General features: G+C 47.6%; 1 protein-coding gene across 2 annotated transcripts; it reads left to right on the top strand.

The window, feature by feature from the left end:
- Positions 1-11877: 11877 nt before the first annotated feature.
- On the top strand, positions 11878-54099 carry LOC136582553 (transmembrane protein 272-like). Of its 2 annotated transcripts, XM_066583716.1 has the most exons (6): positions 11890-11972; positions 12106-12136; positions 30809-30868; positions 34050-34226; positions 42021-42195; positions 53857-54099. In XM_066583716.1, the coding sequence occupies exons 2-6, from the start codon at positions 12115-12117 to the stop codon at positions 53864-53866; spliced, it is 444 nt and encodes a 147-aa protein (XP_066439813.1). In that variant the 5' UTR covers positions 11890-11972; positions 12106-12114; the 3' UTR covers positions 53867-54099. The 2 variants fall into 2 exon arrangements, with proteins under 2 accessions (XP_066439814.1, XP_066439813.1); XM_066583717.1 differs by lacking the exon at positions 42021-42195 and having other exon boundaries at positions 11878-11972.
- Positions 54100-72089: the final 17990 nt, after the last annotated feature.

Genomic DNA, 72089 nt, shown 5'->3' with positions numbered 1-72089 from the left:
TAAGCTGTTTTTAGGGTCGCTATCCCCATATCTTGCAGAAACTTTCAACGCAGCTATGCAAAAGGGGCCTTTCCCCGAGGAAATGCTTCAGGCTTCAATAGTGGTATTGCCTATGCCTGGTAAGGAACCAAATGACCCTGCAAATTTTAGACCAATTTCTCTGCTCAACGCAGATGTTAACTTTTATGATAAAATACTTGCGGACAGGTTATCAAACATTCTTCCTGTATTGTCCACTCTGACCAAGTTGTTTTTTTTAAGGGGAGGCAGGCTACAGACGGCAAGAGAAAAATTCTCAATCTTTTGCATTCACGGAAAATCTCTAGATCCCCAGCAATTATGTTGGCTCTAGATGCAGAAAAAGCTTTCAACAAAGTCCACTGTGGTTACGCTTTTAAAACCTTAAAGGGGTTGTCTCGCGGCAAACATCAAAATTTTACATTACCCCATTCCCCCTGTCACCCCCCCTGGCATAAAATAGCAATTTAAAGAGGTTTTTAAGCCGCTTGCTACTCACCGATCCGACGAAATATGAACTTTAAAAAATCTTCTGCCTAAGATGGCCGCCGGTCCTTTCCCAGGGATGCACTGCTGTTTTCTCCCATGGTGCACCGCGGGTCTTCTCCCATGGTGCACCATGGGCTCTGTGCGTTCCATTGCCGATTCCAGCCTCCTGATTGGCTGGAATCGGCACACGTGATGGGGCGGAGCTATGTGATGATGCGTAGAAGGGGCGGAGCCAGAACGCTGCTCGTGCCGGACCGAAGAAAAGCCAGAAGACCCTTCTGCACAAGCGTGTCTAAAAACGCCAGAAGACAGCAGAATTAGACGGATCCATGGAGACGGGGACGCCAGCAACGGAGCAGGTAAGTGAATAACTTCTGTATGGCTCATATTTAATGCACGATGTATATTACAAAGTGCATTAATATGGCCATACAGAAGTGTATAACCCCACTTGCTGCCGCGAGACAACCCCTTTAAGTAAATTTGGTTTCAGGGAAGGGTTGGTTCGTGCCGTCCGGGCCTTGTACTTTTCTCCCACAGCTAGAGTCTTTGAGGATAACAAACGGTACGAGACAGAGGTGTCCGCTCTCCTCAATTTTGTATGTTCTCATGTCGGAGCTGTTCAGGTCCTCGGAAATTCCTCTGAATGCCCATCACTATAAAATAGGTCTGCTTGCAGATAATATTGTTCTGACTCACATCCACTTCAATCTCTGAGGGTGACCTGTCAAGTTCTTGAGCAATTTAGCAATGTTTCTTTATATAAGCTCAATGTAGACAAATCGTTAATCCTTGGTATAAATGTTGCATACGACTTAAAACGGGCAGTTGAGTTGGAATTTCCTTCCAATTGGAGTGATAATAATATACCATATTTGGGAATATTTTTATCATCTGAAGTCAATAATTTAGAAAAAGATAACTTTATGTCACTGATTGATTCCACCCAAAAAGAGCTAGATCGTCTGTCAAATTTGAACCTTACATCGTTCGGCAGGATAATAACTTATAAAATGAAGGTTTTGCCTAAAGTTTTGTACTTTTTTAGAGCCCTGACGATCCTAATATCTAAAACTACTCTAATCAAACTACAAAAGCAATTATCTGTTTTTGTTTGGGGAGGAAAAAAAACACGTCTGGCACTGTCTATCCTAACCATGCACCGCAGTAATTCAGAAAAGTACTTTAAGGCCACTTTATTGAACCAAACCAGAAGCTGGACAAAAAAAAAAGATGTGAAATAGCATGGGTGGGCGTGGAAAGCAGCTTCGCAAAAATTCCTGAAGGGAATCTACTATTGTATGCAGTATCATTAGAAGCATTGTCAGAAACCCCGGAGTTGAGAGTCCTTAATGCTAACCTGTCCCCTCCTTTATTAGCATCCCTAGAAGTCTGGAAGGAGCTCACCCGTAAAGTAGCTGTATATGATATTTCCAGACATCCCCCCGTGCCTCTCGAAATACTAAGCTTATTCATATCGGAGCTAGAACTAAAAAAGTGGAGGGAAAAGGGTATAAAATGATTAAGCGATTACTTTCGAAGAACTTCGCTCCAAATTCAGTCTATCTCAGAGGGATATATTTAATAACTCTAGAGCTAATCTTTTCTTTTAAAAATGCCCTATATATGATATTAAGATTCCTGCTGGAATCCTTAGTAAGAAAGTTTCGGAGCCGATGGAAGGGAAATCTCAAACTAGATTCTTTTGTGATATCTTGACAGGTAATAATAAGCTGTCGAAAAAAAACACATATGTTAACTTGGGAAAAAGAACTGGGGGAGGACATACCCATAGAGGTCTGGGAAACATCCTATAGATCAGCATGTAGTTCTACCAAAGGCCTGGATATCTTGGAAGTGCAAATGAAAATAAACATGAGATGGTATTTCTCCCCCAAACATACTAGCTAGCAGATTTTAAAATGGTAACGGCATATGTTGGAGAACTTGTGGTCAGAAGGGCACCTTTACACACATATTCTGGGCATGCCCTAAATTAAAGGATTATTGGTTGAAAATTCTTAACCTTTAGGATGAAATGCTAAAGATCTGCGTACAGGGGGGCGGAGCCTGCCACGGAACAAGATGGCCGCTTAAGCCCGGAGCTCCCTCTGAACGGCGCCCTCAGAGGTCCTTCTACACCAGCCACAGCCTCCAAAATGAGGAGAACAGTGAAGGATAAGGTTGGAGAACTCCCCTGCACCCCCAAACCGGCTAAAAGTCATGCGGGCATGCAACGCTACCTGAAGGAGCGCGGCTCCCGCTCCCCGCATCCGTCCTCCAAAATGGCGCCGGCACACGAGGCTGCTGCTTCCCATAGTAAGGCTGGGGAGGGAGATCCCTCCTCAGATGAAGAGGACTCAGGAAGCGTTTCACAGGGGTTTATGAGGGAGCTCATAATGAATGCTCTAAATCCCATCATTGCTGACCTCACTGAGATAAAAGAGGACATTAAGCATTTGGGGCGCAGGGTTGAAGACCTGGAGTCGGCCTCTGTCACTTCACATGCTATGGCCATTGCAAAAATCTTAAACGACCAGCACGATAATCTAAACCGAGTCCTTATCCTCCAGGAGGACCTTGAAAACCGCAACAGGCGGTACAACTTGAGGCTCAAAGGTATCCCGGAGTCCTGGGCTGCGGAGTCCCTCCATAAGGTAGCCATGGAGATTTTTCAGCAGCTGGTGGGAGCAGAGAGAGCTACCCCGATAATTATAGAACGTATCCACAGGGCTCTTAGACCATCACCTATGCCTACTGAGCCACCTCGGGACGTTATTTGTAAGCTGTTAACTTTTCAGGACACCGCTATTATCTTAAAAACAGCTAGATCCCGCAAAGAAATTAAATATGGGGATGCTCCGATCCAGATCTTTCAGGACCTCTTCCCTGCTACCCTGGCGAAGCGTCGCTTATTTCGCCCTCTGCTGGATGCTCTTAGAGAAAGGGACATCCGCTACACCTGGCTATTCCCCTCCGGCATCAGTATATCCCACAAGAGCCGAAGGCTGATGGTTCGCTCTCCAGAAGATCTCCACGCCTGCTGGGAACACCTGGAGATGGATCCCATAGAATTGCGCTGCTGGATGCCACTTCCCGAATTTCCTAAACTTCCCAAGTTAACGCCACCCGAGTCGTGGCAATTAGCCAGCAACCTCAAGTCCCCAAAAGCCAAAAAGAAAAAAGCAAGAGAGCTGGCAGATAATATGGGCACTTGACTTGACTACAGGGCGATGTCTGTGCGCTTTTACTGTATCTGATGGTCGGTCTCCAAGGAGTTCTCTGCCGAAGTTTGGAAAGACATTCCTTGAGGTTACTTTCTCCTCGTGTTGTCATTTTTTGGATTTTTTATTCATTATAGAGATCTCTCCTTTCTCCTACACTCGCTGACATGGAGATACCCAGAATGATGTTATGATCTCTATGAGTCTGTTGATTTGAAGTAATTTTCATGTTATACATAATATCCACTAAGTTTTCTCCTTTCATAGGCTGTGATATGTGTAGTTTGTATGCTATAAATATTTGATTCAGTGACCTAAGGGGGTGCCTGAATGAACAGGCTGAATTCATAGTTGTCTACCCCTCACAGCAGGAGGAATAGACAACTTGCCCCCCCCCCCCCCCCTCTTGTCTGAAGTCCGATAGGTCCAGGCTGAGTGTACTGGACTTGTGGACACAAAAGTTGTATTTACAACACATTTACTGTTCGTTGTTTATATGTGCATCTCATCACTTATTTCTTTGTCTTATCCCTCTTATTCTCATCCTACCACCTTTTCCCTAACCCATCTACCCCCCCCCCCTTCGGTCTTCCCTTCGTTCCGGCTGACCTTTGAGCTTTTTGGGTAACGGATTAGATTACATCACTCGTATCTAATGATTTTCTCTACCATTCTATTCTCTCGCTATTGTATAGAGAGAGAGACCAGTTCAGAGTTCCCACAGCGGCAACATGGAGGAGCAAATCCGAGTCACCACTCTTAACGTAAATGGATTGAACTCCCCATCCAAGAGACATCACATCGCATTGCTACTAAAAAAGGTATTGATCGAAAGGTGTTTTTCTACAGGAGACCCACTACAGGGGAGACAGGTGTACATCCCTACCGGGAAGACAGTTCCCTCTCGCATTCCATAACGCGCATCCCTTGTCTGCCTTGAAGGGAGTATCTGTCCTATTACATAAGTCTCTTACCTTTGCCTGTGAAGGACGGTACTCGGACGAGGAAGGCAGGGCTCTATTCTTAAAAGGGGTACTTAATGACAACAAAGTCACTCTTGCGAACATTTACGCTCCTAATACCAACCAAATACCCTGGCTGGTTAAGCAATTAGAAGCATTAAAACATTTTGCCACTGGCCAGATAATATTAGGAGGAGATTTGAACCTCATGCTTTGTCCACTATTAGACTCCTCGGTAGGAAAATCTCAGATATCTCAGAGAAAACCTAATAACCTTATACGTGTCCTATCAGAAGCCAACATGGTGGATGGCTGGAGATGTTTAAATACAAATACCAGAGACTACACATTCTTTTCGCGGGTCCACTCCTCTTTTCAGCACCTTGATTATATTTTTGTGTCCTCTTCCCTGCTGCAATGCGTAGCCAGAGCATCGATAGTCCCCATCGCAATCACAGACCACGCCCCAGTCCACTTAAACCTTCGTCTTCCCAGCCCTTCTAGAGAATGGCGCTGGAGACTCAATCCCTCCTTATTAGACCCTGAAGAGGAGAAAATGCAATTGAAGAAGTCGATAGAAGAATACTTCCAGCTAAACAAATCTGATGACGTCTGGATCCCAACAACCTGGGAAGCTCATAAGGCCTTTGTAAGAGGTCTCCTCATTGCAGCAGGATCCAGAGCTAAAAAAAAACAGCAAAAAGAAATAGATAACAAACTTCTTCAAATTGCTAAACTTGAGCGGGTGTTGAAGCTGTCGATTAGCAAGACTTCTTTAGAGGAGTTAACCTCGCTTACAAAAGAACTCAAACTCTTACTGGAGTCTAAATACAATAAAAAACACCTTTACCTAAAACACATTACTTATGCTCAAGGAAACAGAGGGAGTAAATACATGTCCGCCCTTATAAAAAAAAGCCAGGACTAGAAATCATATACAATCCATTAAAACCCCGAACGGACAACGAGTCTCATCCACACCAGAGATTACCACCAAATACTTAAGCTTTTACTCCTCTCTCTACAATCTTAGGGACCCTCTAACTCCAGAAGCCACTATCAACACTAAAAAGCAGATAGACCGCTTCCTCAATGACCTAAATTTACCAAAACTTAGTGACGAAGATACTGACAATTTTATGGTAACTATTACTGATCAAGAAATAGAAGACCTTATAGATGCCTCTCCACCCGGAAAAAGTCCTGGCCCGGATGGCCTTCCCCTTATCTATTATAAAACTTTCAAAAACACTCTCATCCCCCAATTAACAGAACTCTAATGCTTTGCTGCAGGGAACTCCCCTCCCCAATTGATTGCATTGGTTGACATGTTTGTACTTTTAATATATAAGGTGGTGGGATAGAGGTGAGATGCATGCTTGATAAAGACCAGCAATGGTCGAAACGTCGCTGCCTGTACCATTTGCTTTTATGGATTTGGAATAAAAGAACATCTTTTTACATCATCTCCTTGTCTGCTGCGGATCTCCTTCACTTATCAAGTTTGCAATATACAAAGGTCGGTTCACCTTTATTGATCGGCTGTGCAGACAATTCTTCCCCATGTTTGGGTATTGAAAGCGGTGCTGCAGGACTCTTCTATTTATACTGCTTGCTTATTAGAAGGCGCTCGGAGGGAGGAGTGGATCTGCCATGCCCTAAAGAATTTTATAGGGCTGCACAACTAAATCACTGGATGGAACTGACTCATCCAATCAAAGACCCCATTTTACAACTTCTTGCTAAAGGAGCTCACGGCCCTCACCTTATAGATGAGCTTTGGTTCCCAAGAAGTAGATATAACAAGAAACAGGGTATTAACCCTCTAACGAGAGGTACTTTCGGGACCTGGACAGCTCTTGAGGCGACCCTAGCTCCGAGTCCCTCCCCCGCAGCCCCCTTGTCCTCTATGCACAGGTTTATGGGTCACACGTTAGATCCTTGCACTGCTAGAATATGGCAGACACTGGCAAACAAAAAGTTCCAAGACGTTCTAGACATTGCACATAAATACCCTCTCACCTCACTAGAGGATTTGCTACCTTATCATACCCTTACTTTTCTCACCTCGGTCCACCTACTAAAAGTCATAAACGACTTCCTTAAAACTTATAAAACTAATAGACCACTGACCCCATTTGAGACAACAATAACAGGGGGTAACGCTCTAGCTAGAAAAGTGTCCCATATATGAAAACACTTTATCTCCCCACCAGCAAATACGAGCCCTGCCTTCCTCGTCTTGTGGGAAAGGGAGCTCCGAATCTCTCTGTCCCCAAATGAGACCAAACTTATCTTGAAAACCGCCTTTGGACTCTCCCCATGTGTCATCTCACAAGAGTCCCATTACAAGCTTCTGGCGAGGTGGTATAGGACCCCCCAGTGGCTTTTTGATCACAAATTAACAGAACAAGATGCTTGCTGGAGATGCGAGGGGGCAACTGGATCCTTTCTACATATTTGGTGGGATTGCCCTGTTTTAGCGGTATTTTGGGAAAAAGTGGGAGAGGTGCTGAAGAGGATCTCCCCGGAATTGACCCTTTCCCCTGAGTTGGTCCTCCTTTGGAAACCAACACGTACATTCCATCCGTTACGGCATAAATTGATTGCCCTAATGATAGATACGGCGAAAGCCCTCATTCCTTTGAGGTGGAAGCAGAAGGAGCCACCTACAGTAACGCAATGGAAAGATAGGGTAGATACTCTCGCAAATTTAGAGGAACTTTTTGCCTGGTCTAAGGGGACGCACAACAAATTTGTAGAAACGTGGGCCCCTTGGAGAGCGGTCATATGGCATGCTTAGTTACTAATTGGGTCATCACAAACACAAAAGCCCCATAGGGATTGGATTTGTGAGATTTCTATGCATCGGAACCAGACTTAGAGTTCCGACCCAGACGACCGGCCTCAGCTCCTTGCCGCTGGACGCCGTACGAGGATAGCCGAGACCCCCCCCTTCCCCCCACCCATCTATCCCTCCTCCTCATGCCATCCCCCCTCCCTTTTTCCTCCCTTTCTATTCTGTTTTCCTTTCTTCTGTTCTCTTTCTCTTCACATGTGTATATGGTCTGTCTTGCTGAACGCCTGTGAGGAACCAGCAAGGATTGAGCAGCTTTCTGTACAACAAAGAAACTCCCCTATTGCCTTCTAGTATGAAGCTTTTGTCTATATATGGACTGGAGCCCATCTACTTGATCCGGAACTTGGAAGGATAGCAGATCGGTTCCCCCGTCCCCATAGGCTAAAGTAAAACAAACAGCTCCTGGAAGCAATAAATATACAGACCTCACCATAACTTGTACTTTATGTGTTGATGCTGTTTGTATTGTTAATAAAAAAAATGCAATAAACTTTGATTTACAAAAAAAAAAGATCTGCGTACAGAGAGTTGCAAAATTATTTATGTTATTAGTAGAATTAGATAGATATCCACCAAACAGTAGGTATTTGTCAGCAAAGGCGATTGTCGCTAGACACTGGAAGGAATCCGCCCCCCATAATTTGGAGAGTTTAAAGACTGTATGGCCAAACAAACTGTATTTGAAAATTGGTTGGCACTCAGAGATAATTCTTTGAGGAAGTATGGGGTGTCCTGGGATGTATGGAGAAATTTCATTGATTCTTAGACTTAGAAATTTGAGTTTCATGCCAAGTTACTTTCGATTTTTATTGATTTGACTGTTGTGTATTCAATTTGTCTGAATGTCTAAAAGGATGATGCAATAAGGTATTTTTCTTTTAGCAAAGATAAATACAATGTTATTCTGTGTTTTAATACATAAAAAATAAGGGATATCTATCTGATATAACAGGGAAACTGTATACAAGTGTCGTGGGTTTATTTTGGGGACCACGGCGTAATCAATAGGAATGTTTGCACCCTTCCAGATTTATGTTCAGAGTTTGTGCGCACAATGGAAGAGGTCACACGGAGACAAGACTGTCAGTGTAGAAAGTCTTCCTGACTCTGTTTATTATTAGGCGTAAAGCATCTTTTATAGCATTAGGGGTTAACTGCCCTTTATGGGCAGCAGGAAGCGATACGTGTTTGGAAATCAAAGCATGGGATTGGGTGACCCAAATATGGTCTTTTTGCATCCGGTCCTGCGTGAGTTGTGTCATCATGGACGTCTGACATCACGTGTTTTCAGATGAAGAGCCAGCGCCATCTTTCTGAGTTCGATGGAGGGGGTAGGGGCGGGAATGAGCAATGTGTCGTCAAATGATGCCTGAGGGTTATGTGCGGGTAAAAAGTGTGCCCTGAGGTTATATTCTGATAATGGTTAGCAGTATGAGATGTGCCAGCACATTCCGTTCTATTGGCTCAGATAGTGAAATAGACATTTCACCTTGCATGGACATAAGGAGACATATACATACATATCCTCCACACAAGATCTGTCACTTTAGATGTATTTGATATGTAATGGAAGTGTATTCAATGTCTTTTTTATCCCTTATAAAAATCTAATGAGCAAAAAAAAGTTTTTTCTAATATGTAATCTATATTTGTAGACAGCTATTAGGTCTCCTCTCAGAATTCTTTTTGGCAAGCTAAACATTCCCAGATCCTTTAACCGTTTCTTACAGAACATGTTTTGCAGACTGCTCACCATCTTGGTAACTCTTCTCTGAACTTACTCAACTTTCTGTCTTTTTTAAAGTGGGGTGCCCAGAACTGAACATAGTATTCCAGATGAGGTCTGACCAAGGAAGAGTAAAGGGGGATAATTATCTCACGTGATCTAGACTCCATGCTTCTCTTAATACATCCCAGAATTGTGTTTGCATTTTGGCTGCAGGATCACTCTGTTGACTCATGTTCAGGCTGCATTCCCACGAACGTATATCGGCTCGGTTTTCATGAAAACTGAGCCGATATACGTTCGTGGGAATGCACCCTAAGGCCGGCTTCACACGAGCGTGACGGGCTCCGCCGCGGAATATTCCGCAGTGAAGCCCGTCACGGCGCCCCCCAGAGACCCCATACTTACCAGCGGAAGATAGCGTGAAGACGCTTCCCCGCCCACCGCCGTCGCGTCATGTGACACGCCCACCATCATGTGACGCGGCCGGCCGTGTCACGTGATGCGCCAGCCGCATCATATGACGCGGCGGCGGTAGGCGGGAAAGCGTTTTCACGCTATCTTCCGCTGTGTTACAGCGGGAGATAGCGTGAACGGACGGCTTCCATTGACTGCAATGGAAGCCGTCAGCGCGTACACCCGCGGCAAATAGAGCATGCCGCGGGTGAGGACGGGAGATTTCACGGTGCGAAATTCCGCGGTGGAATTCCGCATCGTGAGCATTGTGCTATTAGGTTCAATAGAACCTAATAGCAGCGGGCAACGCAGCGGATTTTCGCCGCGAGTTACGCGGCGTAAATCCGTTCGTGGGAAGGAGACCTTAGGGTGAACTCACACGAACGTATATCGGCTTGGTTTTCACGCCGAGCCGATATACGTTGTTCTCCTCTGCAGGGGGGGGGGGGGGGGATGGAAGAGCTAGGAGCAGGAACTGAGCTCCCGCCCCCCTCTCTGCTTCCTCTCCGCCCCTCTGCACTATTTGCCCCCATTGCAAATAGTGCAGAAGGGCAGAGAGGAGGCAGAGAGGGTGCGGGAGCTCAGTTCCTGCTCCTGGTTCTTCCATCCCCCCCCCCCTGCACACGAGGACAACGTATATCGGCTCGGCGTAAAAACCGAGCCGATATACGTTCGTGTGACTTCACCCTCAGTATGTGATCTAGTGTCTTTTTCATATGTGCTGCTTAGATCAATTCCTCACATTCTGTATGTGCTTTTTTCCTGCCCAAATGTAGAACTTTACATTTCTCCCTTTTAAATACAATTCTGTTAGTTGCCGCCCACTGTTCTAGCTTGTCTAGATCTTTTTTTATCCTCTCTCTAGCTATCCCTCCTAACTTTGTTTTGTTGGCAAATTTGATTAGTTTTCCCTTCAATTCATCTAGATCATTTATAAAAATGTTGAACACCATTGGGCCCAGAACCGAGCCTTGTGGTACCCCACTTCATACATTCTTCTAATTGGATGTGCAGCCATTTATGACCACTCTTTGAGTACAATCACTAAGCCAGTTGCCTTGTTGATCTCATATTCGGTAATTTCTTCAATAGGAATAATATAAAAATACTTTGTCAAATGTTTTACTAAAGTCAAGATATACCATATCTACTGCATTTTCCTGATTAACCCAGTCGGTGATTATTTACTGTCAGGAGTGACACAGACACGACTTTGCTGTCCGTTTTACAAGGGTTCTGTTTGATTCCGTTATATATTTGGAGTATACAATAATGTCGTTGACTACCATCATAAACTTCAAATATAACAGAAACCCAGCAAAATGGACATCAACGTGGTGTTCGTGCCCCTTGTGACAGGGAATGGTTTCATTGTTTTTTGTTTAGGGCTTCTGTCATGATGCTTTTTCAGCAACTGTAATGGAACCTTCTGGCGAAATCCCATAGCGGGGGAATAATGCTGTGGGAATGCTTCTTTATCTTTCTACAGCACTGCTGCTAAAAAATATGCTAGGGTTCCTTGAATGCAGCGATAAAGAATACATTTTTTTGTTTTTTTTAAAAGTGTGATAGCAGCGCACTCCAGCTGTGTGCTGGGCCGAGACAGCACTGTTGACAAAAAAAAATCCTATGGCTCTTAGAATGCGGTAGCGCAGAAGCAAATCTTTAAAAGAAAAGCGTTTTTTGGTGTGCAAAAACAGCAAAACATAAAAAAAACTGTATAAGCTTGGTATCGCCAGAATCGTGCTCACCCCAAGAATAATGTTATCACATTATTTATTTTGCACACTGAACTCCATAAAAAATTTTATCCAAAAAACCAATGGCAGAATTTCTTCTTTCTCTCCAATCCCCCTGAAAAAATAATAAAAATTATGCAACACATTATATGTACCCAAAATGATTCCATTAATAAATACAACTTGTCCCACAAAAAACAAGCCCTTATGTGGCTATGTTAATAAAAAAAATTAAAAGTTATGGCTCCTGGAATGCGATGATGAAAAAAACTGAAAAATTAGTTGGTCATTAAAGGCGCAAACAGGCTTGGTCACTAAGGGGTTAATGAATTCATATGTTAAAACGGGGTAAAGCTAAATTTGCTGACACTTATCTTTCAGCATTCTAGTTTTTTCTGTGGTTTCTCTAGTTTTACTTCCTATTTTATAAAATTTGCTAATACTGGAATTTGAAATGGTAACCTTGTAAGTCACTTCGCAGTCTGCTGATTTGAAGAGGTATGCTTATATTTCTATGCTTGTCTATTTAACAGAAAATACATCATTTCTAATGAGAATATCATTAAAACAATTGTATGTTTTATTTTTAATGTAAAAAAAATTGATGTTTTTGTCAATCTATCTATTGCAGATTGGAAAAATGGAGCTATCCCGTTCCCTATGTAAGTGTACATTCATTTTTCACTTTCTAAATATGTATTGTAATTAGAGGTAAATATGTAATGAGATTGATAATAGGTATTGAAAGCATAAGAATATAATATAATTTACCTCATGCTATATTATATAAAAGTTAAGGACACCTTTGGAGGCAATTTTTTTCCACTTATAATATCACACTTTTGCAGTGTCTGTATACATATCCCTGTATATAGAACCTTCGGTCTTACATGGGACAACTATCATTTGAATAGTCGCAGGAAATAGTTGCTACAGCGAAGTGTTCATGTCCGTGCTCGCTGAAGCGCACATCTCCCTGTAAAGTTTATTGGCTAGTTGTTGAAAGATGATAATTATTTGAACAATGACTATTTCAGGTGAGCTGAAACAAAACAACTAGCGACTAGTGAACGAATTATTGCTCGTCTCCCTATTGGTGGCTGTGTTCACACAGAACAACTAGCTCTTACATTTGCTAAGTTGAGCAGTTATTCTGGCGATAGTTGTTTCATGTAAAGCCACTCTATAGGTGCTTTTACACGGAATGACTAATATTTAGCAAAAATCTGAATTATCATTCTGTGTAAATGCATACACCGATTGAACGACGAACGAGAAGTCATTCACTTCTCATTCGCCATTCAGTTTCTGCACACAGAAAACCGAACAACGGATTGTTCTGTGTAAACGGGCAGCCGTTCACTTCTAATTGTTGATGCGAGCTGTAAGGGTTCCAACAACAGTTTTTTTCTGTGCTTTTACACTGAGCAATTGTTGTTCAGTAGTTGTTCTAGCTCAAGAAAGGAAAGGAGAGAGAATATGTCCGAGCAATTTTGTTCGCAAGTCATTCATGTACGAACAACTGTGACTTTATACCAGATGACTTTTGATCGAGCCAACACTATATTTTAGCTGAGCTTAAACAAAAGGACTAGCAACTAGTGATTGAATTATCGCTAGTCACCCTGTCAGTGGCTTTATTTAGCACGGAACGACTGTCATGTGCAATATTTCAGCTAATAGTCGTTCTGTGTAAAGCCACCATCAGACTGCAGTGTCTATATACCGTGATAGGTAGAAGCTGCAGAAGACAAACAACGCACAGTTTTTAACTAAACCCTGTTACAAAAATGATTGTCAGCTCAAAATACATGCATTTAATTGAAAAAGTAATTTTTCACCCTCCTAAAGGTGTACATAACTTTTAACCCACATAACTTAAGAGGGGAATATAAATAGCAGAGAAGAACGTTAATTTTGCGAATTTGTCATTATATAATGTTTACGTGATACACAACTTGATAACAAATACTCTGTTCCTGGCATCTTTTGAGCTGTGGCAATAAATGAAACCATCTAGATCCCCTGTAAAATTGTTCTTTATTTCTTAATAATGCAATATTTACCAAAAAACAACCTTCTAATAAATTCAGGTGGTGGTTAAAATAAATATTTGATAACTAATAGAGATGAGCGAGCATACTCGTCCGAGCTTGATGCTCGTTCGAGTATTAGGGTGTTCGAGTTGCTCGTTACTCGAGACGAGCACCACGCGATGCTCGACTCCATTACATTTCCTTCCCTGAGAAATTTGCATGCTTTTCTGGCCAATAGAAGCACAGGGAAGGCATTACAACTTCCTCCTGTGACATTCCAGCCCTATCCCACCCCCTGCAGTGAGTGGCTGGGGAGATCAGATGACACCCGAGTATTTAAATCTGCCCCGCCCGCGGCTCGCCACAGATGCACGCTGAGAGAGATCAGGGACAGTGCTGTCTTGCTGTAGCTGCTATAGGGAGAGTGTTAGGTGTTATTTCAGTCTTCAAGAACCCCAGCGGTCCTTCTTAGGGCCACATCTGACTGTGTGCAGTACTGTTGAGGCTGCTTTTAGCAGTGTTGCACAATTTTATTTTTTTTTTGTATATCGGGCGTGCAGACCATAGCGTCCTCAGTCTGCAGTCATTTTACAGTGTATAGAGGCAGTACTGGTGAGGCAGGGACAGTGGTACAGGGAAAGAGGTATACTGGCTATATAGGCAGTGGGCTTTTTCAAAAAAATCGGGGAAAAATACTATATTTGGGCTGCCTGTGACTGTCTTCAGTTTACTGCGTGTCTGCTGGGGGTAGTAGTCGCTAATTAATACCCAACTAAGCGTTACAGCAGGCTTGCGCATAATTGTTTCCTGACTCTGCTGTGCCCGTTACATGATCGCCGTCATCCCGCCACAGGGAAACAGTATACATAATATACGCTGCATACGGTGTCTGTCTGGTTTATCACCTCACCATTTTAAAAAATAGAAGCAAAATACTTAAGGCCTACCACTGGCCTTTGGCCACTTGACTGGTTCTGCACTGTGAATTCTAGTAGCTCAGTCATACGCACCTAGGTCTCACTACAGGCTTGCGCATAATTGTTTCCTGGCTCTGCTGTGCCCGTTACATGATCGCCGTCATCCCGCCACAGGGAAACAGTATACATAATATACGCTGCATACGGTGTCTGTCTGGTTTTTCACCTCACCATTTTAAAAAATAGAAGCAAAATACTTAAGGCCTACCACTGGCCTTTGGCCACTTGACTGGTTCTGCGCTGTGAATTCCAGTAGCTCAGTCATACGCACCTAGGTCTCACTACAGGCTTGCGCATAATTGTTTCCTGGCTCTGCTGTGCCCGTTACATGATCGCCGTCATCCCGCCACAGGGAAACAGTATACATAATATACGCTGCATACGGTGTCTGTCTGGTTTTTCACCTCACCATTTTAAAAAATAGAAGCAAAATACTTAAGGCCTACCACTGGCCTTTGGCCACTTGACTGGTTCTGCACTGTGAATTCTAGTAGCTCAGTCATACGCACCTAGGTCTCACTACAGGCTTGCGCATAATTGTTTCCTGGCTCTGCTGTGCCCGTTACATGATCGCCGTCATCCCGCCACATGGAAACAGTATACATAATATACGCTGCATACGGTGTCTGTCTGGTTTTTCACCTCACCATTTTAAAAAATAGAAGCAAAATACTTAAGGCCTACCACTGGCCTTTGGCCACTTGACTGGTTCTGCACTGTGAATTCTAGTAGCTCAGTCATACGCACCTAGGTCTCACTACAGGCTTGCGCATAATTGTTTCCTGGCTCTGCTGTGCCCGTTACATGATCGCCATCATCCCGGCACAGGGAAACAGTATACATAATATACGCTGCATACGGTGTCTGTCTGGTTTTTCACCTCACCATTTTAAGAAAAAGAAGCAAAATACTTAAGGCCTACCACTGGCCTTTGGCCACTTGACTGGTTCTGCACTGTGAATTCCAGTAGCTCAGTCATACGCACCTAGGTCTCACTACAGGCTTGCGCATAATTGTTTCCTGGCTCTGCTGTGCGTTCCGTAAGCGAAGTCAGCCTCCAACCACAGGCCAATAAGCAGCACATTTAATTACAACGTTCAGTTTCTGCTCTACTCGTAATACACCATGCTGAGGGGTAGGGGTAGGCCTAGAGGACGTGGACGGGGGTGAGGATGTGGAGGCCCAAGTCAGGGTGTGGGCACAGGCTGAGCTCCTGGTCCAGGTGTATTAGGAGAGAGGCACGTTTCTGGAGTCCCCAGATTCATCTCACAATTAATGGGTCCACGCGGTAGACCTTTATTAGAAACTGAGCAGTGTGAGCAGGTCTTGTCGTGGATGGCAGAAAGTGCATCCAGCAATCTATCGACCACCCAGTCTTCTACGCCATCCACAGCTGCAACTCTGAATCCTCTGGCTGCTGCTCCTCCTTCCTCCCAGCCTCCTCACTCCATGAAAATGACACATTCTGAGGAGCAGGCAGACTCCCAGGAACTGTTCTTGGGCCCCTGCCCAGATTGGGCAGCAATGGTTCCTCTCCCACCGGTGGAGTTTGTCGTGACCGATGCCCAACCTTTGGAAAGTTCCCAGGGTCCAGGGGATGAGGCTGGGGACTTCCGGCAACTGTCTCAAGAGCTTTCAGTGGGTGAGGAGGACGATGACGATGAGACACAGTTGTCTATCAGTCAGGTAGTAGTAAGGGCAGTAAGTTCGAGGGAGGAGCGCACAGAGGATTCGGAGGAAGAGCAGCTGGATGATGAGATGACTGACCCCACCTGGTTTGCTAAGCCTACTGAGGACAGGTCTTCAGAGGGGGAGGCAAGTGCAGCAGCAGGGCAGGTTGGAAGAGGCAGTGCGGTGGCCAGGGCTAGAGGCAGGGCCAGACCGAATAATCCACCAACTGTTTCCCAAAGCGCCCCCTCGCGCCATGCCACCCTGCAGAGGCCGAGGTGCTCAAAGGTGTGGCAGTTTTTCACTGAGAGTGCAGACGACCGACGAACTGTGGTGTGCAAGGTTTGTCGCACCAAGATCAGCCGGGGAGCCACCACCACCAGCCTCACCACCACCAGCATGCGCAGGCATATGATGGCCAAGCACCCCACAAGGTGGGACGAAGGCCGTTCACCGCCTCCGGTTTGCACCACTGCCTCTCCCCCTGTGCCCCAACCTGCCACTGAGATCCAACCCCCCTCTCAGGACACAGGCACTACCGTCTCCCGGCCTGCACCAACACCCTCACCTCCGCTGTCCTCGGCCCCATCCAGCAATGTCTCTCGGCGCAGCGTCCAGCCGTCGCTAGCGCAACTGTTTGAGCGCAAGCGCAAGTACGCCGCACGCTCAAGCGTTAAACGTGCACATAGCCAAATTGATCAGCCTGGAGATGCTGCATTATAGGCTTGTGGAAACGGAGGCTTTCAAAAACATGATGGCGGCGGCGGCCCCGCGCTACTCAGTTCCCAGTCGCCACTACTTTTCCAGATGGCGACTGGGAACTGAGTAGCCCTGCATGACCACGTCTCCCGCAACATTGTACGCGCCCTCACCAACGCGGTTACTGCCAAGGTCCACTTAACAACGGACACGTGGACATGCACAGGCGGGCAGGGCCACTATATCTCCCTGACGGCACATTGGGTGAATTTAGTGGAGGCTGGGACCGAGTCAGAGCCTGGGACCGCTCACGTCCTACCCACCCCCAGAATTGCGGGCCCCAGCTCGGTGCAGGTATCTGCGGTGGTGTATGCTTCCTCCACTAAACCACCCTCCTCCTCCTCCTACGCAACCTCTGTCTCGCAATCAAGATGTGTCAGCAGCAGCACGTCGCCAGCAGTCGGTGTCGCGCGGCGTGGCAGCACAGCGGTGGGCAAGCATCAGCAGGCCGTGCTGAAACTACTCAGCTTAGGAGAGAAGAGGCACCCGGCCCACAAACTGCTGCAGGGTCTGACAGAGCAGACCGACCACTGGCTTTCGCCGCTGAGCCTCCAACCGGGCATGGTCGTGTGTGACAACGGCCGTAACCTGGTGGCGGCTCTGTAGCTCGGCAGCCTCACGCACGTGCCATGCCTGGCCCACGTTTTTAATTTGGTGGTTCAGCGGTTTCTGAAAAGCTACCCACGCTTGTCAGGCCTGCTCGGAAAGGTGCGCCGGGTCAGCGCACATTTTCGCAAGTCCAACACAGACGCTGCCACCCTGCGGACCCTGCAACATCAGTTTAATTTGCCAGTGCACCGACTGCTGTGCGAAGTGCTCACACGGTGGAACTCTACACTCCACATGTTGGCCAGGCTCTATGAGCAGCGTAGAGCTATAGTGGAATACCAACTCCAACATGGGCGGCGTAGTGGGAGTCAGCCTCCTCAATTCTTTACAGAAGAGTGGGCCTGGTTGGCAGACATCTGCCAGGTCCATGGAAACTTTGAGGAGTCTACCCAGATCGTGAGTGGCGATGCTGCAATCATTAGCGTCACCATTCCTCTGCTATGCCTCTTGAGAAGTTCCCTGCAAAGCATAAAGGCAGACGCTTTGCGCTCGGAAACGGAGGTGGGGGAAGACAGTATGTCACTGGATAGTCAGAGCATCCTCATGTCTATATCTCAGCGCATTTTGGAGGAGGAGGAGGAGGGGGAGGAGCATGAGGAGGAGGGGGAAGAGACAGCTTGGCCCACTGCTGAGGGTACACATGCTGCTTGCCTGTCATCCTTTCAGCGTGTATGGCCTGAGGAGGAGGAGGAGGATCCTGAAAGTGATCTTCCTAGTGAGGACAGCCATGTGTTGCGTACAGGTACCCTGGCACACATGGCGGACTTCATGTTAGGATGCCTTTCTCGTGACCCTCGCGTTACATGCATTCTGGCCACTACGGATTACTGGGTGTACACACTGCTCGACCCACGGTATAAGGAGAATCTTTCCACTCTAATACCCGAAGAGGAAAGGGGTTCGAGAGTGATGCTATACCACAGGACCCTGACGGAGAAGCTGATGGTAAAATTCCCATCCGACAGCGCTAGTGGCAGAAGGCGCAGTTCCGAGGGCCAGGTAGCAGGGGTGGCGCGGAGATCAGGCAGCATGTACAGCACAGGCAGGGGAACACTCTGCAAGGCCTTTGCCAGCTTTATGGCTCCCCAGCAAGACTGTGTCACCGCTCCCCAGTCAAGGCTGAGTTGGCGGGAGCACTGTAAAAGGATGGTGAGGGAGTACATAGCCGATCGCACGACCATCCTCCGTGACACCTCTGCTCCCTACAACTACTGGGTGTCGAAGCTGGACACGTGGCCTGAACTCGCGCTGTATGCCCTGGAGGTGCTTGCTTGCCCTGCGGCTAGCGTCTTGTCAGAGAGGGTGTTTAGTGCGGCTGGGTGAATCATCACGGATAAGCGTAGCCGCCTGTCAACTGACAGTGCCGACAGGCTTACACTCATAAAGATGAATAAAGCCTGGATTTCTCCAGACTTCTCTTCTCCACCAGCGGACAGCAGTGGTACCTAAACAATACGTAGGCTGCACCCGCGGATGGAAGCATCGTTCTCTATCACCATAAAAAACGGGGATCTTTTAGCTTAATCAATCTGCGTATTATATTCATCCTCCTCCTCCTGCTCCTCCTCCTGAAACCTCACGTAATCACGCCGAATGGGCAGTTTTTCTTAGGCCCACAAGGCACAGTCATATTACTTTTGTAAACAATGTTTATACGTTTCAATTCTCATTAAAGCGTTGAAACTTGCACCTGAACCAATTTTTATTTTAACTGGGCTGCCTCCAGGCCTAGTTACAAATTAAGCCACATTAACCAAAGCGATTAATGGGTTTCACCTGCCCTCTTGGTTGGGCAGGGGCAATTTTTCTGGGGTACATTAGTACTGTTGGTACACCAATTTTTTTGGGCCCTCGCCTACAGAGTAATCCTAGTAATTTTTAAGGGCTTCGCCTGCACTCATGGTACAGCAAGGTGTGTGGGGTTGGCCTACACTTTTGCTACATAAATGTACTGGGGCCTTGTCTATACGGCAACTACTGAAATGTAAAAGAGACTGTTATCTCCCTAAACTGCTGCAACGGAATGTCACTGTGGCCTGTCTTGACTGCTACTACTACTGAAATGGAACTAATACTGTGCTCCCCCTAGACTGCTGCTTCGGAATTGTTACTGGGGCCTGTTTTGACTGCTACTACTACTGAAATGGAACTAATACTGTGCTCCCCCTATACTGCTGCTAGTGATATGTTACTGGGGCCTGTCTTCAGTGCTACTATTACTGAAATGGAACTAAGACTGCGCTCCCCCTATACTGAGGCTTTGGAATTGTTACTGGGGCCTGTCTTGAGTGCTACTACTACTGAAATGGAACTAAGACTGTGCTCCCCCTATACTGCTGCTTCGGAATTGTTACTGGGGCCTGTTTTGACTGCTACTACTACTGAAATGGAACTAAGACTGTGCTCCCCCTATACTGCTGCTTCGGAATTGTTACTAGGGCCTGTTTTGACTGCTACTACTACTGAAATGGAACTAATACTGTGCTCCCCCTATACTGCTGCTAGTGATATGTTACTGGGGCCTGTCTTCAGTGCTACTATTACTGAAATGGAACTAAGACTGCGCTCCCCCTATACTGAGGCTTTGGAATTGTTACTGGGGCCTGTCTTGAGTGCTACTACTACTGAAATGGAACTAAGACTGCGCTCCCCCTATACTGCTGCTTCGGAATTGTTACTGGGGCCTGTCTTGACTGCTACTATTACTGAAATGGAACTAAGACTGTACTCCCCCTATACTGCTGCTTCAGAATTGTTACTGTGGCCTGTCTTGACTGCTACTATTACTGAAATGGAACTAAGACTGCGCTCGCCCTATACTGCTGCTTCGGAATTGTTACTGGTGCCTGTCTTGACTGCTACTATTGCTGAAATGGAACTAAGACTGCGCTCCCCCTATACTGCTGCTTCGGAATTGTTACTGGTGCCTGTCTTGACTGCTACTATTACTGAAATGGAACTAAGACTGTGCTCCCCCTATACTGCTGCTTCGGAATTGCTACTGGGGCCTGTCTTGAGTGCTACTATTACTGAAATGGAACTAAGACTGTGCTCCCCCTATACTGCTGCTTTGGAATTGCTACTGGGGCCTGTCTTCAGTGCTACTATTACTGAAATGGAACTAAGACTGTGCTCCCCCTATACTGCTGCTTCGGAATTGTTACTGGGGCCTGTCTGGACTGCTACCACTACTGAAATGGAACTAATACTGTGCTCCCCCTATAATGCTGCTAGTGATATGTTACTGGGGCCTGTCCCTAATGCTACCGCTGAAATGTTACTAATTCTGGGCTCTGCCTATACCGCTGCTAATGCTATGTCACTGGGGTGTGGAAACGGAGGCTTCCCAAAGACATGATGGCGGCGAGGCCATTTCCCACCAACGCGGTTACTGTTAAGGTGCATATAACCACGGACACGTGGAGAGGACACGTAGTGCCTCAAAAACATCCCCCTCCTCCTCCAACAATGAAAACATTCTTGGCAAATACCTTTGCATTCGTCCGTCTGGTGGCAGTCCAAGAATTTCACCTTTAACGACACAACAAGAGAGCCTCCCCACCATCCCCCCGCCACGGCCCACTTAATCCTGGCCACATTCCGAAAACCAACTAAATAAAACCGCGCTACTAGGTCCGCAGTCGCCACCACATTCCCACCAACGCGGTTACTGTTAAGGTACATATTACCAGTCTGACTGGGGCATGCACTGTGGGCCGAAGCCCACCTGTATTGTATCTGACGTTAGCTCTGCTGTCCAGGGCACTGCAATGGGATTTGTTTATGTACCGCCGGTGGGTTCCAGGGAGCCACCCATGCTTTGGGTCCACACGGACTTCACATTAGGGATTTGTACCTGCCTGTGTCTATTAGAGATGAGCGAACACCAAAATGTTCGGGTGTTCGTTATTCGAAACGAACTTCCCGCGATGTTCGAGGGTTCGTTTCGAATAACGAACCCCATTGAAGTCAATGGGCGACCAGAGCATTTTTGTATTTCGCCGATGCTCGCTAAGGTTTTCATGTGTGAAAATCTGGGCAATTCAAGAAAGTGATGGGAATGACACAGAAACGGATAGGGCAGGCGAGGGGCTACATGTTGGGCTGCATCTCAAGTTCACAGGTCCCACTATTAAGCCACAATACCGGCAAGAGTGGGCCCCCCCCCCCTCCCAACAACTTTTACTTCTGAAAAGCCCTCATTAGCATGGCATACCTTTGCTAAGCACCACACTAGCTACAACAAAGCACAATCACTGCCTGGATGACACTCCGCTGCCACTTCTCCTGGGTTACATGCTGACCAACCGCCCCCCCTCCCCCCCACAGCGCACACCAAAGTGTCCCTGCGCAGCCTTCAGCTGCCCTCATGCCACACCACCCTCATGTCTATTTAGAAGTGCGTCTGCCATGAGGAGGAACCGCAGGCACACACTGCAGAGGGTTGGCACGGCTAGGCAGCGACCCTCTTTAAAAGGGGCGGGGCGATAGCCCACAATGCTGTACAGAAGCAATGAGAAATATAATCCTGTGCCACCGCCATCAGGAGCTGCACACGTGGGCATAGCAATGGGGAACCTATGTGCCACACACTATTCATTCTGTCAAGGTGTCTGCATGCCCCAGTCAGACTGGTAATATGTACCTTAACAGTAACCGCGTTGGTGGTAATGTGGTGGTGACTGCGGACCTAGTAGCACGGTTGTATTTTGTTGGTTTTCGGAATGCGGCCAGGATTAAGTGGGCCGTGGCGGGGGGATGGTGTGGGGGCTCTCTTGTTGTGTCGGTAAAGGTGAAATTCTTGGACTGCCACCAGACGAACCAATGCAAAGGCATTTGCCAAGAATGTTTTCCCTGTTGGAGGAGGAGGGGGATGTTTTTGAGGCACTACGTGTCCTCTCCACGTGTCCGTGGTTATATGCACCTTAACAGTAACCGCGTTGGTGGGAAATGGCCTCGCCGCCATCATGTCTTTGGGAAGCCTCTGTTTCCACACCCCAGAGACATACCATTAGCAGCGGTATAGGCAGAGCCCAGAATTCGTAACATTTCAGCCGTAGCATTAGGACAGGCCCCACTAACATATCAGTAGCAGCATTATAGGAGGAGCGCAGTCTTCGTTCCATGTCAGCAATAGTAGCACTCAAGACAGGCCCCAGTAACAATTCCGAAGCAGCAGTATAGCGGGAGCGCAGTCTTCGTTCCATGTCAGCAATAGTAGCACTCAAGACAGGCCCCAGTAACAATTCCGAAGCAGCAGTATAGCGGGAGCGCAGTCTTCGTTCCATGTCAGCAATAGTAGCACTCAAGACAGGCCCCAGTAACAATTCCGAAGCAGCAGTATAGCGGGAGCGCAGTCTTCGTTCCATGTCAGCAATAGTAGCACTCAAGAAAGGCCCCAGTAACAATTCCGAAGCAGCAGTATAGCGGGAGCGCAGTCTTCGTTCCATGTCAGCAATAGTAGCACTCAAGACAGGCCCCAGTAACAATTCTGAAGCAGCAGTATAGTGGGAGGCAGCCCAGTTTAACGAAAAATTGGTTCAAGTTAAAGTTTCAACGCTTTTAAGCGCATTGAAACTTATAAAAATTGTTCAGAAAAATTATTTGAGTGAACCTTGTGGCCCTAAGAAAAATTGCCCGTTCAGCGTGATTACGCGAGGTTTCAGGAGGAGGAGCAGGAGGAGGAGGAGGAATATTAGACACAGATTGATGAAGCAGAAATGTCCCCGTTTTGGATGGTGAGAGAGAACGTAGCTTCCATCCGCGGGTGCAGCCTACGTATTGCTTACGTATCGCTGCTGTCCGCTGGTGGAGAACAGAAGTCTGGGGAAATCCAGCCTTTGTTCATCTTGATGAGTGTTAGCCTGTCGGCACTGTCGGTTGACAAGCGGCTACGCTTATCTGTGATGATTCCCCCAGCCGCACTAAACACACTCTCCGACAAGACGCTAGCCGCAGGACAAGCAAGCACCTCCAGGGCATACAGCGCTAGTTCAGGCCACGTGTCCAGCTTCGACACCCAGTAGTTGTAGGGGGCAGAGGCGTCACCGAGGATGGTCGTGCGATCGGCTACGTACTCCCTCACCATCCTTTTACAGTGCTCCCGCCGACTCAGCCTTGACTGGGGAGCGGTGACACAGTCTTGCTGGGGAGCCATAAAGCTGGCCAGGCCCTTAAAGACTGTTGCACTGCCTGGGATGTACATGCTGCTCGATCTCCGCACCTCCCCTGCTACCTTGCCCTCGGTACTGCGCCTTCTGCCACTAGCGCTGTCGGCTGGGAATTTTACCATCAGCTTGTCCGCAAGGGTCCTGTGGTATAGCAACACTCTCGAACCCTTTTCCTCTTCGGGAATGAGAGTGGGCAGGTTCTCCTTATAGCGTGGGTCGAGCAGTGTGTACACCCAGTAATCTGTTGTGGCCAGAATGCGTGCAACGCGAGGGTCACGAGAAAGGCATCCTAACATGAAGTCAGCCATGTGTGCCAGGGTACCAGTACGCAACACATGGCTGTCTTCACTAGGAAGATCACTTTCAGGATCCTCCTCCTCCTCCTCCTCCTCCTCCTCAGGCCATACACGCTGAAAGGATGACAGGCAATCAGCTGGTGTACCGTCAGCAGCGGGCCAAGCTGTCTCTTCCCCCTCCTCCTCATCCTCCTCATGCTCCTCCTCCTCCTCCTGTACGCGCTGAGAAATAGACAGGAGGGTGCCTGACTATCCAGCGGCATACTGTCTTCCACCGCCCCCGTTTCCGAGCGCAAAGCAGCTGCCTTTATGGTTTGCAGGGAATTTCTCAAGATGCATAGCAGAGGAATGGTGACGCTAATGATTGTAGCATCGCCGCTCACCACCTGGGTAGACTCCTCAAAATTACCAAGGACATGGCAGATGTCTGCCAACCAGGCCCACTCTTCTGAAAGGAATTGAGGAGGCTGACTCCCACTGCGCCGCCCATGTTGGAGTTGGTATTCGACTATAGCTCTACGCTGTTCATAGAGCCTGGCCAACATGTGGAGCGTAGAGTTCCACCGTGTGGGCACGTCGCACAGCAGTCGGTGCACTGGCAGCTTAAAGTGATGTTGCAGGGTGCGCAGGGTGGCAGCGTCCGTGTGGGACTTGCGGAAATGTGCGCAGAGCCGGCGCGCCTTTACGAGCAGGTCTGATAAGCGTGGGTAGCTTTTCAGAAAGCGCTGAACCACCAAATTAAAGACGTGGGCCAGGCATGGCACGTGCGTGAGGCTGCCGAGCTGCAGAGCCGCCACCAGGTTACGGCCGTTGTCACACACGACCATGCCCGGTTGGAGGCTCAGCGGCGCAAGCCAGCGGTCAGTCTGCTGTGTCAGACCCTACAGCAGTTCGTGGGCCGTGTGCCTCTTATCGCCTAAGCTGAGTAGTTTCAGCACGGCCTGCTGACGCTTGCCCACCGCTGTGCTGCCACACCGCGCGACACCGACTGCTGGCGACATGCTGCTGCTAACACATCTTGATTGCGAGACAGAGGAGGAGGAGGAGGAGGAGGAGGGTGCTTTAGTGGAGGAAGCATACACCTCCGCAGATACCACCACCGAGCTGGGGCCCGCAATTCTGGGGGTGGGTAGGACGTGAGCGGTCCCAGGCTCTGACTCTGTCCCAGCCTCCACTAAATTCACCCAATGTGCCGTCAGGGAGATGTAGTGGCCCTGCCCGCCTGTGCTTGTCCACGTGTCCGTTGTTAAGTGGACCGTGGCAGTAACCGCGTTGGTGAGGGCGCGTACAATGTTGCGGGAGACGTGGTCGTGCAGGGCTGGGACGGCACATCGGGAAAAGTAGTGGCGACTGGGAACTGAGTAGCGCGGGGCCGCCGCCTCCATGATACTTTTGAAGGACTCAGTTTCCACAACCCTATACGGCAGCATCTCAAGGCTGATGAATTTTGCTATGCGGACGGTTAACGTTTGAGCGTGCGGGTGCGTGGCGGCGTACTTGCGCTTGCGCTCCAACAGTTACGCAAGCGACGGCTGGACGGTGCGCTGAACTACACTGCTGGATGGGGCCGAGGACAGCGGAGATGAGGGTGTGGGTGCAGGCCATGAGGCGGTAGTGCCCGTGTCCTGAGAGGGGGGTTGGATCTCAGTGGCAGGTTGGGGCACAGGGGGAGAGGCAGGGGTGCAAACCGGAGGCGCTGAACGGCCTTCGTCCCACCTTGTGGGGTGCTTGGCCATCATATGTCTGTGCATGGTGGTGGTGGTGAGGCTGTTGGTGTTGGCTCCCCGGCTGAGCTTTGCGCGACAAAGGTTGCACACCACTGTTCGTCGGTCGTCAGGCATCTCTGTGAAAAACTGCCAGACATTAGAGCACCTCGGCCTCTGCAGGGTGGCATGGCGCGAGGGGGCGCTTTGGGAAACAGTTGGTGGATTATTCGGTCTGGCCCTGCCTCTACCCCTGGCCACCGCACTGCCTCTTGCAACCTGCCCTGCTGATGCCCTTGACTCCCCCTCTGAAGACCTCTCCTCCTGAGTAAGCGTTGCACACCAGGTGGGGTCAGTCACCTCATCGTCCTGCTGCTCTTCCTCCGAATCCTCTGTGCGCTGCTCCCTCGGACTTACTGCCCTTACTACTACCTCACTGCAAGACAACTGTGTCTGATCGTCATCGTCCTCCTCACCCACAGTAAGTTGTTGAGACAGTTGGCGGAAGTCCCCAGCCTCTTCCCCCGGACCCCGGGAACTTTCGAATGGTTGGGCATCAGTGACGATAAACTCCTCTGGTGGGAGAGGAACCGCTGCTGCCCAATCTAAGCAGGGGCCCGAGAACAGTTCCTGGGAGTGTTCCCGCTCCTGAGCAGGTGTCATTGTAGTGGAGTGAGGAGGCTGGGAGGAAGGAGGAGCAGCAGACAGAGGATTCGGATTTGCAGCAGTGGACGGCGCAGAACTGCGTGTTGACGATAGGTTGCTCGAAGCACTTTCTGCCATCCAGGACAGGACCTGCTCACACTGCTCATTTTCTAATAACCGTCTCCCGCGTGGACCCATTAATTGGGCGATGAATGTGGGGACGCCAGAAACGTGCCTCTCTCCTAATCGCGCAGCAGTCGGCTGCGACACACCTGGATCAGGAGCTCGGCCTGTGCCCACACCCTGACTTGGCCCTCCGCGTCCTCGGCCGCGTCCACGTCCTCTAGGCCTACCCCTACCCCTCAGCATGCTGTATTACCAGTGATTTGATTTCACAGGCAGGAAATAAATTGGCGCAAGACTGCAGGCCAAATATAATTTTTTCCCTTTTTTGAAAACGAAAGGCCCCACTGCCTCTAGTGAATGAATAATCTAAGTTTAATAACTGTGCTGTGGCCCTGCTAATGTGTCACAGAACGTGAGGGTAGCAGAGTTATTATAACTCTGGCAGAGCAGGTATTTTTTTTCCCAATTAAGGAAAGCAAATGGCGAAGCCAGCAGTAAACCGTAGCTGGGTGCGTCTGATTTTTAAACGTTGCACACGCAGCCGACACGTGTCCACCGCCCTTAGGACGGACAGAGGCAGGACAAATAGAATTATTTTCAGTTTTTTTCCACCAAAAGGCAGCACTGCGTATATTCAATGAACATGAGAAGTTTAATAACTGTGCTGTGGCCCTGCTAATGTGGCACAGAACTTGAGGGTAGCAGAGTTATTAACTCTGGCAGAGCAGGTATTTTTTTTTCCAATTAAGGAAAGCAAATGGCGAAGCCAGCAGTAAACCGTAGCTGGGTGCGTCTGATTTTTAAACGTTGCACACGCAGCCGACACGTGTCCACCGCCCTTAGGACGGACAGAGGCAGGACAAATAGAATTATTTTCAGTTTTTTTCCACCAAAAGGCAGCACTGCGTATATTCAATGAACATGAGAAGTTTAATAACTGTGCTGTGGCCCTGCTAATGTGGCACAGAACTTGAGGGTAGCAGAGTTATTATAACTCTGGCAGAGCAGGTATTTTTTTTCCAAATTAAGGAAAGCAAATGGCGAAGCCAGGAGTAAAACGTAGCTGGGTGCGTCTGATTTTTAAACGTTGCACACGCAGCCGACACGTGTCCACCGCCCTTAGGACGGACAGAGGCAGGACAAATAGAATTATTTTCAGTTTTTTTCCACCAAAAGGCAGCACTGCGTATATTCAATGAACATGAGAAGTTTAATAACTGTGCTGTGGCCCTGCTAATGTGGCACAGAACTTAAGGGTAGCAGAGTTATTATAACTCTGGCAGAGCAGGTATTTTTTTTCCAAATTAAGGAAAGCAAATGGCGAAGCCAGGAGTAAAACGTAGCTGGGTGCGTCTGATTTTTAAACGTTGCACACGCAGCCGACACGTGTCCACCGCCCTTAGGACGGACAGAGGCAGGACAAATAGAATTATTTTCAGTTTTTTTCCACCAAAAGGCAGCACTGCGTATATTCAATGAACATGAGAAGTTTAATAACTGTGCTGTGGCCCTGCTAATGTGGCACAGAACTTGAGGGTAGCAGAGTTATTAACTCTGGCAGAGCAGGTATTTTTTTTTCCAATTAAGGAAAGCAAATGGCGAAGCCAGCAGTAAACCGTAGCTGGGTGCGTCTGATTTTTAAACGTTGCACACGCAGCCGACACGTGTCCACCGCCCTTAGGACGGACAGAGGCAGGACAAATACAATTATTTTCAGTTTTTTTCCACCAAAAGGCAGCACTGCGTATATTCAATGAACATGAGAAGTTTAATAACTGTGCTGTGGCCCTGCTAATGTGGCACAGAACTTGAGGGTAGCAGAGTTATTATAACTCTGGCAGAGCAGGTATTTTTTTTCCAAATTAAGGAAAGCAAATGGCGAAGCCAGGAGTAAAACGTACCTGGGTGCGTCTGATTTTTAAACGTTGCACACGCAGCCGACACGTGTCCACCGCCCTTAGGACGGACAGAGGCAGGACAAATAGAATTATTTTCACTTGTTTTACAAGCAAAAGGCAGCACTGCGTATATTCAATGAATAATAACTGTGTTGTGGCCCTGCCTACACAATTCTTTCCCTGCAGTATCAATGGAGGGTGCAATGCTCTGCAGAGGCGATTTTGAGAAGAAAAAACATATGCAGCACAGCTAACAGCAGCCAGCACAGTACTGCACACGGTTAAATATGGCCCTAGAAAGGACCGTTGAGGTTCTTGAAGGCTACACTCACTCCTAACACTCTCCCTGCCTATGCAACACTTCTGTCCCTAATGCCGGGTGCAACGCTCTGCAGAGCCGATTTTGAGAAGAAAAAAAATTGCCACTGCTAACAGCAGCCAACACACAGCTATCAGTGGCCCTAATAAGGACCTTTGGGGGTCTTGAAGCCTACACTAACTACCAATTCTTTCCCTACAGCAGCTCCGGTACAAACAGCACTGTCCCTCACTAACTCACAAGGCATCTGAGGCGAGCCGCGGGAGGGGACGACTTTTATATTAGGCGGACACCTGATCTCCCCAGCCACTCACTGCAGGGGGGTGGTATAGGGCTTGAACGACGCAGGGGGAAGTTGTAATGCCTTCCCTGTCTTTCAATTGGCCAGAAAAGCGCGCTAACGTCTCAGGGAAGGAAGTGAAAGTAACCCGAACACCGCATGGTGTTCGTTACGAATAACGAACATCCCGAACACCCTAATATCCGCACGGATATCAAGTTCAGACGAACACGTTCGCTCATCTCTAGTGTCTATGTATTAAAAACCCAGGTCAGACTGGGGCATGCAGTGTGGGCCGAAGACCACCTTCATTTAATCTGACGTTACCTCAGCTGTGCTGGGCAATGCAATGGGATTTATTTATGTAACGCTGGTGGCTTCCTGGGACCCACCCATGCTGTCGGTCCACACGGAGTTGTACCTGCCTGTGTCTACTTATAAAGAACCCCAGTCTGACTGGGGCATGCAGTGTGGGCCAAAGCCCAGCTGTATTTAATCTGACATTAGCTCTACTATCCGGGGCACTGCATTGGGACAAACTACAGGATCAATACAGCGCTAATGAGATGTGCACAGCTACGCTAGCATTGGAGTCCGCTGTAGGCACGCGATTGCTGAGGGTTTGTGCAGAGGCCTATGTCCTGGGTGCAGTGAAAGTCCGCTTCCAGCCTAGGATTGCTGAATCTGTGGGCCGAGGCCTATGTCGTGGGCGCGGGGCAAGTCTGCCATGTTTGGCCGCTCAGATCAATTTTTTGTTCATGTCTTGGGTTTCCTAGGACCCACCTTTGCTGTTGGTGCAAACTTAGTTCCCATTGCGGTGTTTGACCTGTCTGGCACAAAGGCACTGACTGACTTGGGTAGGGGGCAGAGCGCTGACGGCTTTTCCCTTGCAGTGTGGATTGAGCTATGCGACACCTTGACAGAATGAATACTGTGTGGCACATGGATTCCCCATTGCTATGCCCACGTTTGCAGCTCCTGACGGAGGTGGCACAGGATTGGAGTTCTAATTGCTTCTGTACAGCATTGTGGGCTATCGCCCCGCCCCTTTTAAAGAGGGTCGCTGCCTGGACCTGCCAACCCTCTGCAGTGTGTGCCTGCGGTTCCTCCTCATGGCAGACGCACTTATAAATAGACATGAGGGTGGTGTGGCTATGAGGCCAGCGTGTGGCATGAGGGCAGCTGAAGGCTGCGCAGGGACACTTTGGTGTGCCCTGTGGACACTGGGTCGTGCGGGGGGGGGGGAGGGGGGGGGGGTTGGGCAGCATGTAACCCAGGAGAAGTGGCAGCGGAGTGTCATGCAGGCAGTGATTGTGCTTTGTTGAAGGTAATGTGGTGCTTAGCTAAGGTATGCCTTGCTAATGAGGGTTTTTCAGAAGTAAAAATTGTTGGGAGGGAAGGGGGGGGGGCCCACTCTTGCCGCTATTGTGGCTTAATAGTGGGACCTGGGAACTTGAGATGCAGCCCAACATGTAGCCCCTCGCCTGCCCTATCCGTTTCTGTGTCGTTCCCATCACTTTCTTGAATTTCCCAGATTTTTACAAATGAAAACCTTAGTGGAGCACCAGTCATATACAAAAATGCTCGAGTCGCCCATTGACTTCAATGGGGTTCGTTACTTGAAACGAACCCTTGAGCATCGCGGAGAGCTTGACTTGATTAACGAGCACCCGAGCATTTTGGTGCTCGCTCATCTCTAATAACTAATGATTTATCACAATCTACAGACATAAGGAGGGATTTAATAATGGCTGTGCAGCTGAATTCTAGTGTTAAAAGTTGGAAATTTCTGTTCAAACTGTTGCTATTCTGTGAAAAAGTTACTATTCTTATCTTTTTCATTTATAGGTATACAAATAGTAACTTCCACTATTTGGCTTGGGTTAGGCATAGCTTTGATTGTAATGGGTAAGTGATTAAAAAATATTTCGAGATTTTCACCGCACTGTAATTTTATTTTGAGCTACACAAATTTAAACACGCATTTCTCACTTTTACCACACCTCTGGTCTATATTCTTAACCCATCAAAAGGTGGTATTATCTTTCCTGTATTGGAAATCTCAGTTCCCAATAATGTCAGTGGCAGTGGCTGAGGGTTAGATGCAGAAACTATAGGATTGAAGATGTAGTTGGGAACATAGCCAAAAAACATAGTGGAGAAAAACTGGAATTTACAGATATGAACAGAGCAAGGATTACGGTAGCCATGAAAGAGACAAGAAATGCCCCAGAACAAAGTCAAGAGATATAATCAGTACTCATAACCAGAAAATAACCAAACCCAGACAACAGAACCAAAGGTTGAACCAGTGCCGGGATCAGAAAATGAACCAGGTCTTAAGGTCACAGAAACCAGGGCGAGCTTGAGGATGGAAATTAGTAACTTTAACCCATTACAGACCGCAATACGCCTTTTTACTTACCTTACTAATGGGCTTAAATCTGCACATATATCTTTTTAAGATGGTCGCTTGGCTGACTACTAACAGCCAGGCTCCTGCTCTAAAAACCAGTAGTGGCGAAACCTCAGATCCTGGCAGTTTAATCTCTTACATGCCACAATTAATAGCAATTGCAACATCTAAGCAGATGACAGATGGAGAGGGCTCCTTTAGTCATCCATCGATACTCCACCATGCAATTGCAAAGTAGCAATGGGTTGCCATGGCATCCGGAAGCTTGACAAAGACCTCCATTTCTGCCATGTAACTTAGCCTATTGGGCCCTGCCTCCTGCGGAGTCTAATAAGCTGTTGTCATAGGCTTAGTAGAATGCACTGATAAGTAATGCAGTGTACTATTCTAGTGATCTAGTCATTTTCAAGTCCCGGACTGAGAAATAGTGTCAAAAAAATTAAATGCAATTTAATTTAGAAAAAAAATCCAGTTTAAAAATATATGCATTCCCCCCCTCCTCAAAAAAAAGTTTTAAATAGATAAAATACCAAAATATATTTTTTTAAGCAACACATAGTAGGTATTATCATGTTTGTAATGAAAACACTGTGTTATTTATCTTGCATGTGAACGTCGTAAAAATAGTTTAAAAAAGTAATGCTGGAATTATTATTTTTATTTTGTTTGTCTCCCCAAAAAAGCAATAAAAAGCAACCCAAAAATCAAATGTTCATCATACTGGTACTGTATCAATAAACAGTATGATTTTTGCTGCAAAAACCAAACTCTTATAAAGCTCCATTACCGGAAAAATAAAAATGCTATTGGTCATAGAATGTGGAGATGCAGTCAATTGCTTTTCTTTAAAAACATGTTTTTATTGTGTGAAAGTAGTAAAAATTTAAAAAATCTATATAAACTTGATATTGAGGTAATCGTGCTGATCCACATAAGAAAATTATCCTGTTATTTTTACTGAATGGTAAACGCTGTTAAAACAAAACCCCAAAACAATGGGGGAGTTTCTGGACTTTTTTCCATTTCTCTCCCCAAAAAATGTGTTTAAAATAGTAATCTAACATATTTATATGCACCCCAGAGTTATACTATTAAAAAATACAATTCAATTAATTCAATGAATGGCTGAGTGCTGCCTCTGATTGGCTGAGCACTGTGACCAATCACAGGCAGCACACAGCTGTCATTCAATGAATGGCTGAGTGCTGCCTGTGATTGGCTGAACGCTCAGCCAATCAGACCAACACTTTCAAGAGGCAGGGATTTTTAGTGTTGGCCCCATTGAAAGCAATGGGAGAACATTGCGTTCCATTGCCACAGTTGTGACAGCTGTGGCAGGGTGTTCCTTTATCCCCGCAGGGAGTCCCATTGTCACTGAACACTGTGACAGTGCTCTCACAGTGTTCAGTGATGAGGGGACTCCCCGCGGGGATATTTTATCCACAGCATGGACCTTGCAATTGCACTGATGTCCTATCTTTTGCAGGTGTGAGTATTTTGTGCCTGTAAAAGATAGACATGTGAACACGCCATAGGAAACCAATGGTTCTATCAGACGCGTTTTTTTTGCGCTCATAGGCATGTGCAAAAAAAACGCTTGTCTGACTTTGCCATTATAATACAACAGTTTTAAAACAACAAATATATACATATTTGATAACATAATCATAACAAGCTAAACTATAAATCTATTACATTATTTAAGGTAATTGGGGAATAGTGTAAAAAATTAAAAAGTTAGGGAAAAACACTTTTTAGTGCATTTATGTCAGAATAGAAATCAGTATAAATTAATCACTAATAGAGATGAGCGAGCGTACTCGGAAAAGCACTACTCGCTTGAGTAATTTGCTTTATCCGAGTATCGCTGTGCTCGTCCCTGAAGATTCGGGTGCCGCTGCGGCTGACAGGTGAGTCGCAGCGGGGAGCAGGGGAGAGCGGGCGGGAGAGAGGGAGAGAAAGATCTCCCCTCCGTTCCTCCCCACTCTCCCCTGCAGCTCCCCGCTCCGTGCCGGCACCCGAATCTTCAGGGACGAGCACAGCGATACTCGGATAAAGCAAATTACTCGAGCGAGTAGTGCTTTTCCGAGTACGCTCGCTCATCTCTAATCACTAACAAACTAGTACTGCAAAACACATGTCCTCGTGCAGTTATTCAAAGCTAAAATTACAAGTTATGACCACAGTAATAGTGAGAGCCAAAAAATACAAAAACTTTATTAATCTTCAGGGTCAAAAATGCCCTGCTATTCAAGGGATTAGGTTAACTTCATGCGGACATTATCTGTACATGCTGACTAATGTTGCTGTAAAGAAAGTTTTGAATCTGAGCCAATTCAAGATGTAATTCCTTCAGCAATGTACATAACATTTCTGCTGCTGTTGGAGAATAGTGTAACTTTATTTTTCCCCATCTTCCCAATTGCTGATTACCATTGAGGAAAATTTCTATGTTTGAATCTTTATGACGAATGTAAGTAGGCTTTAAATAAACACTATTCATATACTGTGGATAAAATCCATTCTACATGCTCTATGTACCCTCAACTCATTACTAACTCCTATGTGAATGTTGGGCATGCTAAATGGTCAATGACCATTATTACTTAAAGGTAATTTACTTGTCTGTGAATTATTCAACAACAACTCACCTGTTCTCATACTTATCCACAGGAGCCATATATAAAGATGATTGTCCAATCCAGCCGTACATACCTATCTTTCTTTTGGTTACTGGAGTCATACACTTGATGGCTGTTTTGATACATTTTCTAAAATGTGTGTTGGAGACGTGCGGCATGGTTCTACAAGGCATAATTGGAATGTTTGGCTTTGCTTGGTTTGTAGTAGGTAGGTATCCAACGTATAGACATATAAAAAAAAACCCTGTTGCCTCCAGACTACCCCATGCACACACCAGGATTGGCAAAGCATGCTGCATTTATTTTAATATGAAGACACCTCCCTCAGTGTATATCCACAAGGAAAGTTAAGAATTGGAGGACACATTAGATTACACTGGGGAACACAACTTTTGGTGCCTAAGATGTTTGAACGTTTTTTGGCTATTTCTGGGTGTAAGATTCTAAAAATGGCATTCGTTTTTGTCCATCAGGTCTCCTTTTCACTACAAACTATTTATTTCAATATTATACCACTATTAACTATTAATATCTATATCATTAAAAAATATATGGTATTGGAAGGATATAGTCTATGAAGCTTGGAAAACGAACAAGTTTCTTCATTGGCACACATCACTAAAGCCTCGTTCCTTTGAGTTCCTACAATGCTATGTTCCTGGACATTCGCGATGGATGCTCCAACAGTAGTCTGCCATCATATGTATATCCCATCGTCCAAGGTACTTCCATGATCCTTATTTCTTGGTGAAATCGTTCCCCCTATTTGTCGCTGTCATCACCAAGACACAATGGAAATCGATCCAAATAACTTCACAGATAGTGCAACTTGATACCCATGTTGCAACCAAGTGTATAAAATGCAGTGAGCGTATTCTCCACAAGTGCCCTGTAGTTAGCGGCCTTCGTGTTTCCAAGAACATTCTTCACAACCATACAGAATGATGGCCGCACGTGCCTCAATATTGTACATAGACTATTGAAAACCCTGGTCTTTCATGAGTTCCCTGATTTGCGGTCCATCGAATATATCTGCTTTTAGTTTCTCCATTCTCAGCCCAGAAAATCTTCTACATATGTAGTGGAAACACAATCCATCTCTCCTGAGAGCATTGCTTCATCAAACCAAGTTTAATGTGCAGTGGTGGCAATATTATCTTTTCTCTGTCCACCAAAGGTTCTGTGATTAGATTTTTTCCCCTAGGAACCATGTTTTCTCTCAAAGGCCGCTGTCATCTCACACGGTGTTGAGCTTTAGCTCTGCTGTCCCACAGACATAGAAAACATGGGCACTTCGTGTACCCGCACTGATGCCCTAGAAGGAGATTCACCATTTTCAAATCTACACTGTAAACCTTTTTCTGCCAGCCAGGAAGCTAACAACTCAAACACTTTCTTTGGAAGATTTAGGTCTCTTATGAGGTCGTTCAATTCTATTTGATTACAACCTGATGCAGCTGATAAAGGTCTTTCAAAATGACTGTTATTTTGCTCAACATAGCTTTCCTTCTCACTAGCCAGTTCATCTGCTTCTTCAGAGACCTCTGGAAGGCTGCTACACATGAGACAGGTATATCTTCTGAATGCGGTACAGGGCATTTAGCGGAGGCTAAATCCGGATATGTTGACTTACTCCATCTTTTGCCATTGATGCCCTTTATATTTACCAAACAAAAGTAACAGTCATCGCTATGGTTGCTCAAATTTCATGCACTTCCTTTTCCTATTCCACCGTTGTCGCAGGTGCTCTGTACATGTTTTGCACACAATATGTGTTGTCCAAGGCTCGTCTTGGTCCCCCAGTTTCACTGTGAAGTAAGCTAAATAAGCTATTTGCACAAAGTTCATTAAAGCTCGTCTCTGCTGAGAGAATGTGTATTTCCCACAAATGAAACAAGGAAAATCAGGATGATGGACACATTTTCTTCTTAATGTAGCCATATCTATATCTATTATGAAAACAAAACACATATCAAGAATATAATGTACACGAAGAGTAAACTAATTCTGCTGCAAAAATAAAGTGATAATTAATAATATCAGCGATATCTCAAAAACTAGAGGTCCTACAAAGAATAGAACACCATTTCTAGAATCAGTGGTACATAAATACCCAGAATCAGGTCAAAAAATCTTGGCACCAAGAAAAAAAAATATTTTTTTGCTCCATAGTGTTATCAATTGATTCTGACAAAAGTTGTGGGTTTGGCCAATATTTACTAATATTTATTGTCAGATTAAGGTTTTACGCTGGGTTGATATACGTTAGATACAGAGTTTACATCTTGTTCCCAGTTTTCATTTAAAAATGACACAACTTTGGTTTGTGCCTTAAAATATAATCTAAATACTTTATTATTCAAAAAGGCAAAGACAACATAGAATAATATTTAAAATAAAGGGGCAAATGGTGTTAGAAAATGAAATGTGACCAGCAGTCATCACTTAGTATCATGTGTGTAATTGTGCATGTACACACTAAAACATAGGCTTGGGGTGGCCATAGATTAGATTTTAATAGGGTTTTGGTGGTGCTGATTTATTCATCTCTACATAGGCTTTTGGAAGATGGCCATCCAGGCCTATATTTTAGGGCTAATTCACACAAGCGTATATTAGCCGCATTTTCACAGCCGGTCAATATACGCAACCCATCTGAGGCATTGCTTTTTACTGCCTCAGTTCATATGGCCATTTCTCCGATGTGTAAAAACAGCCGGTCGGAAAAGATAGCGCATACGGTGCGCATTCCGGTCGGCTGTTTTTATTCCATCCTGAAAAGATGGTTCTGGAACTATCTTCCGTCCGGAATGTGCTGGTTGGTCCCATTGACTCCTATGGGAGCCTCTGAGACATGTCGGCAAAACTTCCTCCCCCTTCTCTCCACCCCTTGCCGGCTGTTGGCAAAGGGAGTGTGCAGGGCGGGAGATTAGCACACTAGCTCCTGCCTCACCCCCCACCTCTCATTGCTGTCAGTCGGCAAGTAGCAGAGAGGAGGAGGGAGCTTAGCACAGCTAAACTCTCTCCCCCCACCCAATGGTATCTCAGGCTCAGTGTATACTCCCCGCTCCCGGGCCATCTGAATGGGCGTATAAATGGGAGATGCAGCCGTCACTTGGTCACGGCTGCCTCTCGTTCATGCAATTTTCGGCCACGCTGCATCCGTGACACAGATGACCGAAAATCACAGCACCCATGTGAAGGAGCCCCAAGTATACATATGCACAATTACGCACATGATACTGCTGGTCACATTTCATTTGCTACTACCATTTGATCTTTTATTTTAAATATTTTTCAATGTTGACTTTCTCTTTTTGAATAATAAAGTATTTAGAATATATCTTAGGGGATATTACCTATGGGTATTTTTGCCTTTGACAATTAGAATTGTGTTTGTGTGACCTGGAGTATTCCTAGGGCAATTTCATAATATATTCCTGAACTTTGATTTGTGAACCAGGCTACACTTACTAAAATCCAGATCATACGTTTAGTTGTGCAAAAGGAAATTAATTGAATGCCTGTGATTGGCTGAGCGCTGTGACCAATCACAGTCAGCAGTCAGCTGTCATTCAATGAATGGCTGAGTGCTGCCTGTGAGTGGCTGAGTGCCCAGTTAATCAGACGTAGCCCTTTCAGCAGGTGGGGGTTTTAAATCCCCGACTGCTGAAAGAACGTCATTATAGTGCTGGGACCCAAGCGGCTAGAGTCACCTGAGCCCCAGCAGCGGCGGAGAGTTGAGTATATATATTTTTTTTACTACAAATAGGATTGATTTTCAGAGAAGAGCTTATATTTAAAGCCCTTCCCCGAAAATCACTGCAGGGGTGCCAGCATCCTATTGCTTTCAATGGCCGGTGGCCCCATTGAAATCAATCGAAGAGTTTCGCGATCCTCTGCCACAGCTGTTCAGCGATGAAGGATCTCCCCACCGGGAATATTGACATGCACCACAGACCTATGCGCTGCACGCATGTCCTATCTTTTACAGGTACGCGCGTTTGCACTCCTGTAAAACACGGACATGTGAACAAACCACAGGGAACCAATGGTTCCAATAGATACATGTTTATGTGCGCACGTATGTAGCACATAAACACAGTCATCTGAATGCACCCTAAGACACTACATGCTGCCGTGACTGGCCAACACGGCTCACATGGTCAGCACTGGTCCATCAAAGCAGATGTAGAGTCTTAGACTAATGATGCATGCTAATGTACAGTGTACATTATGTGGTCAGAGAAGCTGGTGCTGCCCTCTTTGTTTCTCTATTACTTTAATTTAACCCCTTAGTGACGGAGCTTTTTTGCTTTTTTACATTTTTGTTTTTTCCTACTCCCTTTTAAAAAATCGTAGCTCCTTTATTTATCCGTCGCTGTATGAGGGCTTGTTTTTTGCGGGATGAGTTGTATTTTTCAATGGCACTATTTATTGTACCATATAATTTACTGAAAAACTTTTTAAAAATTCTAAGCGGAGAGAAATGGAAAAAAAACGACATTCCACCATCTTTCGGTGCGTCCTGTTTCTACGGCGCACAAACTGCAACAAAAACGATCTGATATTTTTATTCTATGGGTCAGTACGATTACTACAATACCAAACTTATATAGTATTGTTTTTGCTGTAGTACTTGTATTTTTTTTTAAAGATATTTAATTTTTTTCAATTATTTTCTGCGGTCATTTTGTGTGCACGATAACTTTTTTATTTTTCCGTCTGCGTAGTTGAGCAAGGGCTCATTTTTTGCAGGATGTCCTGTAGTTTCCGATAGCATCAATTTGGAATACATACGACTTTTTGATCGCTTTTTATTGCGTTTTTTTCTGGGAGACAGGGTAACTAAAAAGTGTATTTCTGGCGGGTTTTTTTTTTTCGGACGATGTTCAGAAAAAATAATGCACTACTTTGATAGATCGGACTTTTACGGATGCGGCGATATCAAATACATATTTTTATTTTATGATTTAGATTTTTTAATAATAGATATGGCAAAAGGGGGGTGATTTAAACTTTTATAACTTTTTTTTTTAACAATTAAAAAAACTTAGATTTTTTTTTTACTTTACTTTGAAGTCCCCCTGGGGGACTTTAACATGCGATGCTTTGATCGCTCCTGCAGTATGACGTAATGCTGTAGCATTACGTCATACTGCTTTTTGACAAGCAGTCTATCAAGCCACCCTGTGTGGATGGCTTGATAGGCAGTCTGTTAAGGCAGCCCTGGGGCCATTCATTAGGCCCCCGGCTGCCATGACACCTGTACGGCTCCCCCGATCTCACTGCCGGGGGGCCGTGCGGGACCCCCGAACGCTTCAGGGGATTTAAATGCCGCTGTCAGAATTGACAGGGGCATTTAAAGGGTTAATAGCCGCACTCGGCCGAACGGCCGAGCGCAGCTATTGCCCACGGGTGTCAGCTGTAATAAACAGCTGACGCCCGCGCTGTATGGAGGTAGATAGCGCCGCTACCTCCCTCCATACATGTCCTGCAACAGCAGGACGTAGTTTTACGATAGCGCCATCACTAAGGGGTTAATAAAATGTAGTCTCACAATACAGATAGAAGGAGGTTTTTGTATAGATAAGTAGGAAGTATGGAGTCTTTCCACACAAACCTTTGATGAAGCCAGTACAGTGAAACCAGTTGAGTGCTGTAGGCCGATGTTGATTTGGAAATGGATAATATACTTCTTTCACTTGGCGTGGGTTTACACGAGCGTGTTTTTGTGCATGGACACGCACGCACAAAAACATGCTTGAATTTGCAACATTGCACTCCCTATGGTATGTGCACATGTCTGTACTTTGCAGGTGCGCGCCTGCAAAGATAGAACATGCGTGCACCATTGAGAATGCACGCATTGCTTTCAATGGAGCCGCGGCTGCTGCATTCTTTTTCAGGGAAGGGCATTACCATATAAGCCCTTCCCTGAAAAAAAAACATTTTAGTGTAAAAAAAACCCAAAACTTACCTCTCCGCCGCTGCCGTGACCCCCGCGAGCATGAAGAACATATCTGCTGCATGCGGTAAATGTTTCCTTCACCCCCGCTAGTTAAAAGAATTCCCTGCTGCTACATCTGCCACATCTGTGGCAGATGCAGCAGAGGAATACTTCAATTCTAGAGAATCCTGCTGCCGGCACTCCGTCATTGGATTTCAGGGAAGGGCTTTAAACATAAACATAAACCCTTCCCTGAAAATCCAAGAGAAGTAGTGTAAAAAAAAAAAAATTAAGCATACTCACCTCCCTTCAGCTGGCGGGGCTCAACCGCAACTTCTGGCGCTGTCCCCGACTCTGTAGTTCTCAGCTATCAGCAGCCGTGGATTTAAAATTCCCGCCTGCTGGTAGCTCTGATTGTGATTGGCTGAGCGCTTTAGCCAATCACAATCAGAGCTACCAGCAGGGGGGGATTTTAAATCCTCAGCTGCTCATAGCTCAGCAGCGCTACAGAGCTGGGGACAGCGGCAGAAGTCACCGCTGAGCCCCGGCAGCCATCAATGGCTTTTCAGGGAAGGGCTTCATAAGCCCCTCCCTGAAAAGCCTGTTAAAATTGTGTAAAAAAAAAAAAAACAAGCATGCACAAAAAGCACACTGAAAAAGAATGCAGGGGTGCCAGAAGAGCATTGTTTTCAATGGAGCCGCCGGAAGCAGCTGCGGCTCCATTAACAACAAGCATGCAGCTGTGTTCACGTGTGTTTTTGCTTGTACCTAGGTGTGCATGTATGTACGCACCTAAGTACGCACAAAAACACGCTTGTGTGAACGCACCCTTAGGGGTAAGTGCAATAAATAGACCTGCATCAGATCAGTGCAAAAGGAAGCTTGCTATACTGTCAAGCACTTTCCTGGATGGCTTTAGATTTTAAACCCCCAATTGCTAAAAGAACTTCATTACAGTGCTGGGACCCAAGCAGCTAGACGTGCCTGAGCCCTGGCAGCGGCGGAGAGGTAAGTATGCATTTTTTTAATTTTTACCACAAATAGGATTGATTTTCAGAGAAGAGCTTATATTTAAAGCCCTTCTTCGAAAATCACTGCAGGGGTGCCAGCATCCTATTGCTTTCAATGGCTGGTAGCCACATTGAAATCAAGCTGCACCTGCGTCTTTCTTGTATTTGGACTCCCGTTTTGACTCTCTGCTTTCTGACCTGATTTGCCTTTGCCTGACCCTTTTGTACTGCGTACCCTCCTGTTGCCGAACCCAGATAGTTTGACTTACCTTTGTGCTTCTTGTTCCAGTGTCTGTCTGTTTGTCAGTAACCGTGTCCCTCTTCCCTAGTAAGTGTAGGGAACGCCATCCAGTTCTGGCCTTGGGGCTTAGCCCAGGGGGCAAGTAGGTAGGGACAGAGGTTGAAGGCTTTCAGGGACTTCCAGTATCCCAGCCCTCAGTCCTGACAGCACCTGAAAAATTGTAGCTCAGCTGAGCTCAGCTGTTTTTCTTCAATCTGCTCACCTTGTATTCAATGCTGTTGCTATTTCAGTGATTTTTGGTTGAGATGGGAACAACCCTTCAAGGCTAAAACTAGTTATGTCATTAAGAGGTTCAATGCATTTACAGCTACTGAGTTATACACAAACTATATTTACTTGAAACATAAATTAAAAATCTATAATAAAATAAAGTGGTATTTTCATGAGAGTTTTTCCAATTGACTTCTAGAGTATTAACCCTTTCCAATCCACTGTCTGACGTCTAAAGACATTCTGATTGAAGGCTGTACAGTTGCGATGTCGGAAGACATCCGGCAGGGTATTCTTACTGTATATTACTGGCCACTCTGTTGTCCGGGCCTCTCCAGAATGTCACATACCGCAGTACTGGCTCCAGCCAGCAGATGGTGCCATTGTATAATGGCAGAAAGAGAAAGCCCCCCTAGGAAACCCTGAATCCAAAATTGGATTGCAAAGGGTTAATGTAAGAAGATGTTATATTTATATGGAGCTTTCTTGATATGGAGCGTATTTTTAACAGATTTTTAATCTCTATTTTAGGCAATATTTGGGTATTTGGCCTGTACAGTCAAAATAAAGGTCTGAACATATGTGACCTGAATCTTTACAACTTTGCATTTGGATTCTTGATATTTGAATATGTTGTTGCTGGCATAAGCTTCATATGTATATGCTGTGGTTCAGTTGCTTTGAGTACATCACATTTGTATGAGAGGTGAGTTGTTTAAATTGATGTTGATTTTATTTTCTTTTGCTTTTTTGGGGTTATTTAAAAGTACGTTCATTATATGTTCTTGGACTTAGAGAATTGAATTGTATGTACCGATCTGAAAGTTTTATAAAAAAAATGCATCCATTAATGCCCCAAGTGAAAAACAAAGAATCATAAATTGCTTTATGTATTTAGAGACATTGTATTTGTAACATATTACCGATTGCATTTAAACAGGCATATTGCTTACATATTGGTTTCTGAACTCCATTCCTGAAATCTGCCCAATAGGTCATATTTGTAGGATTTTTCAAAAAAAGATAACGTGGCTACTCCTGATTTGCTAACACTAAGGTCTCATGCCCACTATCATATTTTGAATTCAATGTAGTATAACCCCTTAAAGGGGTTGTCCCGCGCCGAAACGGGTTTTTTTTTTTTCAACCCCCCCCCCGTTCGGCGCGAGACAACCCCGATGCAGGGACGTACAGAAAGCTTACCGGAGCGCTTACCTTAATCGCCGCGCTCCGGTGACTTCTATACTTACCTGTGAAGATGGCCGCCGGAATCCTCTTCCTCCGTGGACCGCAGCTCTTCTGTGCGGTCCATTGCCGATTCCAGCCTCCTGATTGGCTGGAATCGGCACGTGACGGGGCGGAGCTACACGGAGCCTGCATTCTGCACGAGCGGCTCCATTGAAGAGAGCAGAAGACCAGGACTGCGCAAGCGCGGCTAATTTGGCCATCGGAGGGCGAAAATTAGTCGGCACCATGGAGACGAGGACGCCAGCAACGGAGCAGGTAAGTAAAAAACTTTTTATAACTTCTGTATGGCTCATAATTAATGCACAATGTACATTACAAAGTGCATTAATATGGCCATACAGAAGTGTATAGACCCACTTGCTGCCGCGGGACAACCCCTTTAAGGACATTACACTTTTTTTTCCATTTGTGATTTTTCCGCCCCCCCCCCCCTCTTAAAAAAACATAATTCTTTTACTTATCCATCAATATTGATGTCTGAGGACTTATTTTTTGCAGGAAAAATTGTATTTTTCATTGGTACTATTTAATGCACCATATAATGGACTGAAAAACTTTTAAAAAATTCTTAGTGGAATGAAATGGAAAAAAAATGAAATTTTGCCATCTTTAGCCTCATTCACATGAGTGTTGTTTTGCACGTGCGTGTGTGCACACAAATCTACGCATCCACGCACATGCCAAAATACACGTGAATGAAGCTGCGGGCCTGTTGCCGTCAATGGGGCCGCCGCTGCTGACGTCTGCCCCATTCAAAGCAATAGGATGCCAGCATTCCCCCGCAGTGATTTTCAGGGAAGGGTTTAAATATAAGCTCTTCCCTGAAAATTATTCTTAGCTGTAGTAAAAAATAAAAAAATATATATACTCACCTCTCCGCCGCTGACGGGGCTCAGGTGAGTCTAGCCGCTTGGTCTCCGACACTGTAATGAAGCTCTTTCAGCAGGTGGGGATTTTAAATCCCAGCCTCCTGAAAGGGCTATGTCTGATTGGCTAAGCGCTCAACCAATCACAAGCAGCGCTCGGCCATTCATTGAATTCAATGAATGGACGAGTGCTGTCTGTGATTGGCTGAGTGCTGTGACCAATCACAGGCAGCAGCCCAATTGAAAGCAATGGCAAAACATTGTGATCCTCTGCCACAGCTGGGACAGCTGTGGCAAGGGATTCTTTACTCCCCACGGGGAATGCCATCAACCCTGAACACCATGACAGTGCTGTCATAGTGTTCAGTGATGAAAGGACTCCCCACAGGGAATATTTACGCACAGCATGGACATTCCCAATGCACGCATGTCCTATCTTTTGCAGATGCACACGTTTGCACGCCTGTAAAACTTGGACATTTGAATACACTATAGAGAAACAATGGTTTTAATATAAGCGCAATTTTGTGCGCTCGTATGTGCGCACGTAAACACGCTTGTCTGAACCAGGCCTTTGAGTGCGTCTTATTACTACAACATACACAATGTAACAAAAATAACATGATAAGTTTCATTTATGGGTCATTAAGAATACTACAATGCCAAATTTTTGGTTTTTTTTTTGCTGTACTACTTTTATTTTTTTTCAAAGATATATATATATATATTTTTATTATTTTTTGCTGGCATCTTATGACAGCCATTACTTTTAAATTTTTTCGTCTACATAGGGCTCATTTGTATTTGTATTTTTTCATGGTGCAAGAGCTCATTTTGTATGGGACGTCCTGTAGTTTCTGTTGGAATTTGTGCAACGTTTTAATCACTTCTTATTACATTGTTTCTTAGGGCTCAGTCACAGGGGCGCCGATCCGCCTGTGTTTCTGCAGGATAAGACGGCCGCACCGCGTGCGGACGATGATCTGCATGACCGGCTCCATTGCCGTCCATGTGTTCTTTCCTCCGGCGGTGCGGAGAGTCATCTGCACTTGCAGTGCAGTGGTCCTAATCCTGCAGAAAGACAGGCGGATCGGTGCCCGTGTGACTGAGCCCTTAGAGACAGGTTGACCAAAAAAGAGCAATTTTGTCATTCTTTCTTTTTTTCCAACGACGTTCACCATGTGGGGTAAATAATGCATTACTTTGATATGTCAGGGAAATTTCTGCGTACAGCACCAATCAGGCCCACCCCAATGCCCCGCTGCCGGCGGTAAAGAAGAAAACACCACTCACGGAAGTCTGGTATAGCTCCTCACACGGGGACATGACTGCGCACTTTATTTCAGATTACATGGGATCTTTTACCCTTTGGTCTCATCACTAGGAATGGGTGATGGGCTCATTGGCTCAAATTCACCGCATAACCATATATGGGAAGTCCGGATTTCCGGCTGAGACAGTGAAAATTATGTACGTAGTTGAACAGTCGTTATCTTGATATGGCGCTTCTGGGAAAACAGCCAAGTACACGCGGCCTTCGTGTCTGGTTCTGTATCATCTCTGAATTTCTGGACACATCTCTCTCTCGGCCTTGCAAACTTTTGGAATATCTGATGTAAGACGAAGTATTACGTTTTTCATAGAGTTAGTACATATGAGAATAATGTTAGTATACATATAAAAAGAAAGGCACATAACTATATCTATATAAATGTATATATTCCAGTGTTTTCTTTTCTACCTACAAGGATATATATATTTCCTTCTCAGATAGGTCGTTCTTTTACGGACATAGCGATACTAAATGTGTTTTTGTTTTATTATTTAGATTATTTTAATATAAATATTGCAAAAGTTTTTTTTAACTTTTATTACTTTTTATTTTTTTAATAATTAGTAAAATTTAAAAAAATTATTCCCATAGGAGACATGAACTTGCGATACTTTGATCGCTCCTGCAGTATGATGTTATGTAATGCCATAGCATTACATCATACCACGATCTGACAAGCAATCTATCAAGCCACCCCACAGGCATGGCTTGATAGGCACTTTTCTTTGGCAGGCCTGGGGCCTTTTAGAAGGCCTTCAGCTGCCATAACAACTGCACAGCAACCTGCGATTTCATTATGGGAGACCATATGGGACCCCCAAACATCGGTCGGGGCATTTAAAGGGTTAACATCTCTGATGAGCAGCATGGCTTATTGGAGCTGTTGCGGGCTGGTGTCTACTGTAAGAAACAGCCGGCACCCGCATTGTACAGAGCGGGATCACCCTGCGATCTCCCTCTATTCACACCCCGAAGCTGCAGGACGGAACTGTACATCGTGTAGCGTTAAGGGGATAATGTGATATGGGCCCATACGATATTTCCCCATGTCCCCTTCTGTTTACAGTTATTTTTGATTTGAACTTTCTCATCCTCACCTTCCCACAGTTATAACTTGTTTATGTTCCTGTTGATATACACTTATGAGGGCTTGGTTTTCGTGAAACAAGTTAAGCAATGTTTATTAATGGTATCATTTAAAGTGCCATATAATCTATTTAAAACCTTTTTTAAGAATTAAGTAGGGCTGAATTGAGAAAGAAATATTGTTCTGCAATTGTTGGTTCCGATTTTATAGCATTTACTGAGTGGTAAAAAAAAGGCATGTTAATATAGATGAGCGAGCACCAAAATGCTCGGGTGCTCGTTACTCGGGACGAACTTTTCGCGATGCTCGAGGGTTCGTTTCAAGTAACGAACCCCATTGAAGTCAATGGGCGACCCGAGCATTTTTGTATTTCGCCGATGCTCGCTAAGGTTTCCTTGTGTGAAAATCTGGGCAATTCAAGAAAGTGATGGGAACGACACAGCAACGGATAGGGCAGGCGAGGGGCTACATGTTGGGCTGCATCTCAAGTTCACAGGTCCCACTATTAAGCCACAATAGCGGCAAGAGTGGGCCCCCCCCCCTCCCAAAAACTTTTACTTCTGAAAAGCCCTCATTAGCATGGCATACCTTAGCTAAGCACCACACTACCTCCAACAAAGCACAATCACTGCCTGCATGACACTCCACTGCCACTTCTCCTGGGTTATATGCTGCCCAACCGCCCCCCCTCCCCCCCACAGCGCACACCAAAGTGTCCCTGCGCAGCCTTCAGCTGCCGTAATGCCTCATCACCCTCATGTCTACTTAGAAGTGCGTCTGCCATGAGGAGGAACCGCAGGCACACACTGCAGAGGTTGGCACGGCTAGGCAGCGACCCTCTTTAAAAGTGGCGGGGCGATAGCCCACAATGCTGTACAGAAGCAATGAGAAATAGAATCCTGTGCCACCGCCATCAGGAGCTGCACACGTGGGCATAGCAATGGGGAACCTATGTGTCACACACTATTCATTCTGTCAAGGTGTCTCTGCATGCCCCAGTCAGACTGGTAATATGTACCTTAACAGTAACCGCGTTGGTGGTAATGTGGTGGTGACTGCGGACCTAGTAGCACGGTTTTATTTTGTTGGTTTTCGGAATGTGGCCAGGATTAAGTGGGCCGTGGCGGGGGGATGGTGGGGGGTCTCTCTTGTAGTGTCGGTAAAGGTGAAATTCTTGGACTGCCACCAGACGAACCAATGCAAAGGCATTTGCCAAGAATGTTTGTTTTCCCTGTTGGAGGAGGAGGGGGATGTTTTTGAGGCACTACGTGTCCTCTACACGTGTCCGTGGTTATATGCACCTTTACAGTAACCGCGTTGGTGGGAAATGGCCTCGCCGCCATCATGTCTTTGGGAAGCCTCTGTTTCCACACCCCAGAGACATACCATTAGCAGCGGTATAGGCAGAGCCCAGAATTCGTAACATAGCATTAGGACAGGCCCCACTAACATATCACTAGCAGCATTATAGCGGGAGCGCAGTCTTCGTTCCATGTCAGCAATAGTAGCACTCAAGACAGGCCCCACTAACATATCACTAGCAGCATTATAGCGGGAGCGCAGTCTTCGTTCCATGTCAGCAATAGTAGCACTCAAGACAGGCCCCACTAACATATCACTAGCAGCATTATAGCGGGAGCGCAGTCTTCGTTCCATGTCAGCAATAGTAGCACTCAAGACAGGCCCCACTAACATATCACTAGCAGCATTATAGCGGGAGCGCAGTCTTCGTTCCATGTCAGCAATAGTAGCACTCAAGACAGGCCCCACTAACATATCACTAGCAGCATTATAGCGGGAGCGCAGTCTTCGTTCCATGTCAGCAATAGTAGCACTCAAGACAGGCCCCACTAACATATCACTAGCAGCAGTATAGTGGGAGCGCAGTCTTCGTTCCATTTCAGTAGCTGCAGTATAGCCAAGGCCCAAGTTACATTTATGTAGCTAAAGTGTAGGCCAACCCCACACACACTTCTGTACCATGAGTGCAGGTGAAGAACATACAAATTGCTATGATTACACTGTAGGTGAGGGCCCCAAAAAATTGGTGTACCAACAGTACTAATGTACCTCAGTAAAAATTGGCCATGCCCAACCAAGATGGCAGGTGAAACCCATTAATCGCTTTGGTTAATGTGGCTTAAGTGGTAACTAGGCCTGGAGGCAGCCCAGTTTAACGAAAAATTGGTTCAAGTTAAAGTTTCAACGCTTTTAAGAGCATTGAAACATAAAAATTGTTTCGAAAAATTAGATGAGTGAGCCTTGTGGCCCTAAGAAAAATTGCCCGTTCAGCGTGATTACCTGAGGTTTCAGGAGGAGGAGCAGGAGGAGGAATATTAGACACAGATTGATGAAGCAGAAATGTCCCCGTTTTGGATGGTGAGAGAGAACGTAGCTTCCATCCGCGGGTGCAGCCTACGTATTGCTTAGGTATCGCTGCTGTCCGCTGGTGGAGAAGAGAAGTCTGGGGAAATCCAGGCTTTGTTCATCTTGATGAGTGTTAGCCTGTCGGCACTGTCGGTTGACAGGCGAGTACGCTTATCTGTGATGATTCCCCCAGCCGCACTAAACACCCTCTCCGACAAGACGCTAGCCGCAGGACAAGCAAGCACCTCCAGGGCATACAGCGCTAGTTCAGGCCACGTGTCCAGCTTCGACACCCAGTAGTTGTAGGGGGCAGAGGCGTCACCGAGGATGGTCGTGCGATCAGCTACGTACTCCCTCACCATCCTTTTACAGTGCTCCCGCCGACTCAGCCTTGACTGGGGAGCGGTGACACAGTCTTGCTGGGGAGCCATAAAGCTGGCCAGGCCCTTAAAGACTGTTGCACTGTCTGGGTTGTACATGCTGCTCGATCTACGCACCTCCCCTGCTACCTGGCCCTCGGAACTGCGCCTTCTGCCACTAGCGCTGTCGGATGGGAAGTTTACCATCAGTTTGTCCACCAGCGCCCTGTGGTATAGCATCATTCTCGAACCCCTTTCCTCTTCGGGAATGAGAGTGGAAAGGTTCTCCTTATACCGTGGGTCGAGCAGTGTGTACACCCAGTAATCCGTAGTGGCCAGAATGCGTTGAATGCGAGGGTCACGAGAAAGGCATCCTAACATGAAGTCAGCCATGTGTGCCAGGGTACCTGTACGCAACACATGGCTGTCCGCACTAGGAAGATTACTTTCAGGATCCTCCTCCTCCTCCTCCTCCTCCTCCTCCTCCTCAGGCCATACACGCTGAAATGATGACAGGCAAGCAGCATGGGTACCGTCAGCAGTGGGCCAAGCTGTCTCTTCCCCCTCCTCCTCATCCTCCTCCTCCTCCTCCTCCTCCTCCTGAACGCGCTGAGATATAGACAGGAGGGTGCTCTGACTATCCAGCGACATACTGTCTTCCCCCGGCTCTGTTTCCGAGCGCAAAGCGGCTGCCTTTATGGTTTGCAGGGAAGTTCTCAAGATGCATAGCAGAGGAATGGTGACGCTAATGATTGCAGCATCGCCGCTCACCACCTGGGTAGACTGATCAAAGTTTCGAAGGACCTGGCAGATGTCTGCCAACCAGGGCCACTCTTCTGAAAAGAATTGAGGAGGCTGACTCCCACTGCGCCGCCCATGTTGGAGTTGGTATTCCACTATAGCTCTACGCTGCTCATAGAGCCTAGCCAACATGTGGAGCGTAGAGTTCCACCGTGTGGGCACGTCGCACAGCAGTCGGTGCACTGGCAGATTAAAGCGATGTTGCAGGGTGCGCAGGGTGGCAGCGTCCGTGTGGGACTTGCGGAAATGTGCGCAGAGCCGGCGCACCTTTACGAGCAGGTCTGACAAGCGTGGGTAGCTTTTCAGAAAGCGCTGAACCACCAAATTAAAGACGTGGGCCAGGCATGGCACGTGCGTGAGGCTGCCGAGCTGCAGAGCCGCCACCAGGTTACGGCCGTTGTCACACACGACCATGCCCGGTTGGAGGCTCAGCGGCGCAAGCCAACGGTCCGTCTGCTCTGTCAGACCCTGCAGCAATTCGTGGGCCGTGTGCCTCCTATCTCCTAAGCTGAGTAGTTTCAGCACGGCCTGCTGACGCTTGCCCACCGCTGTGCTGCCACGCCGCGCGACACCGACTGCTGGCGACGTCCTGCTGCTGCTGACACATCTAGATTGCGAGACAGAGGTTGAGGAGGAGGAGGAGGAGGAGGGTGCTTTAGTGGAAGAAGCATACACCGCCGCAGATACCACCACCGAGCTGTGGCCCGCAATTCTGGGGGTGGGTAGGACGTGAGCGGTCCCAGGCTCTGACTCTGTCCCAGCCTCCACTAAATTCACCCAATGTGCCGTCAGGGAGATGTAGTGGCCCTGCCCGCCTGTGCTTGTCCACGTGTCCGTAGTTAAGTGGACCTTGCCACTAACCGCTTTGGTGAGGGCGCGTACAATGTTGCAGGAGACGTGGTCGTGCAGGGCTGGGACGGCACATCGGGAAAAGTAGTGGCGACTGGGAACTGAGTAGCGCGGGGCCGCCGCCGCCGCCATCATAGCTTTGAAGGACTCCGTTTCCACAACCCTATACGGCAGCATCTCAAGGCTGATAAATTTGGCTATGTGGACGGTTAACGATTGAGCGTGCAGGTGCGTGGTGGCGTACTTGCGCTTGCGCTCCAACACTTGCGCTAGCGACAGCTGGACTGTGCGGTGCGAGACATTGCTGGATGGGGCCGAGGACAGCGGAGGTGAGGGTGTGGGTGCAGGCCATGAGACGGTTGTGCCTGTGTCCTGAGAGGGAGGTTGGATCTCAGTGGCAGGTTGGGGCACAGGGGGAGAGGCAGCTGTGCAAACCGGAGGCGGTGAACGGCCTTCGTCTCACCTTGTGGGGTGCTTGGCCATCATATGTCTGCGCATGCTGGTGGTGGTGAGGCTGTTGGTGGTGGCTCCCCGGCTGATCTTGGCGCGACAAAGGTTGCACACCACTGTTCGTCGGTCGTCAGGCGTCTCTGTGAAAAACTGCCAGACCTTAGAGCACCTCGGCCTCTGCAGGGTGGCATGGCGCGAGGGTGTGCTTTGGGAAACACTTGGTGGATTATTCGGTCTGGCCCTGCCTCTACCCCTGGCCACCGCACTGCCTCTTGCAACCTGCCCTGCTGATGCCCTTGACTCCCCCTCTGAAGACCTGTCCTGAGTAGGCGTTGCACACCAGGTGGGGTCAGTCACCTCATCGTCCTGCTGCTCTTCCTCCGAATCCTCTGTGCGCTGCTCCCTTGGACTTACTGCCCTTACTACTACCTCACTGCAAGACAACTGTGTCTCATCGTCATCGTCCTCCTCACCCACAGAAAGTTCTTGAGACAGTTGGCGGAAGTCCCCAGCCTCTTCCCCCCCGGACCCCGGGAACTTTCGAATGGTTGGGCATCAGTGACGATAAACTCCTCTGGTGGGAGAGGAACCACTCCTGCCCAATCTAAGCAGGGGCCCAAGAACAGTTCCTGGGAGTGTTCCCGCTCCTGAGCAGGTGTCATTGTAGTGGAGTGAGGAGGCTGGGAGGAAGGAGGAGCAGCAGACAGAGGATTCGGATTTGCAGCAGTGGACGGCGCAGAACTGTGGCTGGACGATAGGTTGCTCGAAGCACTTTCTGCCATCCAGGACAGGACCTGCTCACACTGCTCATTTTCTAATAAAGGTCTCCCGCGTGGACCCATTAATTGGGCGATGAATGTGGGGACGCCAGAAACGTGCCTCTCTCCTAATCGCGCAGCAGTCGGCTGCGACACACCTGGATCAGGAGCTCGGCCTGTGCCCACACCCTCACTTGGGCCTACGCGTCCTCGGCCACGTCCACGTCCTCTAGGCTTACCCCTACCCCTCAGCATGCTGTATTACCAGTGATTTGATTTCCCAGGCAGGAAATAAATTGGCGCAAGCCTGCAGGCCAAATATAATTTTTTTTCCTTTTTAGCAAAGGGAAGACCCCACTGCGTATATTCAATGAACAAGAAGTTTAATATCTGTGGTGTGGCCCTCAAAAAGTGTCACACAACTATAGTGTAGTAGAGTTATTAACTCTAGCAGAGCAGGTATTTGCCAGTCAGGAAAGACAATGGCGCAAGGCTGCACTCAACCGTAGCTGGTTGCGTCTGATTTTTGTACGTTGTCCACGCAGCACACACGTACACGGAGACCTTAGGACTGACACAGGCAGGCCAAATATAATTTCTTTTCCTTTTTTGCAAAGGGAAGCACCCACTGCGTATATTCAATGAACAAGAAGTTTAATATCTGTGGTGTGGCCCTCAAAAAGTGTCACACAACTATAGTGTAGCAGAGTTATTAACTCTAGCAGAGCAGGTATTTGCCAGTCAGGAAAGACAATGGCGCAAGCCTGCAGTAAACCGTAGCTGGTTGCGTCTGATTTTTGTACGTTCTCCACGCAGCACACACGTACACGGAGACCTTAGGACTGACACAGGCTGGCCAAATATAATTTTTTGTCCTTTTTAGCAAAGGGAAGGACCCACTGCGTATATTCAATGAACAATAACTTTTAGAACTGTAGTGTGGCCCTGAAAAAGTGACACACAACTTTAGTGTAGCAGAGTTATTAACTCTAGCAGAGCAGGTATTTGCCAGTCAGGAAAGACAATGGCGCAAGCCTGCAGTAAACCGTAGCTGGTTGCGTCTGATTTTTGTACGTTGTCCACGCAGCACACACGTACACGGAGACCTTAGGACTGACACAGGCAGGCCAAATATAATTTCTTTTCCTTTTTTGCAAAGGGAAGCACCCACTGCGTATATTCAATGAACAAGAAGTTTAATATCTGTGGTGTGGCCCTCAAAAAGTGTCACACAACTATAGCGTAGCAGAGTTATTAACTCTAGCAGAGCAGGTATTTGCCAGTCAGGAAAGACAATGGCGCAAACCTGCAGTAAACCGTAGCTGGTTGCGTCTGATTTTTGTACGTTCTCCACGCAGCACACACGTACACGGAGACCTTAGGACTGACACAGGCTGGCCAAATATAATTTTTTGTCCTTTTTAGCAAAGGGAAGGACCCACTGCGTATATTCAATGAACAATACGTTTAATAACTGTGGTGTGGCCCTGAAAAAGTGACACACAACTTTAGTGTAGGAGAGTTATTAACTCTAGCAGAGCAGGTATTTGCCAGTCAGGAAAGACAATGGCGCAAGCCTGCAGTAAACCGTAGCTGGTTGCGTCTGATTTTTGTACGTTCTCCACGCAGCACACACGTACACGGAGACCTTAGGACTGACACAGGCTGGCCAAATATAATTTTTTGTCCTTTTTATACTCGGGTGACATCTGATCGCCCCAGCCACTCACAGCAGGGGGGTGGTATAGGGCTTGAACGTCACAGGGGGAAGTTGTAATGCCTTCCCTGTCTTTCAATTGGCCAGAAAAGCGCGCTAACGTCTCAGAGAGGAAACTGAAAGTAACCGGAACACCGCGTGGTACTCGTTAAGAGTAACGAGCCTCCCGAACACCCTAATATTCGCACGAATATCAAGCTCGGACGAGTACGTTCGCTCATCTCTACATGTTAACTTTGATCTATAAAATTATAGCTGAATTAAGCTAGAAGTAAAGTGCTTGGTCCAGAATGCATAAGCCTCCATTCCTTCTATATATGGCTGTCTTTTTTATTTTAAGATGCACTAAATAAAGAATTCTGTTTTGTAGAACAAGCGTTCTACTGAAAGTTTTCACTAATTTACTTGTCTTCCTACAGCAAAGCCAAAGTCACTGCTTCCTCCTCCTCTCCTCCTTATGACCTTATGAGTATTGGAAGCAAAGACCACTGTTTGCGGCAAGTTGGCTAAATCTATTTTTGTTTTCCTTTAGGATTGAATGATAAACCAGATACAAAAAAAGAATGTGAAGCAATAATTACCAGAAAATTAACACGGCTGTATGAGACAAATGGAAATGCAATTCAAATCTTAGAATCCTTCAGATCTGAAAATATCAAAGAAATCTGTAACAAATTCAACATTTGATAGTTGTTTTTGCATAAAAATATCTGTAACTGGATAATAGATCGTGTATACATACATCTTGCAATATTAAAAATGTGACATTTAACTGTGGAACAATAAATGTGATTATTGATATGCTAGTAGGTATAGGAAATATTGTTTCAACAGCTGCAACAGATTACTCCAGGTTTCTAAAATCTTGGACCTGAACTAAATGGGCAAATACACAACTATTTATTTTGGGGAGAATTAGGGCATGTTCCAATATTGCACATTTCATTTGCAGATCTTTTTTTGCTGCAGAAATTTGTTCTGCACAAATGAATGGTGTTTAAAAAAATCATAACCAAAAGCAACCCATTGAACCAAAAACTGCTGAAATGATGTACTTGCCTATTGTGACAGGCAGCATTTTTATGTTGCTGATAAACAATAAAAAGTCTGCTAAACCAGCTAAAAAAAGAGAAAATGTGGTAATTAACAGACAAGCTGTAGTCTAATCTTTGCACACATAAGCCTGCATGAGAACACAGTAGGGTAAAGTAGAGGAGATTTTAGGAAATCTAATCCACACTCTAGTGCACTTACTTTTTTGCAACAGCTGCCACTGCAATAGGTTCTGTGGCTAAATTTGTGGGGATTCTGCTCAAGGCTTGCCCAAAGTGCATGGTTACCCACTCCATCTGTGGCCTCGACAGAGTAGTTAATCTGAGTACTTGGGTGTTTGGCCAATAAGGAGATCTGGTTTTCTGGCCAATCACAGTTCATAAGCGCCATATGAATCTCTCAAGTACATACGTCTGTGCCAGTTGTTACTTTATGATTGTTCTCAGTGAGAGAAACCAAGTGATCTTGTAGATTTGATACCTTTTAATTGCTAACAGATATACATGATGCTACAGCAAGCTTTCGGGGATCTCGCCTCCCTTCGTCAGGCTAGTTTGGATGGCACATAATTATAACATACAAATGCAAAGAGGAGGGGGCACACTCCTCTTGATTAGAGATGAGCGAGCACCAAAATGCTCGGGTGCTCGTTACTCGGGACGAAATTATCGCGATGCTCGAGGGTTCGTTTCGAATAACGAACCCCATTGAAGTCAATGGGCGACCCGAGCATTTTTGTATTTCGCCGATGCTCGCTAAGGTTTTCATGTGTGAAAATCTGTGCAATTCAAGAAAGTGATGGGAATGACACAGCAACGGATAGGGCAGGCGAGGGGCTACATGTTGGGCTGCATCTCAAGTTCCCAGGTCCCACTATTAAGCCACAATACCGGCAAGAGTGGCCCCCCCCCCCTCCCAACAACTTTTACTTCTGAAAAGCCCTCATTAGCAATGCATACCTTAGCTAAGCACCACACTACCTCCAACAAAGCACAATCACTGCCTGCATGACACTCCGCTGCCACTTCTCCTGGGTTACATGCTGCCCAACCCCCCCGCACGACCCAGTGTCCACAGCGCACACAAAAGTGTCCCTGCGCAGCCTTCAGCTGCCCTCATGCCACACCACCCTCATGTCTATTTATAAGTGCGTCTGCCATGACGAGGAACCGCAGGCACACACTGCAGAGGGTTGGCACGGCTAGGCAGCGACCCTCTTTAAAAGGGGCGGGGCGATAGCCCACAATGCTGTACAGAAGCAATGAGAAATATAATCCTGTGCCACCGCCATCAGGAGCTGCACACGTGGGCATAGCAATGGGGAACCTATGTGCCACACACTATTCATTCTGTCAAGGTGTCTGCATGCCCCTGTCAGACCGCGGTTTTTAATTCATAGACACAGGCAGGTACAACTCCCTATTGTGAAGTCCCTGTGGACCGACAGCATGGGTGGCTCCCTGGAACCCATCGGCGGTACATAAAAATATCCCATTGCATTGCCCAACACAGCTGAGGTAGTAATGTTGTGCTTAATGCAGGTGGGCTTCGGCCCACACTGCATGCCCCAGTCTGACTGGGGTTCTTTAGAAGTGGAAACAGATGCATTTATAATTCTCTGTGGACCCACAGCATGGGTGGGTGCCAGGAAGCCACCGGCGGTACATAAAAATATCCCATTGCATTGCCCAACACAGCTGAGGTAGTAATGTTGTGCTTAATGCAGGTGGGCTTCGGCCCACAATGCATGCCCCAGTCTGACTGGGGTTCTTTAGAAGTGGAAACAGATGCATTTATAATTCTCTGTGGACCCACAGCATGGGTGGGTGCCAGGAAGCCACCGGCGGTACATAAAAATATCCCATTGCATTGCCCAACACAGCTGAGGTAGTAATGTTGTGCTTAATGCAGGTGGGCTTCGGCCCACACTGCATGCCCCAGTCAGACTGGGGTTCTTTAGAAGTGGAAACAGATGCATTTATAATTCCCTGTGGACCCACAGCATGGGTGGCTCCCTGGAACCCACCGGCGGTACATAAAAATATCCCATTGCATTGCCCAACACAGCGGATGTAACGTCAGCTATAATGCAGGTGGGCTAAAAATTAATTTGATTACACTGTAGGCGAGGGCCCACAAAAATTGCTGTATCAACAGTACTAATGTACATCAGAAAAATTGGCCCTGGCCAACCAAGAGGGCAGGTGAAACCCATTAATCGCTTTGGTTAATGTGGCTTAAGTGGTAACTAGGCCTGGAGGCAGCCCAGTTTAACGAAAAATTGGTTCAAGTTAAAGTTTTAACGCTTTTAAGAGCATTGAAACGTATAAAAATTTTTAAGAAAAATTATATGAGTGAGCCTTGTGGCCCTAAGAAAAATTGCCCGTTCGGCGTCATTACGTGAGGTTTCAGGAGGAGGAGCAGGAGGAGGAGGAGGAATATTATACACAGATTGATGAAGCAGAAATGTCCCCGTTTTGGATGGTGAGAGAGAACGATGCTTCCATCCGCGGGTGCAGCCTACGTATTGCTTAGGTATCGCTGCTGTCCGCTGGTGGAGAAGAGAAGTCTGGGGAAATCCAGGCTTTGTTCATCTTGATGAGTGTAAGCCTGTGCTGTACATGCTGCTCGATCTACGCACCTCCCCTGCTACCTGGCCCTCGGAAGTGCGCCTTCTGCCACTAGCACTGTCGGATGGGAATTTTACCATCAGTTTGTCCGCCAGGGTCCTGTGGTATAGCAACACTCTCGAACCCCTTTCCTCTTCGGGAATGAGAGTGGAAAGGTTCTCCTTATACCGTGGGTCGAGCAGTGTGTACACCCAGTAATCCGTAGTGGCCAGAATGCGTGCAACGCGAGGGTCACGAGAAAGGCATCCTAACATGAAGTCAGCCATGTGTGCCAGGGTACCTGTACGCAACACATGGCTGTCTTCACTAGGAAGATCACTTTCAGGATCCTCCTCCTCCTCCTCCTCCTCCTCTTCCTCCTCCTCCTCAGGCCATACACGCTGAAATGATGACAGGCAAGTAGCATGGGTACCGTCAGCAGTGGGCCAAGCTGTCTCTTCCCCCTCCTCCTCATCCTCCTCATGCTCCTCCTCCTCCTCCTGAACGCGCTGAGATATAGACAGGAGGGTGCTCTGACTATCCAGCGACATACTGTTTTCCCCCGGCTCTGTTTCCGAGCGCAAAGCGGCTGCCTTTATGCTTTGCAGGGAACTTCTCAAGATGCATAGCAGAGGAATGGTGACGCTAATGATTGTAGCATCGCCGCTCACCACCTGGGTAGACTCCTCAAACTTTCCAAGGACCTGGCAGATGTCTGCCAACCAGGCCCACTCTTCTGAAAATAATTGAGGAGGCTGACTCCCACTGCGCCGCCCATGTTGGAGTTGGTATTCCACTATAGCTCTACGCTGCTCATAGAGCCTGGCCAACATGTGGAGCGTAGAGTTCCACCGTGTGGGCACGTCGCACAGCAGTCGGTGCACTGGCAGATTAAACCGATGTTGCAGGGTGCGCAGGGTGGCTGCGTCCGTGTGGGACTTGCGGAAATGTGCGCAGAGCCGGCGCACCTTTCCGAGCAGGTCTGACAAGCGTGGGTAGCTTTTCAGAAAGCGCGGAACCACCAAATTAAAGACGTGGGCCAGGCATGGCACGTGCGTGAGGCTGCCGAGCTGCAGAGCCGCCACCAGGTTACGGCCGTTGTCACACACGACCATGCCCGGTTGGAGGCTCAGCGGCGCAAGCCAGCAGTCGGTCTGCTCTGTCAGACCCTGCAGCAGTTCGTGGGCCGTGTGCCTCTTATCTCCTAAGCTGAGTAGTTTCAGCACGGCCTGCTGACGCTTGCCCACCGCTGTGCAGCCACGACGCGCGACACCGACTGCTGGCGACGTGCTGCTGCTGACACATCTTGATTGCGAGACAGAGGTTGCGTTGGAGGAGGAGGAGGAGGAGGGTGGTTTAGTGGAGGAAGCATACACCGCCGCAGATACCACCACAGAGCTGGGGCCCGCAATTCTGGGGGTGGGTAGGACGTGAGCGGTCCCAGGCTCTGACTCGGTCCCAGCCTCCACTAAATTCACCCAATGTGCCGTCAGGGAGATGTAGTGGCCCTGCCCGCCTGTGCTTGTCCACGTGTCCGTTGTTAAGTGGACCTTGGCAGTAACCGCGTTGGTGAGGGCGCGTACAATGTTGCGGGAGACGTGGTCGTGCAGGGCTGGGACGGCACATCGGGAAAAGTAGTGGCGACTGGGAACTGAGTAGCGCGGGGCTGCCGCCGCCATCATACTTTTGATGGACTCCGTTTCCACAACCCTATACGGCAGCATCTCAAGGCTGATAAATTTGGCTATGTGGACGGTTAACGCTTGAGCGTGCGGGTGCGTGGCGGCGTACTTGCGCTTGCGCTCAAACACTTGCGCTAGCGACGGCTGGACGGTGCGGTGCGAGACATTGGTGGATTGGGCCGAGGACAGCGGAGGTGAGGGTGTGGGTGCAGGCCAGGAGACGGTAGTGCCTGTGTCCTCAGAGCGGGGTTGGATCTCAGTGGCAGGTTGGGGCACAGGGGGAGAGGCAGCGGTGCAAACCGGAGGCGGTGAACGGCCTTCGTCCCACCTTGTGGGGTGCTTGGCCATCATATGTCTGCGCATGCTGGTGGTGGTGAGGCTGTTGGTGGTGGCTCCCCGGCTGATCTTGGCGCGACACAGGTTGCACACCACTGTTCGTCGGTCGTCAGGCGTCTCTGTGAAAAACTGCCAGACCTTAGAGCACCTTGGCCTCTGCAGGGTGGCATGGCGCGAGGGTGCGCTTTGGGAAACAGTTGGTGGATTATTCGGTCTGGCCCTGCCTCTACCCCTGGCCACCGCACTGCCTCTTGCAACCTGCCCTGCTGCTGCCCTTGCCTCCCCCTCTGAAGACCTGTCCTGAGTAGGCGTTGCAAACCAGGTGGGGTCAGTCACCTCATCGTCCTGCTGCTCTTCCTCCGAATCCTCTGTGTGCTCCTCCCTCGGACTTACTGCCCTTACTACTACCTCACCGATAGACAACTGTGTCTCATCGTCATCGTCCTCCTCACCCACTGAAAGGTCTTGAGACAGTTGCCGGAAGTCCCCAGCCTCATCCCCCGGACCCCGGGAACTTTCCAATGGTTGGGCATCAGTGACGATAAACTCCTCTGGTGGGAGAGGAACCACTGCTGCCCAACCTGAGCAGGGGCCCGAGAACAGTTCCTGGGAGTCTTCCCGCTCCTGAGCATGTGTCATTGTAGTGGAGTGAGGAGGCTGGGAGGAAGGAGGAGCAGCAGACAGAGGATTCGGATTTGCAGCAGTGGACGGCGCAGAACTGTGGGTGGATGATAGCTTGCTCGAAGCACTTTCTGCCATCCACGACAGGACCTGCTCACACTGCTCATTTTCTAATAAAGGTCTCCCGCGTGGACCCATTAATTGGGCGATGAATGTGGGGACGCCAGAAACGTGCCTCTCTCCTAATCGCGCAGCAGTCGGCTGCGATACACCTGGATCAGGAGTTCGGCCTGTGCCCACACCCTCACTTGGGCCTACGCGTCCTCGGCCACGTCCACGTCCTCTAGGCCTACCCCTACCCCTCAGCATGCTGTATTACCAGTGACTTCCCAGGCAGGAAATAAATTGGCGCAAGCCTGCAGGACAAATAGAATTGTTCCCTTTTTTTTTAAAGGGAAGGCCGGCCCACTGACTATATTCAATCAGATAAGAAATCTGTTCCACAGAAATGCAGTTATATGAAGTGCAGCAGAGCGGTGATTTTTCCCAGGAAGGCAGGAAATAAATTGGCGCAAGCCTGCTGTTAAACGTAGCTGGCTGCATATGAATTTTTTACTATCTCCACCCACCACACACGTACACAGAACGCTGAGGACTGACAGAGGCAGGGCACATAGAATTTTTCCCTTTTTTTTTTAAAGAAAAGGCCCACTGACTATATTCAATCAGATAAGAAATCTGTTCCACAGAAATGCAGTTATATGAAGTGCAGCAGAGCGGTGATTTTTCCCAGGAAGGCAGGAAATAAATTGGCGCAAGCCTGCTGTTAAACGTAGCTGGCTGCGTATGAATTTTTTACTATCTCCACCCACCACACACGTACACAGAACGCTGAGGACTGACAGAGGCAGGGCACATAGAATTTTTCCCTTTTTTTTAAAAGAAAAGGCCCACTGACTATATTCAATCAGATAAGAAATCTGTTCCACAGAAATGCAGTTATATGAAGTGCAGCAGAGCTGTGATTTTTCCCAGGAAGGCAGGAAATAAATTGGCGCAAGCCTGCTGTTAAACGTAGCTGGCTGCGTATGAATTTTTTACTATCTCCACCCACCACACACGTACACAGAACGCTGAGGACTGACAGAGGCAGGGCACATAGAATTTTTCCCTTTTTTTTAAAAGAAAAGGCCCACTGACTATATTCAATCAGATAAGAAATCTGTTCCACAGAAATGCAGTTATATGAAGTGCAGCAGAGCGGTGATTTTTCCCAGGAAGGCAGGAAATAAATTGGCGCAAGCCTGCTGTTAAACGTAGCTGGCTGCGTATGAATTTTTTACTATCTCCACCCACCACATACGTACACAGAACGCTGAGGACTGACAGAGGCAGGGCACATAGAATTTTTCCCTTTTTTTTTAAAAGAAAAGGCCCACTGACTATATTCAATCAATAATATATGTCTTCTGGCCCTGCCTACACAATTCTGTCCCTGTAGTATTACTGCAGGGCGCAATGCTCTGCACAGCCGATTTTGAAAAAAAAAAAAAAATGCAACACTGCTAACAGCACCCTCCACAGTACTGCACACGGATAGATGTGGCCCTGAGAAGGACCGTTGGGGTTCTTGAAGCCTACACTCACTCCTAACACTCTCCCTACAGCAGCACCAGCAGCAGCACTTTCCCTCAGCTAACTCAGTCACAAGGCATCTGAGGCGAGCCACGGGAGGGGCCGACTTTTATACTCGGGTGACATCTGATCTCCCCAGCCACTCACTGCAGGGGGGTGGTATAGGGCTTGAACGTCACAGGGGGAAGTTGTAATGCCTTCCCTGTCTTTCAATTGGCCAGAAAAGCGCGCTAACGTCTCAGAGAGGAAACTGAAAGTAACCCGAACATCGCGTGGTACTCGTTAAGAGTAACGAGCATCCCGAACACCCTAATATTCGCCCGAGCATCAAGCTCGGACGAGTACGTTCGCTCATCTCTACTCTTGATCTAAATAAATGTTCACACAAGAAATTTGAGACTTGAAAAAAAACAAGGCAGTCTGAGCAGAGAGACAAACACTAAATCAGTTCACTAAACTGAGGAATGCGACAGTTTTATGATGTCTCTTTTCACTAATGTGAGATTATTCTCAGTGAGAAAAAACAAATAATCTGGTAGATATGATACCTTTTAATGGCTAACAAAAATGCATCATGTTACAGCAAGCTTTCGGGATATCTCGCCACCTTTGTTGGGGCTATTGAATAAAATTTGTTTGGATGGCACATAATTATAACATACAGATAAGGAGGGGAGGAGAACACATTCCTTTTGATCTAAATAAATGTTCACACACAGGAATTTGACACTGTTTTGCACTCAAAACCTAAAACAACAGACAAACAGAGCTGAGACACTAATGCACACATTAGAAGATAGAAATACTACCTCAACAGCACCCCCTATTGGATGGAAACATTCTTACAATCAATTTCTGAGTTCTTATGAGAAAAACTAAAAAATGATTGGAAAGAGGACACCCGTCTTGACCTCTTTCAGACCTTTCATATTTCTCACTTATGCAAGAAACCCGGGCTGAGGTTCATTCCATTCTTGAGGGTATCAAACTGTCAGGACAGTGTCCGGGATATGGGGGTCCCTGAGATATCCCGCAACCCCTGTCCCTGCCTACTTGCCCCCCTGGGCTAACCCCCAGGGCGACAACTGGGCGACGGTCCCTACCCTCACTAGGGAAGCGGGACACGGGAGACAAACAGACACTGAGACAAGCAACGGTAGAATGGTCAGACAATCCGGGTAGGCAACAAGAGGGTACGCAGTACGGAGGGGTCAGGCAAAAACGTAGTCAAGTCCAAAAGCAGGTGTCAGAAAAGCCGAGGTCACAAGAGCAGTCAGGATAAACGCGGGTGCAGCTGGAGAACCAAACTAACACTGGCAAGGCCTGAGAGGAAAACACACCTATTTAAATGCTGTCAGCGCTCCCGCCCCAGAAGCTGATTGGGGCGGGGAGCCTGACAGCAGCAGGGCTAATCAGGGCGGTGCTGGGGGCACGCCCCCAGTCTCACTGCACAGACAGTTACCAGGGAAGCCAGCCTGGTAGTCAAGCGACTAGAAGCACCAGCTGCCTCCCTAGCAACCCGGCGGCGACCAGTCTTACAGCGGCCCGGGGAGATCACAAGAACCGGGGTACCTCTGCGCCGTGCTCCTGTACCCCGGGTGGCCGGACCGGTGGTGCGGGCACGGCGGCCCCGAGAGTTGCCGGTTCTGACACAAACATGGCCATAAATTTATACTCCCAAATTCTTCTGTGGCGCTGTGACTTGAAGTTGTCCTTCAGTATGATATCTCTCATCTGTTCTATGCCATGTCTGTGACATGTTTTGCCACAGGTAACTCTGTTTTTTTGCTCTCCAATTGAATGTCGTCCTGGCTCTCAGTTTTTGTCCTGTTTCCCCAATATCAAGCCCCCCAACAGGACACTTACTGCAGAGGGTCAGGTACACAACATTAGATGTGGAACATGTGAATGTCCCAGGGACCTTTTAGTCTTCTGTGTGTTTGGGATCCGTATCCTGTCTGCGGTCAGTATATGTGAGCAAGTCTTGCAGTTCTTCACATTACAGGGATAAGTTCCTTTTTGTGTGTCAGAGGGCAATGCACTCCTGATTAGAGATGAGCGAGCACCAAAATGTTCGGGTGCTCGTTACTCGGGACGAAATTATCGCGATGCTCGAGGGTTCGTTTCGAATAATGAACCCCATTGAAGTCAATGGGCGACTCAAGCATTTTTGTATATCGCCGATGCTCGCTAAGGTTTCCATTTGTGAAAATCTGGGCAATTCAAGAAAGTGATCGGAACGACACAGCAATGGATAGGGCAGGCGAGGGGCTACATGTTGGGCTGCATCTCAAGTTCCCAGGTCCCACTATTAAGCCACAATAGCGGCAAGAGTGCCCCCCCCTCCCAACCACTTTTACTTCTGAAAAGCCCTCATTAGCAATGCATACCTTAGCTAAGCAACACACTACCTCCAACAATGCACAATCACTGCCTGCATGACACTCCGCTGCCACTTCTCCTGGGTTACATGCTGCCAAGCCCCCCCCCCCACGCACGACGCAGTGTCCACAACACAGCCTTCAGCTGCCCTCATGCCACACCACCCTCATGTCCATTTATAAGTGCGTCTGCCATGAGGAGGAACCGCAGGCACACACTGCAGAGGGTTGGCACGGCTAGTCAGCGACCCTCTTTAAAAGGGGTGGGGCGATAGCCCACAATGCTGTACAGAAGCAATGAGAAATATAATCCTGTGCCACCGCCATCAGGAGCTGCACACGTGGGCATAGCAATGGGAAACCTATGTGCCACACACTATTCATTCTGTCAAGGTGTCTGCATGCCCTAGTCAGACCGCGTTTTTTTATAAATAGTCACAGGCAGGTACAACTCCGCAATGGGAATTCCGTGTGCACCCACAGCATGGGTGGCTCCCTGGAACCCACCGGCGGTACATAAATATATCCCATTGCATTGCCCATCACAGCTGAGGTAATGTCATGTTAAATGCAGGTGGGCTTCGGCCCACACTGCATGCCCCAGTCTGACTGGGGTTCTTTAGAAGTGGACACATGCAGTTACAACTCCCTGTGGACCGACAGCATGGGTGGGTGCCAGGAAGCCACCGGCGGTACATAAATATATCCCATTGCAGTGCCCATCACAGCTGAGGTAACGTCCGATTAAATGCAGGTGGGCTTCGGCCCACACTGCATTCCCCCAGTCAGACTGGGGTTCTTTAGAAGTAGACACATGCAGTTACAACTCCCTGTGGACCCACAGCATGGGTGGCTCCCTGGAACCCACCGGCGGTACATAAATATATCCCATTGCAGTGCCCAGCACAGCTGATGTAACGTCAGCTTTAATGCAGGTGGGCAAAAAATTAATTGGATTACACTGTAGGCGAGGGCCCCAAAAAATTGGTGTACCAACAGTACTAATGTACGTCAGAAAAATTGCCCATGCCCAACCAAGAGGGCAGGTGAAACCCATTAATCGCTTTGGTTAATGTGGCTTAATTTGTAACTAGGCCTGGAGGCAGCCCAGTTAAAATAAAAATTGGTTGAGGTGAAAGTTTCAACGCTTTAATGAGCATTGAAACTTATAAAAATTGTTTAGAAAAATTATATGACTGAGCCTTGTGGGCCTAAGAAAAATTGCCCGTTCGGCATGATTACGTCAGGTTTCAGGAGGAGGAGCAGGAGGAGGAGGATGAATATTATACACAGATTGATGAAGCTAAAAGGTCCACATTTTTGATGGTGATAGAGAACAATGCTTCCATCCGCGGGTGCAGCCTACGTATTGTTTAGGTATTGCTGCTGTCCGCTGGTGGAGAAGAGAAGTCTGGGGAAATCCAGGCTTTGTTCATCTTGATGAGTGTAAGCCTGTCGGCACTGTCGGTTGACAGGCGGGTACGCTTATCTGTGATGATTCCCCCAGCCGCACTAAACACCCTCTCTGACAAGACGCTAGCCGCAGGACAAGCAAGCACCTCCAGGGCATACAGCGCGAGTTCAGGCCACGTGTCTAGCTTCAACACCCAGTAGTTGTAGGGGGCAGAGGCGTCACGGAGGACGGTCGTGCGATCGGCTACGTACTCCCTCACCATCCTTTTACAGTGCTCCCGCCGACTCAGCCTTGACTGGGGAGCGGTGACACAGTCTTGCTGGGGAGCAAGAAAGCTGTCAAAGGCCTTAGAGAGTGTACCCCTGCCTGCGCTGTACATGCTGCCTGATCTCTGCGCCTCCCCTGCTACCTGGCCCTCGGAACTGCGCCTTCGGCCACTAGCGCTGTCGGATGGGAATTTTACCATCAGTTTGTCCGCCAGGGTCCTGTGGTATAGCATCACTCTCGAACCCCTTTCCTCTTCGGGTATGAGAGTGGAAAGGTTCTCCTTATACTGTGGGTAGAGCAGTGTGTACACCCAGTAATCCGTAGTGGCCAGAATGCGTGTAACGCGAGGGTCACGAGAAAGGCATCCTAACATGAAGTCAGCCATGTGTGCCAGGGTACCTGTACACAACACATGGCTGTCCGCACTAGGAAGATCACTTTCAGGATCCTCCTCCTCCTCCTCAGGCCATACACGCTGAAAGGATGACAGGCAAGCAGCATGTGTACCCTCACCAGTGGGCCAAGCTGTCTATTCCCCCTCCTCCTCATCCTCCTCACCGCGCTGAGATATAGACAGGAGGGTGCTCTGACTATCCAGCGACATACTGTCTTCCCCCGGCTCTGTTTCCGAGCGCAAAGCGTCTGCCTTTATGCTTTGCAGGGAACTTCTCAAGAGGCATAGCAGAGGAATGGTGACGCTAATGATTGTAGCATCGCCGCTCACCACCTGGGTAGACTCCTCAAACTTTCCAAGGACCTGGCAGATGTCTGCCAACCAGGCCCACTCTTCTGAAAATAATTGAGGAGGCTGACTCCCACTGCGCCGCCCATGTTGGAGTTGGTATTCCACTATAGCTCTACGCTGCTCATAGAGCCTGGCCAACATGTGGAGCGTAGAGTTCCACCGTGTGGGCACGTCGCACAGCAGTCGGTGCACTGGCAGATTAAACCGATGTTGCAGGGTGCGCAGGGTGGCAGCGTCCGTGTGGGACTTGCGGAAATGTGCGCAGAGCCGGCGCACCTTTCCGAGCAGGTCTGACAAGCGTGGGTAGCTTTTCAGAAAGCGCGGAACCACCAAATTAAAGACGTGGGCCAGGCATGGCACGTGCGTGAGGCTGCCGTGCTGCAGAGCCGCCACCAGGTTACGGCCGTTGTCACACACGACCATGCCCGGTTGGAGGCTCAGTGGCGCAAGCCAGCGGTCGGTCTGCTCTGTCAGACCCTGCAGCAGTTTGTGGGCCGTGTGCCTCTTATCTCCTAAGCTGAGTAGTTTCAGCATGGCCTGCTGACGCTTGCCCACCGCTGTGCTGCCACGCTGCGCGACACCGACTGCTGGCGACGTGCTGCTGACACATCTTGATTGCGAGACAGAGGTTGCGTTGGAGGAGGAGGAGGAGGAGGGTGGTTTAGTGGAGGAAGCATACACTGCCGCAGATACCACCACCGAGCTGGGGCACGCAATTCGGGGGGTGGGTAGGACGTGAGCGGTCCCAGGCTCTGACTCTGTCCCAGCCTCCACTAAATTCACCCAATGTGCCGTCAGGGAAATATAGTGGCCCTGCCCGCCTGTGCTTGTCCACGTGTTCGTTGTTAAGTGGACCTTGGCAGTAACCGCGTTGGTGAGGGCGCGTATAATGTTGCGGGAGACGTGGTCGTGCAGGGCTGGGACGGCACATCGGGAAAAATAGTGGCGACTGGGAACTGAGTAGCGCGGGGCCACCGCCGCCATCATACTTTTGAAGGACTCCGTTTCCACAACCCTATACGGCAGATCTCCAGGCTGATAAATTTGGCTACGTGCACGTTTAACGCATGAGCGTGCGGGTGCGTGGCGGCGTACTTGCGCTTGCGCTCAAACACTTGCGCTAGCGACGGCTGGACGGTGCGCTGAGAGACATTGGTGGATGGGGCCGAGGACAGCGGAGGTGAGGGTGTGGGTTCAGGCCAGGAGACGGTAGTGCCTGTGTCCTCAGAGCGGGGTTGGATCTCAGTGGCAGGTTGGGGCACAGGGGGAGAGGCAGCGGTGCAAACCGGAGGCGGTGAACGGCCTTCGTCCCACCTTGTGGGGTGCTTGGCCATCATATGTCTGCGCATGCTGGTGGTGGTGAGGCTGGTGGTGGTGGCTCCCCGGCTGATCTTGGCGCGACAAAGGTTGCACACCACTGTTCGTCAGTTGTCTGCACTCTCAGTGAAAAACTGCCAGACCTTTGAGCACCTCGGCCTCTGCAGGGTGGCATGGCGCGAGGGGGCGCTTTGGGAAACAGTTGGTGGATTATTCGGTCTGGCCCTGCCTCTACCCCTGGACACCGCACTGCCTCTTGCAACCTGCCCTGCTGCTGCCCTTGCCTCCCCCTCTGAAGACGTGTCCTCAGTAGGCGTAGCAAACCAGGTGGGGTCAGTCACCTCATCGTCCTGCTGCTCTTCCTCCGAATCCTCGGTGCGCTCCTCCCTCGGACTTACTGCCCTTACTACTACCTCACTGATAGACAACTGTGTCTCATCGTCATCGTCCTCCTCACCCACTGAAAGGTCTTGAGACAGTTGCCGGAAGTTCCCAGCCTCATCCCCCGGGCCGCCGGGAACTTTCCAATGGTTGGGCATCAGTCACGATAAACTCCTCTGGTGGGAGAGGAACCACTGCTGCCCAATCTGAGCAGGGGCCCGAGAACAGTTCCTGGGAGTCTGCCCGCTCCTCAGAATGTCTCATTTTCATGGAGTGAGGAGGCTGAGAGGAAGGAGGAGCAGCAGCCAGAGGATTCTGAGTTGCAGCAGTGGACGGCGCAGAACTCTGGGTGGACGATAGGTTGCTGGAAGCACTTTCTGCCATCCACGACAGGACCTGCTCACACTGCTCATTTTCTAATAAAGGTCTACCATGTGGACCCATTAAATGTGCGATGAATGTGGGGACGTCAGAAACGTGCCTCTCTCCTAATCGCGCAGCAGTCGGCTGCGATACACCTGGATCAGGAGCTCGGCCTGTGCCCATACCCGGACTAGGGCCTCCGCGTCCTCGGCCGCGCCCATGTCCTCTAGGCCTACCCCTACACCTCAGCATGCTGTATTACCAGTAATGCAGAAACAGAACGCTGTAATTAAATGTGCCGCTTATTGGCCTGTGGTTGGAGGCTGAGTTCGCTTACGGAACGCCAGGAAATAATTTGGCGCAAGCCTGCTGTAACACTTAGCTGGCTGCGTATGATTTTGTAGAACTACTACACCCAGCACACACAGACCCAGAACACTGAGCACAGTGACAGGCAGGCCAAATAGATTTTTTGCCCAATATTTTTTAGAAAAGGCCCACTGCGTATATTCAATCAATAATATATGTCTTCTGTCCCTGCCTCCACACTTCTGTCCCTGGAGTGTGTCACAGAACTGCAGAGTGTTGCACTGTTGACTGCAACACAGCGGTGATTTCAGAGCCCAGACAGAGGCAGGAAATAATTTGGCGCAAGCCTGCTGTAACACTTAGCTGGCTGCGTATGATTTTGTAGAACTACTACACCCAGCACACACAGACCCAGAACACTGAGCACAGTGACAGGCAGGCCAAATAGATTTTTTGCCCAATATTTTTTAGAAAAGGCCCACTGCGTATATTCAATCAATAATATATGTCTTCTGTCCCTGCCTCCACACTTCAGTCCCTGGAGTATTACTGCAGGGCGCAATGCTCTGCACGGCCGATATACCAAAAAAAAAAAAAGTGCAACACTGCAAAAAGCAGCCTCCACAGTACTGCACACGGTTAGATGTGGCCCTAAGAAGGACCGTTGGGGTTCTTGAAGCCTACAATAACTCCTAACACTCTCCCTACAGCAGCTCCAACACGATAGCACTTTCCCTCAGCTATGTCACAACAACGCATTTGTGGCGAGCCGCGGGAGGGGCCGATTTTTATACTCGGGTGACACCTGATTTTGCCAGCCACTCACTGCAGGGGGGTGGTATAGGGCTTGAACATCGCAGGGGGAAGTTGTAATGCCTTCCCTGTCTTTCAATTGGCCAGAAAAGCTCGCTAACGTCTCAGAGATGAAAGTGAAAGTAACCCGAACATCGCGTGGTGCTCGTTACGAGTAACGAGCATCTCGAACACGCTAATACTCGAACGAGTATCAAGCTCGGACGAGTACGTTCGCTCATCTCTAGTACTGACTTATTTTGGATCTCGTTATGGGCCGGTGTTATGGTTATATTGGTCGTTTTTTTCTTTTTTATTGGTACTGTTTCGGGGTTGCTGATTAGAATTTGTTTATTTTTGGACGTGCCCCTAAAAAAGAAACCATAGGGGATTGATTGTTTGTTGAGGCACTACTAAATTGACTATCCGCGGTTTTTTTTACACTTGCATTCATTGTGTTAATAGGAGTCTTGTTTTTTACACTATCATTTATAAAAGCGCTAGTTTTTACTGGACAAGGAGAAGGTTCAACAGGTGTTTGGTTAAAGGGGTTGTCCCGCGCCGAAACGTTTTTTTTTTTTTTTTAACCCCCCCCCCCGTTCGGCGCGAGACAACCCCGATGCAGGGACTTAGAAAAAAAAAAAACCGCACAGCGCTTACCTGAATCCCCGCGCTACGGTGACTTCTTACTTACCGGTTGAAGATGGCCGCCGGGATCTTCTCCCTCGGTGGACCGCAGGGCTTCTGTGCGGTCCATTGCCGATTCCAGCCTCCTGATTGGCTGGAATCGGCACGTGACGGGGCGGAGCTACACGGAGCCGGCATCCTGCACGAGCGGCCCCATTGAGAACAGAAGAAGACCTGGACTGCGCAAGCGCGGCTAATTTGGCCATTAGACGGCGAAAATTAGTCGGTTCCATGGAAACGAGGACGCTAGCAACGGAGCAGGTAAGTGAAAACCTTCTTATAACTTCTATATGGCTCATAATTAATGCACAATGTACATTACAAAGTGCATTAATATGGCCATACAGAAGTGTATAGACCCACTTGCTGCCGCGGGACAACCCCTTTAAGTGTTTTATTAATACAATTAAAATCGGGGGGAGAAGAGCACGGAGGTGAATTCAGTATTTTTTGTTCAAATCTAACTAGTGGGGAAATTTGTTCATTACTAACTAGTGGGGTACAAATATAAATCCTGTTTTGACCTTTTGTACGTGAATCCGCAAGTATTAGGTTTTTATGAGGTGTTTCGTTTATATTTTTATTGTTCTCGCTATTTGTCAATTTAATTTTATTTTTATCCACTAATTTCTGAGTTGTATTGGAGGATATTTTTATATGTTTCAAATTAAGGTTACTTTGGGAGTATATTCTTGTTTCTCTTGTCCATATTGTTACTTTTTTATTTTTATTTTTACTTTCATTTCTGTTTTTACTATTTTCGTTCCCTATTTGTTTATGATAACCCTGATGTGGGTATTCTAGATTCTCATTTTTATTCCTTTTACAATCCTGTGGAAAGAATAGATTTTTTTTAACATCTGTATAGTCACGATACATTTTAATTACTTTCTTATGCAACAATGGTATTTCTATAAAATTCGTATAACAAGACAGATTCAATAATAATGATGTATTAAAATATGCATTGGAAAAAAATAATTTTTGTGCTGTTTCCATCAAATTTTTCCTTTTTTCAATAAGTTTCGCAATCATCAAATTGGAAAAAGTGTTTAACATAATAAGCCAGCCATCAGAAAATTCCTTATCATTCGAAAAGGCTAGTTTTAAAGGGACCCGAAGCCCCCTTGGAGCAAATAAATTCTCCTGATAGATCAATAGGAAACAGAGGTCAAGTGTGTCTCCATTAGAGATGAGCGAGCACCAAAATGCTCGGGTGCTCGTTACTCGGGACGAAATTATCGCGATGCTCGAGGGTTCGTTTCGAGTAACGAACCCCATTGAAGTCAATGGGCGACCCGAGCATTTTTGTATATCGCCGATGCTCGCTAAGGTTTTCATTTGTGAAAATCTGGGCAATTCAAGAAAGTGATGGGAACGACACAGCAACGGATAGGGCAGATGAGGGGCTACATGTTGGGCTGCATCTCAAGTTCCCAGGTCCCACTATTAAGCCACAATACCGGCAAGAGTGGGCCCCCCCCCTCCCAACAACTTTTACTTCTGAAAAGCCCTCATTAGCAATGCATACTTTAGCTAAGCACCACACTACCTCCAACAAAGCACAATCACTGCCTGCATGACACTCCGCTGCCACTTCTCCTGGGTTACATGCTGCCCCCCCCCCCCCCACACACACACACGAACCAGTGTCCACAGCGCACACCAAACTGTCCCTGCGCAGCCTTCAGCTGCCCTCATGCCACACCACCCTCATGTCTATTTATAAGTGCGTCTGTCATGAGGAGGAACCGCAGGCACACACTGCAGAGGATTGGCACGGCTAGGCAGCGACCCACGTGGGCATAGCAATGGGGAACCTATGTGCCACACACTATTCATTCTGTCAAGGTGTCTGCATGCCCCAGTCAGACCGTGGTTTTTTATAAATAGTCACAGGCAGGTACAACTCCACAATGGGAATTCCGTGTGCACCCACAGCATGGGTGGCTCCCTGGAACCCACCGGCGGTACATAAATATATCCCATTGCAGTGCCCAACACAGCTGATGTAATGTCAGCTTTAATGCAGGTGGGCAAAAAATTAATTGGATTACACTGTAGGCGAGGGCCCCAAAAAATTGGTGTACCAACAGTACTAATGTACGTCAGAAAAATTGCCCATGCCCAACCAAGAGGGCAGGTGAAACCCATTAATCGCTTTGGTTAATGT

This window comes from Eleutherodactylus coqui, chromosome 11, assembly GCF_035609145.1.
Source record: "Eleutherodactylus coqui strain aEleCoq1 chromosome 11, aEleCoq1.hap1, whole genome shotgun sequence".
In the NCBI taxonomy this organism is placed as follows: domain Eukaryota; kingdom Metazoa; phylum Chordata; class Amphibia; order Anura; family Eleutherodactylidae; genus Eleutherodactylus; species Eleutherodactylus coqui.
The sequence above is the reverse complement of the archived record's forward strand: the minus strand, read 5'-3'. Positions and strand labels throughout refer to the sequence as shown.

Bases quoted from the DNA above. Each gene is read 5' to 3' on its own strand.
- LOC136582553 (XM_066583716.1), top strand. From the start codon at position 12,115: ATGGAGCTATCCCGTTCCCTAT. The intron at 12,137-30,808 runs GTAAGTGTACAT...TTTCATTTATAG, and splicing joins GGAGCTATCCCGTTCCCTAT to GTATACAAATAGTAACTTCC. The intron at 30,869-34,049 runs GTAAGTGATTAA...ACTTATCCACAG, and splicing joins CATAGCTTTGATTGTAATGG to GAGCCATATATAAAGATGAT.